This window comes from Nomascus leucogenys, chromosome 7b (genome assembly GCF_006542625.1).
Source record: "Nomascus leucogenys isolate Asia chromosome 7b, Asia_NLE_v1, whole genome shotgun sequence".
Lineage (NCBI taxonomy): Eukaryota > Metazoa > Chordata > Mammalia > Primates > Hylobatidae > Nomascus > Nomascus leucogenys.
This window is the reverse complement of record NC_044387.1, coordinates 31,420,224-31,492,312: the sequence shown is the minus strand read 5'-3', so window position 1 is coordinate 31,492,312 and position 72,089 is coordinate 31,420,224. Positions and strand designations below refer to the sequence as shown.

General features: G+C 35.8%; 1 protein-coding gene across 1 annotated transcript; it reads right to left on the bottom strand.

Moving 5' to 3' along the window:
• Nucleotides 1–15,728: 15,728 nt before the first annotated feature.
• On the bottom strand, nucleotides 15,729–64,873 carry ANKRD50 (ankyrin repeat domain 50). The gene is made up of 5 exons (XM_012507631.2): nucleotides 64,587–64,873; nucleotides 62,144–63,408; nucleotides 30,288–30,517; nucleotides 20,637–24,187; nucleotides 15,729–19,168 (listed from the first exon to the last, which is right to left on the bottom strand). Exons 2-4 carry the CDS (start codon nucleotides 62,653–62,655, stop codon nucleotides 20,640–20,642), a joined length of 4,290 nt encoding a protein of 1,429 aa, XP_012363085.1. The 5' UTR covers nucleotides 62,656–63,408; nucleotides 64,587–64,873; the 3' UTR covers nucleotides 15,729–19,168; nucleotides 20,637–20,639.
• Nucleotides 64,874–72,089: the final 7,216 nt, after the last annotated feature.

Here is a 72,089-nt window from a genome sequence, read left to right as displayed (position 1 = left end):
TCAGTGAGTGGTGAGTGAATGGGAAGGTCTAGGACATTACTGTATACAACTGTAGACTTTATAAACACCGTACACGGAAGCTACACTAAATTTATTTTAAAAATTGGTATTTCTTCAATCACAAATAAACATTACCATACTGTAACTTTTTTAAAGTTTATTTTTAAATTTTTAAGGATTTTGACTCTTTTGTAATAACACAGCTTAAAACACAAATGTAGAGCTGTAAAAATATTTTCTTTATATCCTTATGCTACAAGCTTTTGTCTATTTTTAAATTTTTTTTTAACTTTTTAGACTTTTTCTGTTACAAACTAAGTCACAAACACACATAACTAACCAAGCCCTACACTGGGTCAGGATCACCAATATCACTACCTTCCACCCCAACAGCTTGCCCCACTGTAAGGTCTGTCATCACTTATGATAATGATGGCTTCTAGAATACCTCCTTTAGGACCTGCTTGAGGCTGTTTTACAGCTAATTTAAAAAAATTAAGTGTAAGGTATATACTAGAATATAATGATAAAAAGTACAGTGTAGTAAATAACCAGTAATATAGTCATTTACTATCAAATATTATTCACTGTACATAATTGTATGTATTTACTTTTATATGACTGGCAGTGCAGTAGGTTTATTTACCACAAAGCATCACACAAACATGTGAGCAAACACTTTGCTCTTAACGTTACAATGTCACTAGGTGACAGAAAATTTTCAGCTCCATTAAATGATTTAGGACCACAGTTGTATATGCAATCCATAGTTGACTGAAGCGTCATGATGAGGAGCGTGACTGTACCTAGATGTGAGAGGTGAGAGAAGCAAAGCAATTCTGGAATGCATTCCTTACCTAGTTTTGAACAGCATAAATTTGCAAAAGAATGTGGAGGCAGGCATTTTATTGTCAAAAGTTTTTTGAAAGAAACACTAGTTTTTGTAAGGTTAAATAGTTAATATTTTTCCTGAAGGACCTCTCAGAGTCTTTAATATGACAACATGCATTATAATTTTCTAAGAGAGAGGAATAACTTGCGGCAATTACTAAGCCTAGTGTAACATAAACATTTATTTTAGATTTATTGACACAATGTGGAAACAAAGTTCAGTAAATGCTACTTTGGAGTTTTAAGCCTAAGTGCCTGGGAGAGTAAAGTGTACAGTGGAAGCTCTTTTATTGATTCAACTAGGATGTATATTTGGTTTTCTAATCAAAATATTTGGTTGGTTAATTATTTAAAATTTTAGTCACAAAACAAAAATGTGCATCTCTTCACCAATTTCATGAGGAAGAACAAAGCTTTTCTACTAAGAAGAGTTCCCAGATGGAGTTCTTTGTCCTCTTTCATGTTTATGCCTCCCTCATATGGCATCATCTACAATATTAAATTTCAGTTTCTTTAAAGTAGAATGAAACACTGTTAATTCTCAGAGGAGTCCAGGAGATAACTCACGGTTGGATGGGGAAATTGATGGTTTTCAGTTTGGATATACTGAATTTTAGAATTTTTAGAATTGCACGTAGAGATTTTTAGTTGGTATTTGGAAATGCGTAAATTGCCTTTCCCTATGAGAATTAATGGCAATTACAATACTTAGTTTAACTGTATGTATGTGTGTGTATAAGAGTGTCTGTTTTTTCTTTATCTCCCTACAGAAGTATGTTAATAAAGTTAGTCACCAAATCTAATAAAATTACATGGTTTAATTTATTGTAACCGCTATCGTCACAATAAGCATTACTTTCTTCAGATATAAAGTTTACATTTAGATAAAAAATTACACAGATGCGTTGGTTCTTGTCTCCAAGAATCACAGGGAAACCTGAACAAGTACTGCACTAATGACAACACATACTTCTTGTTGAAAACCACACTTATGAGGAGTTAGATATGTAGATGTGTCCATAATATTCACAGATTTTAAAATTTTGGCAGTGAGCAGTGGCTCAAACCTAAAATCCCAGCACTTTGGGAGGCTGAAGCAGGAGAATCACTTGAGGTTAGGAGTTCAAGGCCAGCCTGGGCAACATAGCAGACCCCATCTCTACTAAAAATAAAATTAGCCAGGCATTGAGAGGTGATAAGGTGCTGGCGGCCCTCGCTCGCTCTGGGCGCCTCCTTGGCCCCCATGTCCGCTCTGGCTGCGCTCGAGGAGCCCTTCAAGCCCGTCGCTGCGCTGTGGGGGCCCCTCTCTGGGGCTGGCGGAGGCTGGAGCCAGCTCCCTCTGCTGGCGGAGAGGTGCGGAGAAAGAGACTCGGGCGGGAGCCGGGGCTGGGCGCGGTGCTTGCGGGCCAGCGCGGGTTCTGAGTGGGCGCGGGCTCAGTGGCCCCGCACAGCCGGCCGGGGCCTGCTGGGCTTGATGGCGGGGAGGAGCTGCCTCTGGGCTGCCGGAGTGCCTGGGCTAGGTACTGCAAAGTCCCGCGGCAAGTGCTGGTGACAGGTGAAGCGGGCTGGGCTTCTCGTGAGAGGTGAAGCCGGCTGGGCTTCTGGGAGGGGTGGGGACTTGGAGAACTTTTCTGTCTAGCTAAAAGATTGTAAATGCACCAATCAGCACTCTGTGTCTAGCTAAAGGTTTGTAAATGCAACAATCAGTGCTCTGTGTCTAGCTAATCTAGTGGTGACTTGGAGAACTTTTCTGTCTAGCTAAAGGATTGTAAACACATTAATCAGCACTTTGTCTAGCTAAAGGTATGTAAACGCACCAATCAGCACTCTGTCAAAACGGACCAATCAGCTCTCCATAAAATGGACCAATCAGCAGGATGTGGGTGGGACCAGATAAGAGAATAAACGCAGGCCACCTAGCCAGTAGCGGCAATCGGGTGGGGTCCCGTTTCACCCTGTATTCTGTTGTTCTTCCCAATGAATCTTGCTGCTGCTCACTCTTTGGGTCTGTGCTGCTGTAACACTCACCGCGAAGGTTTGCAGCTTCACTCCTGAAGCCACAGAGACCACAAACCCACCGGGAGGGACGGGAGGAAGGAACAACTCTGGCCGCGCCACCTTTATGAGCTATAACACTCACTGCAAAGATCTGCAGCTTCACTGCTGAGGCCAGTGAGACCACGAGCCTACCGGAAGGAGCAAACAACTCCAGACACGCCGCCTTTAAGAGCTGTAACACTCACCGTGAAGGTCTGCAGCTTCACTCCTGAAGTCAGCGAGACCACGAACCCACCAGAAGGAAGAAACTCCGGACACATCTGAACATTTGAAGGAACAAACTCTGGACACACCATCTTTAAGAACCGTAACACTCACTGCGAGGGTCTGTGGCTTCAGTCTTGAAGTCAGCGAGACCAAGAACCCACCAATTCCGGACGCACTTACACCACTGCACTCCAGCCTGGGCAACAGAGACAGAACTTGTCTCTAAAAAAATAAATAATAGGAAAAAAAACATTGTATTAACACACTTCCGTTGGATTATTTTTTAAAATATTAAGGTAGGCCACAGCCAGACATAATAAGAATTACAACATGGAAGTAAGTGGCATAGCATGAAATTCCTAATAACAGGGGAGACCCCTAAGTGTGGAGGTGGTTTTGCCACAGAGTAATGTAAGAGTTCTGAGCTCTTCTAATAATGCAACGCCCTGCTCCCTGTGTACCCCACAAACCACCGTGTACATGCCTCTTATTGAAGAGAAGGATATGCTGGGGTGCTGTGTCCCATTCACGTCCTTGATCTTGGGTACATTCATGTGCTACTTATTGGCTGATTTAATAACAAAGCTAAGTGAAAGTAATTCTTGTCAGTCTTTTAGCCACAATTAGCCTTTGTGACCTAGTCTAGCTCAATAGCTTAGGACTTGGAGCATTTTATCTATTTGCACATTAAGTATTTTGGGTAATTTCACAAATTCTCCTTCAAGTTTTTTTTTTTCCTAAAAAGATAGATGTTGCTGTTTTACACATGGTATATTGTTAAAGAGCATATTTAAATATGAGCATTTTTGTAGTGGTTACAACAATTACATTCGTAGTGGTGAGTAAAGATAACTGGGATCTTTAGGAAATTTTTAATTAGGTTGCAGCATACAAGTTATTAAGGAATTAAGAATTTTAACCTAATACAACAAGAAAGCCTAACATGATATTCCATTTGCCGAAATGGCGTATTCACCAAGCATAAAGCATTTTTGTAGTTAGTAGAATCTTTGGTCTAGAGAAATCTTTGACCTAGCATTTGGGAATTTTATGATACATAAGGACTGAGCTACTTTTCTTTTATAGCAAGATAGTATAACATAGGGATTTGTGACATAGGTTCAAAAGGTAGACTGCTGGTTCAATCTTGGCTTTTGGGCTCACTCACTATGTGCACTTGGGCAAATCACTGAAACCTCAGTACAGACCTGGGGTGTCTCATCTGTAAAATGATGAGGATAATAATATTTACCCTATGGGGCTACTATGAAGTTTAAACGAGTAGATAAACTTTCAGGCCAAGTTACAAGTAAAAAAAAATTATAACTTTAATATATAAAACATACGAAATTCTCCCAGAAGCAGAAACACAGGCAATTAAATCCTTTTATACTCATTAGAAGTAGTTTATAAGCAGGAGAAAAGAGAACCAGGAAAGCAGGAATTCAAGACAGTGTAATCCCACCTACGGGTGAGGAGTATGGCCAGGCAGTGACACCCTACCTGTCAGTTAACAAGACCTCATACCGATGGACAACGCTGTGAATCAGTGAGACAGAAGCAATCAGGCAAGTTACCAAGGAAGATGAGACATTTAGATAAGTAATAGATTCAAAATAAGATGAAAATTATGATGCTTTTGGTGAAAAAATAATTGTAAGATTCATGGGACCCCAAGAGTCAGATCAGAGTAACCAGGAGAAAAAGTGAAAGAAAAAAGTTCATAAGGTAAATTATTGTCATTCAAGATGCAGTGTGAATCTTATTTCTCACGGAGATTTTTTTCCTAACCACCAATCTAAAGCAGTAAGATATCATGACAGGTCAGATTATCAAATTAGACACATAAATCAGAGATCTTACCCAGTATCAAGTTAAAAAAATTCCAAAGATGAAAATAATGAAGAAGGATCAGGAAGCAGCAAGCTAGGAGAGGATCTTAAAACAACTCCCCAGGCCCTTTCTTTCTGCATTGTACACACTCTGGTCCAGGATAACAGGTGAGTTTTTTAAGTGAGGGATGTGGTCATCTAAGTTGCAACTGTATTTTATTGTATACTAATGCAAAGTTAGTACTTATATGACATTTTTAAGGGAGCTATGCACCTTAAATCCAGTAATATCAAGTTTGCTTACCTCAAGCACTCCTCGCTCAGGGACGTCCTGCTGAAAGTATTCTATAGAAGACTCTCTAGCTAGAAAATACTGCTAGTTTATTTACCTGGTGGTTTATCATTAGCATATGTCCAAGATTAGACTGATCCCCTGTGCCTTCTTTCTTTCCTGCAATGATTCTGCTGCCTAACTCCTTCCTTTCCAAGAAGTTACCATGTGATATCGTTTGGCTCTGTGTCCCCACCCAAATCTCATCTCAAATTGTAATCCCCGTGTGTCAAGGTAGGGACCTGCTGGGAAATGTTTGAATCATGCGCAAGGTTTCTCCCATGCTGTTCTCATAATAGTAAGTTCTCACGAGATCTGATGGTTTTATAAAGGGCTCTTTCCCCTTCACTGTCTTCTGTTCTCTCCTGCTGCCATGTAAAGAAGGTTCTTGCTTCCCCTTTGCCTTCCACCATGATTGTAAGTTTCCTGAGGTTTCCCCAGCCATATGGAACTGTGAGTCAATTAAACCTCTTTCCTTTATAAATTACCCAGTCTCAGGTAGTTCTTTATAGCAATGTGAAAATGGACGAATACCCCATATTTTAGTTTTCTACTTGGCCACTGCATTTGTGTATTTGTTCATTTTCTATCCCTACTCCCTGCCTACCATCATCACTAAAAGGTAATTTCTATATAAGTATTGCTGTTTTCTCAGCCCATAACAAAAAATAGGGGCTCAATAATTACTTATCATCTTCACAGAACAGTGGTTAGTTTTTTTGGGGGGAGGGGGTGGGGGACAGAGTCTCACTCTGTAGCCCAGGCTGGGGTGCAGTGGCGCAATCTCAGCTCACTGCAAGCTCCACCTCCTGGGTTCACGTATTCTCCTGCCTCAGCCTCCCGAGTAGCTGGGACTACAGGTGCCCGCCACCATGCCTGGCTAATTTTTTGTATTTTTAGTAGAGATGGGGTTTCACCATGTTAGCCAGGATGGTCTCGATCTCCTGACCTCGTGATCCACCTGCCTCGGCCTCCCAAAGTGCTGGGATTACAGGTGTGAGCCACCATGCCCAGCAAACGGTGGTTAGTTTTTAAGGATGAATTGAATTTTGGCATGTTAAGAAGGTGAAGATGGCATTCTAAGTCACAATAAACTGTGTACAAAAAATGGAAAGAATAAAAGCATTTGAGTGGACTCCATCTGCTGGAATAGCTAAAATTTTACTTTCTCTTAATCATGGTCTTTTGAGATTTGAAAACCCATCCCAAACAGCTATGAGAACCAAGTTTGTTCTTCTGTACCACAATAACTATCCTTTAAAATGTTGATGTTAAACTGAACTTTTGACTATACAATCTTAAGTCCATTTAAGATATTTAACACATTCTTAATTACAACAGTTTTAAAAGTTTAATGGAACTATATATTATGTATATAGAGACTTTCTACATAGATGATTATGTCATATGTTTATTTAGCACACTGTTATTTAACAGATGAAAGACAAAATGCCAATTACTGTACGGAAGGTGAAGTTGAATGGATATTGCCTCCCAAATACAATATTAAAGCTAGGGTAATTTTGAAATAAAAAATATGTTTAATCCATCCAAATTGTCTCTAAATTAAAATATACAACACCATCTTGAAAGGCAATAGAGTATAGAATTTAAGAGCATAGGTTCTGGTGCTCCTTTTGGCAGTAGATACACTACAAGAGAGTGCAGGTTCTAGAATCAGACTGACTTAATTCAATCTCCACTTCACCATTTGCCTTTTAAAGTTGAATTAGTTCGCTCAACTCTCTATGCCCATTCAACATTCATTCAGGATTAAAAATTCTTCACAAACTAGAAATAGAAATACACTCTACATAATTAAGCATATCTATAAAAGATCTACAACTAACATTACAGTTAATGGTGAAAGACTACTTTCCCCCTAAGTTTGGAAATAAGACAAAAATATTCACTCCCAAAACATATTCACCGTTATACTCAGGGCTCTAGACAATGTAGTAAGGCTATGAAAAGGAATAAAAGGCATGTAGATTGGAAAAGAAAACATACAAGTGCTTTTATTCACAGATGACATAATCACAGGTGCAGAAAATCTCTAAGAAATTACTGCATATCTATACACATATATACAAATTGTATTTCTGCATAATAGCAACAAAAATTAGAAAACAAAATTAAAAATACCATTTGCAAAAGCATCAGATAAAAACTTGAAATACTTAAGGATAAATTTTAAAAATATGTTCAAGAACTATACACTGAAAACTATAAAACATTGCTGAGAGAAATAGAGATATATTGTTTCCATGGATCAGAAGACACAACATTCTTAAGAAGTCAAGTCTCCACAGTTTATCTGTGGATTCAGTGAAATCTCAATCAAGATCCAAGGAGGCTATTTTTGTGTGTGGATATTAACAAAGTGCCTTGACAATTTACATAGAAATGTAATGAATAGGAAAACCAAAACTGCTTTGAAAAAAAATGTTGAAGGCTCATCTACTTGATATAAAAACTTACTGTAAAAGTAGTCAAGATAGTGTGGTATGGACTAAGGATAGACATATAGACCAATGAAACAGAATATTGTCCATAAACAGATTTACATGTATGTGTTCAACTGATTTCCAACAAAAATGCCAAAGTAATTCAATGGGAAAAGGATAGTCTTTTTATCAAATGATCATTATATCTAAAATATATAATGATATTGTCATATTTACTAATAAGAAAATAGAATTTTGACCTAATTGAAAAATGGACAAAATGTTCAAACAGACTATCAAGTGTATAGATGGCAAATAAGCGTGTGAAAAGAGGCTCGGCATCATTACAAAGTAGGAAGAAAAACAATTAAAAATCACAATAAGATTCAATTACATATTCACCAGAATGGTTAAAATTAAAAAAAGACTGAGAAGGAACTTTTGAACCAAACAAAGTGGTGTAGACCCATTTCTCCAGCCTCCTCTCCACTAAGAATGACTGTAAACTATTTACATTGGGTAAGATGCAGCCAAAGTAGAACTCTGAGATATGGTAAAAGGAAGGCAAACTAGTTTAGCAGCCTATGACTACAGAAACAACACAGAAGCAGGATGTCTTATGACCCCCACCCAACTGATAGAGGTGACCCATGTCTCCCTTTTACCAACCCCAACCTAGTAAGAGACAGCAGGTGGGCACCACCAGCGCGGGAGATTCATCCCCAGCTCCACTAACAAGAAGCAATCTGAAGAGCTCTCCAAAAACAAAGCAAAGCAAGCGGAAGGAAGAAAATAATGAAAATAATAAATAGTAAAGATAAAAACAGAAATCAATAAAGTTGAAAGTAACAAATGAGGAAGTCAATAAAATAATGCTGTATCAGATATTCTGAAGAGTCCTATTATAATCATTAAAAATTTGAATTCATGATTAAAAATCTCCTAAACAAAAAATTGTCAAGCCCAGATGGTTTAGCTGAAGAATGCTACCATTCAAATAAGAATTAACATCAATTTTATATAATCTCCTGCAGAAAATATGAGAGGAGGGAACACAGCTCAACTCATTTCATAAGGACATTAGTACCTTGATACCAAAACCAAAGATAGCACAAACGAAGAAAACTACATAACAATATATCTCATGAACTTAGATGAAATTCCTCAACAAAAGATTAGCAAACCAAGTCTAACAGTGTATTAAAAAATGTACATCATGACAAAGTGGGATTCATTCTAGATATACAAAGCACTGGACAAAACCCAACACCCATTCATAAAAAAACTCTTCAGTAAATTAGAAGGAGAGGGATATTACCTTAACCTGATGAAGAACATCTACAGAAAACCTACAGTCAACATCATACTTAATGGTGAAAGACTAAATATTTTTCCCTTAAAATTGGGAATTTTTAGACAAGAATATCCATCCTCATTGCTCTTATTTAATGTGGCACTGGAACAATTAGCCACTGCAATGAGGTAAGAAAAAAAGATGAAAGGCATACATAGAGAAAAGGAATAAATAATATGACTCCTATTTTCAGATGGAATGATTGTCTACACAGAAAATCCCCAAAAATCTAGCAAAAAATAAAATGGAAACATTTAATTTTTAAAATTAAAACAAAAAATACTAAAAATGACTGTGAAAATTTAATTAAAAAAATTTAAAGTTGCTACAACAAAAGTTAAATATTTAGATATACATATAACATTACAGGATCCATATATAAAAAATTATAAAATGGTGATAAAAGGAATCAAAGACCTAAATAAATGGAGATATATATTATATTCCTGGGTTGAGAACATCAACAAAATCTTTACTATGTTAGTTCTCTTTAAGTTGATCCACGTTTATGCAATTTCTATCGAAATCTCAGAAAAGTTTTGAATAAACTTAGAAAAGCCTATTTTAAAGGCACATGACCTAGAATAGCTGAAACAATCTTGGAAACAAAATGGAAAGGTTCACCCCTGCTCCATATTAAAGCTTACTGCATAGCAACTCTATCAAGACAGGGTGGTACTGATAGAGGGATAGACAAACAGATCAATGGAACAAAATAGAGAACTCAGAAATAGACCCACAAAAATACACTCAACTGATTTTTGACAAAGGTGCAAAAACAAATTAGTGAAGGATTGACTTTTCACCAAATGCTGCTAGAGCAATTGAACACCCGTCATATTTCATATTTTAGCAAAAATATGAACTCAACCTAAACCTCATACCTTATTCAAAAAGTAATTCAAAATGTATCATGGACTTAAATGTAAGGTGTAAAAACTGTAAAACATTTGGAAAAAAAAGGGTAAAAATCTTTGGGGTCCTGGACTAGGCAAAGAGTTCTTACATATGACACAAAAAACATAAGCCATTATAGAAAAATTGATAAATTGAACCACATCTTTTTGCTCTGCAAAAGAGTAGGTGTAGAAAATAAAAAGACAAGAGACAAAATAAAAAGACAAGAGACAAAATAAAAAGACAAAACAAAATATTTGCAAACTATGCATTTGATGAACAACTAGTATCTATAGTATATAGAGAACTTCAAAACTTAACAGTATAAACAAACCAACAAAACAACCCAATTGTAAAGTGAAAAAGATACAAACATTTCACTGAGGAGCATACATAGATGGCAAATAGACTCATGAAGAAGTGTTCAACACCATTAATCATTAGGAAAATACAAATTAAAACTATAACAAGATATCACTATACACTTATAAGAATGGCAGAAATAGAAAATTATGACAGCACTAAATGCTGGCAAGGATATGAAGAAATTGGAGCACTTACAAATTGCCAGTGAAAATATAAAGTGGTACAGCCACTCGTGAAAAGTTCATTTCTTATTTTCTTTTCTTTCTCCCTTCCCTTCCCTTCCTTCCCTTCCCTTCCCTTCCTTCCCTTCCCTTCCCTTCCCTTCCCTTCCCTTCCCTCCCCTTCCCTTCCCTCCCCTTCCCTCCCCTCCCCTTCCCTCCCCTCCCCTTCCCCCTCTCCTCCCCTCCCCTTCCCTCCCCTTCTCTTGCCTTCCTTTCCTTCTCTTTCTTTCTCTCTTTTTTTTTTTTTTTTGAGACAGAGTCTTCTTCTGTCGCCCAAGCTGGAGTGCAATGGTGCAATCTTGGCTCGCTGCAACCTCTGCCTCCCGGGTTCAAGTAATTGTCCTGCCTCAGCCTCCTGAGTAGCTGGGATTACAGGCATGTGCCACCAAGCCCAACTAATTTTTGTATTTATATTTTCGCCATGTTGGCCAGGGCAGGAGGTGTCAAACTCTTGACCTCAAGTGATCCACCCGCCTTGGCCTCCCAAAGTGCTGGGATTACAGGCGTGAGTCACCGTGCCCAGCCACATTTCCTGTTTTCTTAAATAGTCGGTATCCTGTTCCATTAAAGTAGCTCAATAGGCCAGGTGTAGTGGCTCATGTCTGTAATCCTAGCACTTTGGGAGGCCGAGGAAGGAGGATCACTTGAGTGCAAGAGTTCAAGAGCAGCCCAGGCAACATAGCGAGCCCTATCTCTCTCAAAAAAAAGTTCAGAAAAATAGTAAAAGCAAAATTGAAAAGTTCATTTCTTATAAAACTAAACATGCAATTATCATGTGACCCAATATTTACACTCTTGAACGTTTGTCCCAGAAAAGTAACTTATGTTCACATAAAAACCTACATGCAAATGTTGATAGCAGCTTTATTCATAATAGCTCAAAACTGTAAACAGATCACATGTCCATCAATGGTGACAACCATTGGTTTCATTGAATAGATTTATCTTTTAAGAGATGTCATATAAGAGAAATGATATAATAAATAGGCAATTGTGCCTGGCTTATTTTACTTAGCATAATGCTTTTGGGATGCATCCATGTTGTAGCATGTATGAGTAGGATGGCTTTTTAATCCTGAGTAGTATTCTGTATTCCACTGTAAGCTTATGCCACAATTTGTTCATCCATTCACAAGTTCATAGCTGTGATACATACATACTGTGGAATACTACTCAGCAACATAAAAATACACCACCATTGATACACAAAATGGGTAAATCTCAAGGGAGTTCAGGGTAAAAAAGTCAATCTCAAAAGGTTACATACTCTGTTATTCCACTTATATAACTTTTTTAAATGATAAAATTATAAAAATAGAGACTAGATTAGTGGTTGCCAGGAGAAAGGAATGAAGGGGTTGGGTAGGAAGGTGGGTGAGGTTATAAAAAGGGCAACAAGAAGGCTCCTTGTAGTTAAGGAACTGTTTTTATTTTGACTATTGTGTAGAGACAGGAACCTATAAATGTGATAACATTTAATAGAACTACATATTAGTTATATAAACACACACACACCTCACAAATGAGTACAAGTAAAACTGGGGAAATCTGAATAAGATGAGTGGATATTGTCAATGTTAACATACTGGCTATGATGTTCTGTAGTTTTGCAAGTTGTCACCATGGGAGAAAACTAGATAAAGGTTATATAGGATCTATGGGATCTCTTTGTATTATTTCTTACAATTGCATGTGAATCTACGATCATCTAAATTAAAATTTCAACTAAAAAGACTGACGATATCAAGTGTGTGTGAAAATGTGGAGAAACAAAAAATCTCATCCATTCCTGGTGAGAATGCAAAATGGTACACCCATTTTTGAAAAGGTTTTGTTAGTTTCTTATAAATTTTAACTATACACCTAGCAACCCAGGAATCCCACTCCTAGATACTACTCAAGACAAATGAAATCACATATTGATATAAATATCTAAACGCAAATGCTTACAGAAACATCTTTCATACTAGCCAACAACTGGAAACAACTCAAATGCTATGAACTTGTGAACGGATAAACAAATTGTGGTGTAAGCTTACAGTGGAATACAGAATACTACTCAGGATTAAAAAGCTATGCTATTCATACTTACTAAAAGATGGATGCATTCCAAAAGCATTATGCTAAGTAAAATAAGCCAGGCATAATCAACTATTTATTATATCATTTCACTCATATGACATCTCTAAAAAGATAAAACTATTAAGAAATGAAACCAATGGTTGTCAGAGGCTGGGGATAAGAGGAGAAAATTGATTAGGTTGGCGCAAAAAGTAACTGTGGTTTTTTTTACTTTTAATGGAAAGAACTGCAATTACTTTTGCACCAACCTAATAAGAACCGTTACTTAAGGTAAAGAGGATCTAAATCAATGAAGGATATAACAACTTCATTGATTGGAAGAGTAAAGATATTAGTAGAAACAAATCAATTCACCCAACACCACATTTATCTGTAGATTCAGTGCAATCCTAATCAAAATTTCAGATTAAAAAAAAATTAAGAAGACTATTATAAAGTTTTATGGAAAGCAGAGGGCCAAAAGAAAAAAAAAAAGCCAAGGCAATCTTGAGGGAAAAAGTGGGAGAATTTATACTATCAGATATTAAACTTATTATAAAGCTACAGTGATTAAGTGGATATAATATTGGCTCAAGGAAGGACAAAAAGTCCAACCTATATAAGAGTACCTGATTTATAACAAAGTTACCACTAAAATGCAGTGACAGATAACTGCTCAATAAATAATGCTGGATTAACTTGATAATTAAGAAAAGTAAAACTATTTGAATATAAAAGAATATCATCATGACCTTGGGATAGGCAATTTTTATACACTAGGACACAAAAAGCATAACTACTAAAAAATACCAGATTAAATAAGAATCTTTGTTTATAAAAATATGTCATTATGAGAGTGAAATGGCAAAGCACAGAATCTAAGAAGACATTTGCATTGCATATGCTATAAAATGACTTAAATCCAAAATATAAAAGAATTTCTACAAGCCAAGAAACTCAAGGGGAAAAAATGTGCAAATTTCTCGACAAGATAGGATATCCAAATGGACAAAAATCATATGTAACAGTGGCTGATTCATTAGTCATCTGGGAAATGCAAATTCAAACCTCAGTGTAATGCTAATATAGAACCAAACAGAAGAAAAGAAAAAGAGGAAAATGAAATACCAAATGTCGGTAAAGATGTAGCGCAATAGAGAATAAAAATTAATAAAACCACTTGAGAAAACTGCTGGGCACTAGTTATTAAAGCTCATCATACACATACCCTAAAATCCAGTAATTTCGTTCATATTATTAAAAGAAATGTATGCACACAGATACCAAATATATGTACAAAACTATTGATTGCCGTATTCTTAAGACCCCCAAACTGGAAGAATCCAAATGTCCATTAGTAGTAAAATGTATTTTAAAAAGTATGGTATATCCACGCAGTGGAATACTGTGCAACAATTCAAAAAGGACAAACAGAAGAGTGTAAATGAATTTCACAAACATAATGTTAAGGGAAAGAAAGCAGCACAGAAGGGACATATTGTTTGATTCAATTTATGTAAAGTTAAAAAAGAAACAGTTAATACTAATGGTAATGAAAGTCAGAAGAGTGGTTTTCTTTCTTGGGGGTAATGTCTGGAAATGGCAAGGTAGGTTTCTGAGATTATAGTTATAGCCAACATCTTGATCCAGGTGATAAATAGGTTTGTTCAATTTGTAAAAATTTATAGCATAGCAACTTAGGATTTGTGTATTTTCCTAAATATCCATGTTAGAGTTCAGTGTAAGTTTACAAATGAAATGGGAGTAACAGACATACCCATTAAAATGTAACATCAATTCTATCAGGATATACCATTATCAGTGTTCACACATATAGAACAGTAATGAGTAAAAAATATAGGCACACAGGGCTCTTCTAAGCATTACAAATATATTCTTCTAAGAATACAGCCCTCAGAACTTAGCTAAATTTTGCCAGTGTGGTAATAATGGTGTGAATTTAAGAGTAGAAGTGTAAACATGCAGTAAATTTCAAATAATTTTATTTTAAAATTGGCTAATTATAATTTTACTATAACAGCAAGACTGGTAAGCAGAGGCTATATCTTGAAAATAAGATTAGCACAAATATTTGCACAATAAATGAATTTTTCCCAGAAATTCTACAACATAATCCTCAGGGTGTATCTCATCACTACTACATTCAGCCCTTCCTATCTGCAGATTCTGCATCTACAGATTCTCCCAATCACGGATGGAAAATACAATATTGGAGAGATGCAGAATCTGTAAATACAGGAGGCCAACTGTGGGACTTGAGCATACAAAGATTTTAGTACCCACCTGGGATCCTAGAACCAATCCACCCAGGATACAGTGGGACGACTGTAGTTGTAATCCTTCCAACTGCTAGGGCAAAGGAGCGAAAACATTAATTATCACCAAGTTCTCACAGTGTATTTCCTTGGACCATTAGCTAGAAAACTCCATGTAAGTTCATTTAGCTACTGGTCTGTTTTTAAATTCTTCTATGTATACCATACATTTGTATTTAAACACATTGTTATATTATTAATTTTTTAGAATAAGATTTATATTAATTCAACAAATTTATAAAAAATATAACTGCAGAACACTACAATTTTCATGAAATTACAGAAGATACCTTGTTGGCCTTTTTAGAAACCTCTCTTTGGAGTAATAGGATAGTCGTTCATTAGTAAACATAGGGAGATTGTTTCCAGGACTCCTCTTGGATACCAAAATCCTCAGACACTCCTGTCCCTTATATGAAATGGCACAGCATTTATATATGACCTACACATATGCTCTGTATACTTTAAATCATCTCTAGATTACTTACAATACCTAATACAATGCCTACACATCACTTCATTCAGGTGGACTCAGGTAGTACTTGGCACATAGCAAATTTGTTTTTCAGAACTTTAGAATTTTTTTTTCCTAATATTTTATCTGAGATTGGTTGCATCCAGGGACGTGGAACCCACAGATTCAAAAAGCCATTTGTGTTTGTGTATACACACAGCATGTGTATGCTGTGTTCTGGTGGGGAAAGAGGTCATGAAGAAGTGACGCAAGTTTACTGAGTGAAGAAACACACAAATTTTATTTAGAAAATGAATGACCATGTTTGCAATAAACTCCCAAAATATCCACCATAAGATGGCCATAATATTCTGATGATCAAGGAGCACACATATACAAAATTTATTGGATTACTGCAATTCTCAGAGGCACAAAACCTGACATGGTGTGATACAGTATATAATCAGTCACGGGGGGGAGAAAGAACATTAAGTCCTTAAAAAGGCTTAGGAAGACATAAACATTAAATCTTTCTGTTTTTCTACCTTCCTTTGGACAGTGTTGTATTTCACTTTCTGCTTTGCAAAATGTTTCCAAATTCATTTGCTCAGGATTTATTTAAGATAATAACTTAAAACAACTAACAGTTGTTTATACTATATGCATATCATGCATGTTCTACTGGTTCAAGGACAAAATTAAAACAAGATCTTCTCTGTAAAGCAAATATATTTATTATGCACTTTCATATACATAGGGATTTTTTGAGTAATATCATACAAGGGATAAAATAAAACTTTTACAATGTGAAATTCAATGTACATTTTAGGCTATTTACATACCTCAAACCAAGGGAAAAATAAAAAGCATTTGTTTGCAACTACATTTGCTGAGAAGTGTAAATGGAGGACATTAAGCAAAACAAATATTTGCATAGCCAAAACAATATTGAGAAAAGTATTTACTTCTGTTTTTTAAGTATCAAATTTTTGGTGAGAATTCCAGTGAGGGTGGGGGTGAAGACAAAGAACAAAAATTATTGGCTGTACTTTGCAGTACGCACCGATTTCAGGTCATTTTTCCTTCCAAAACCTTTCTTAGAAACATTCAGATTTTTATTTCATTACTGTATTTTTATCACTTTCCTTACTATAAACTCATGATATTTAGGGAATAGACACAGACGGAATGTTATAAAAATGTTGTAAGCACATGCCATCATAGTTGTGTAGTGGCAACAACTGATTTATAAAATTTAAAGATTTTAATTTCAAAAATATCTATTAAGGAGTTTTATATTTGGAGGACAATGTTTACTTTTTAATGGAGCAGAAGCCATTTTCATTTATAGTATTAAATCCCCCACAGAAACAAATAAGCAAGGCAGAGCATCTCCAGCACCCATCTTACCATCCTTATCCTAACTCAAAGTCATTTATGTTCTATTCCAAAACATAATTTATATAAAAACATCCCGAGGAATACTTACTTTTGAAAATCATATTTTTCCAATAGGTTCTCTTCCTACTAACTGCTTCAAGTGTATATAGTACGGATATGAAAACAGTTAGCTCTTTGAAAAACATAAATCCCTTATGCAATGCCATATCTTCGCCCTTTGGACACAAGGTGCAATTTTGTAAAAACAATAAAATTAAATAAATACAATTTCAATAATTCAAAGTTAATAGAAAACTGGCAGCTTTCAGGGTTCTCGTTCTAAAGAAAAATACATGTAATAGAAATTAGAGCTTCATCCTCTACAGTAATGTAAATGTACTGTATTTGAGATATGAGTAAAGTTGGTTCTAATAATAGTATGTGTTCATATTTATTAATAGACTCATTAACACTTTTAAGGCTACTTTGCAAGAGTCCTATTAAGTGTATTTAATAAATGTCCCATAGGGACAAGAATTCAATACTTGAAACATTCACATCTGAGTTACTAATATTGCCATGTCACCTTAATATCAATTGAACTTATCAACTTATCTCGTAGTCCTTACTATGACTTATAGATGACAGACAAAATGAGTTTTGCTGACTTTAAAAAATAAAAGCAAGAAAAGCCTTACAATAAGATTCAAGTGAAACATTTATCATAATTACACATTTCTATTTCCACGAACAATGTATCACATGTGTCCTTCATATATGAAGATGACATTACTGACCTTTGTTATTAGGACATATTCTAAAGATTTTGTTCTAGAAGTAGCAATGGTTTTGTGCTGAATCTCCAGATTCTCTTTCCTCATTCCTCCTTATCAACAGTATATGAAAAGAACAGAATTTCTGGGTTCTATAAGACTAACAGGCCCATTCTAAGATCAAATCCACAACTTTGGCTTCTAAACTGTTATGACAACTTTTCCAGACATATAAACGACCCATCTAAGCTACAGCTCCACTGATTTAAGAGTAAGGAGACTAAGGCTGTGGGTCACATGCTCATTTGAACCAATTTTACCTTCCTTGTCATGAATTTCTCTCTTAACCCTGGCATCCAGCCCTCCTGCATGCAATTGTACAAAGAAGAAAACAGGAAAGAGTATGAGGATAGAATAGTGCAAATCTATCACTATTAAGTAACAATAAAAAGTACACATGTGCTATGATTGACAGGTGAGTGGTGTCATCTGTGAAGGACAGCACATTTTATATTCATCCAACCAAACCATTAAAATTAATTCAATTTATTTTGAGTGGGGCTATTTTGGTCATGCAGCAATTTACAAAATAGAAACCGCTGAGAGAGAAGCCAGCAAAATTAATTTATTTAGCCAGGAGGAAGAGGTCAGTTTAGTCAATGAATTATTCAGGGATCAAAAATCTACCCTTAGATAGGTGCATTTCTCTCTGCACACACATGTGACTGAGGCATGGCTTTGTCCCTGAGAATTTTCATGCCTCAGGAATGATAGTCTGTCTTCTTAGAGGTGGAATGACAAAGTGAATGGAAGGTGAAATTGTATCCCAGCGGATGAAATAGGACTTTATTCTGCCTACAGACTGGTTGGTTGTTTGTTCTGACATGTTTAGCCAGAGATGAGAAGAATTCTACTGGGAAAATCCAGATTTAAACTACTTAAAGCAGCTCCCTAAACTACTATAAAATATTTTTTTAAACTGCCAAGAAATCATTTTTTCATTTCAATGTATAGAAACTGATTTTTATCCAATGCTGAAGGTGTAGTGAACATAGAACAGTTGCAAGATTTGTTTTATTGAGCAACATCTTTAAAGATACAAGAAACAGGCCATACACTACAATGCAATGTGACTGACACAGTATGTTTAAGTTTCTTTTGCCACAAAAAGAAAAAAAAATAAATACAAGGAACACTGCCTTTTCATATATATTTGATTATGGCACATGCACATTTTTTTATCAAATCTTAACTTAAAATACTCAAATTTTCTTTTCAGCTTTTATCAGGGAACTGCAGCATGTATCTGCATTTTTAAAAAGTGCTTATTCCTGTGTAGTGAATACAAAGCACATAAAATTAAATTTTTTTAAGCACAGAGGGTTACATTGAGAAGGCAGCCTTACTATTTAGGCACATTACAGTAATTAAGGTAACTGTACTGCAGAGATCACATTCTTCATTTTGTTTGTTTTTTCAGCAAATTAACAGGCATATGTTTCCATCCAGTAGCTGAAGAACCACTCCATCACAATGTCTTCTGTTTCACAGAATAGGAAACTAATGCAAAAGTTAAAAAAAAATTAATTTCTACATTGTATTATGTAGCTACGTATCATTTTAAAACTTTATATAATACATTTACCTCTATATGTCTTTATCTATATATTTACCATGCAAAGCACAAAGCAGACTTAACTATTATTTAACTTATAAGCCACTTTTTAAATTCCACAAAATGTTTACCTTAATTCTGGTGTTTCATTTTTAATATGTATTTATACTTTGCCTTTAAAACAGATATCATGAGAGTTGAAAGGGTGCACCATCAGAACTAATTATTTTAAAAATGAATTGCATTTGGGGACTGAATTAACTACTTTATTCAAATTATTTTTGAATGACATTTGACTGGTCACCCCTAGATTCACATTGAAGGCTGTTTATTATTAGACGATATGAGGAATTTATCTGTAATAGTGTTTCACCTATTATATCCCTAAAATATATTTACAAAGACAGAAGCAGCAAAAAGGAAAGAGTATATATAATTTTGTTAGAGGAAGAAAAATCATTAAGCAAAGTGGGATAAATATAGCTGCAGTGTAAGCTAGCAAAGACCCCTAATAACATCTTCAGATTTATCTCCAATATAGGAAATGTGCTTCTGAAAAAGTATCTAAAATATAAAACTTACATACCTATTTTCCCACTAACATCCCCTATATTATTAATGAAGTATCCTTTGTCACGGGGAGGAGAAAAAAATATTTTTATTTAACAAATATGACTAATTTATCTAGGTATAAAGTGCCCTAAATACCAATATTGCAAAAACATCCATTTATCATTTTTCACGTCTATGCCTTATGTGTGAAAACATTACTTGGAAGAGTCTCAAGAGATCGGTCATCATAAAAACTACCTTCTACTAAGTTTTTGACTTCTTTCTGAGTGAAAAGGATTGAAATTAATATTTACTATCTACTATGTGCTACAGACATTATTGCATTCAAACCAAAAAGATGAGTTTGAAATAGCCCCTCCCTCTGACACCATCAAAATTCTTTTAAAAGGAGGACATAACTGAATAGGAAAGAATTCTTAATCTGGGATCCATAAGTAGTATATTAATTCATTCATTAGTTCATTCACTTATTCAACAAATTTTTACTGGGAAACTACCATAGGTCCAAGCACTATGCCAAGTACATGAAATACAGTAGTGAACAGACAGAAAACCCTACCCTCACAAAGGCTGTATTTTTAGTTCAGAGGAGAAAAATAATAAAGAAAACATCTGAAGTATTTTAAATAGTAAGTGCTTTGGATAACATAATGCAGGCAAGGGGGAAAGGAGTGCTAGAGGCAGAATTCTGATGTAAAGGGGTGATGAGGCAGGTCTGGCCCAGATGACATCTGAGTAGAGATTAACTGAGGGAATTGGCCTTGTGATCAGGGAAAAGAGCATTCCAAGTAGAGGGAACTATACTTTTGTTTTTTACTCTTTATGTTGACAAAATATTACCTTTTATAATGGTGTTTCCTTTTTATAGTTGAAGCTAGGGTCAGAACCTTCAATCTGAAGCTTCAGAGCTTGTTTAAGGCTTAATTCTGTCTCTGAGGAAGGGTATCCCTCCAACACTTCCTGATGCCCTCTATCTTGCATTGTTCGTGGGACTGAAACCCTACCAAGAAAAACCTGGTTGCTCTGAAGATGATAATTTGGATTTGTCATTATTCCATTTCTCTTCTTCTGTTCCCCACTTTGTTGGTGAATAAGAAACTGCTGTTGAGATCGACCAATTTCCTGCTGAGCTGAAGGTATCATAATTTTGCATTGAGATTCTGCTGGCATTTGTTTAGGTGGTGCAGCAGTCCCGGATTTGGCTATAGGTCCTCTTCTATCGAACTGAGTCATTTCATATTCTAAAACCTTTGGCTGTGAAGAATTACTTTGTTTCGCTTTTTTCCCAGCTGATCCCGACTTGGCAGAATTTTCTGATTTCCCCCCTTTATTTGCTTTAGTTGACTTCAAACTGGGCTTTACTTGACTCCACTCAAATTCACTGCTTGGTGAATTATGACTCTGTCCTAAGGACTGTGTTGTGGAAGATGGGGAAACAATTGACTGTCGACTTCTACTGCGTGGCAATGAATGCTGCTGAATTTGTTCTGTAAATGACAAGTTATGAAAGCTATCAATTGGCACTGTTTGAGCCGTTGCTGTAGATGAAGTAGTTCTCAAAGATGAATTTTTTGAGCTTTTCAGGGAATTATTTGACAGTGATGACTTCTGCCGGTCAACTGTAGAATCTGGAGATTCTGAAGGAGAACTAAAAGCATGAGCTGGCCCATTAGGTAAACCACGTAACGAAGGCTGCATATCCCCTCCACCAGTACTACCAGAGCTATTTGATTTAATTGTTAATGACTGCATTTTTGAAGACACTGACTGTAGAGGTTTTTGCTCCATTGTGTGAACAGGAGATGGTGAACAGCCATTCAAACTAGATGCACCGTATTTTTCTAATAATTTAATTATCTGAGAATGTCCATTTTTGGCTGCAACACGCATAGCAGTGCGTCCAAATTGATCAGCATGGTTTGGATCAGCACCATGCTCTAATAAGACCTGCACAGCATCAATGTGCCCTTCCTGGGCTGCAATACAGAGTGCAGTTGCACCTTGGTTACATGTATGGTCAACTACAGCACCATGCTCAATCAGAAGCTGAACCACTTTTACATGGCCCTGCCAGGCTGCAGACTGCAAAGCAGAGCGCTTTTCATTGTCTGCAGCATTGACGTCAGCATGGTATGCTATCAGGACCTGCACCATTTCCATATGGCCTTGCCAACAAGACACATGAAGTGCTGTCCTTCCTTCAGCATCACTTGCTTCTACGTTTGCACCATTTTCTAAAAAATATTCGGCCATTGTAAGCTGATTTTCTAAGGCCAAGATATAAAGTGTGGGCCGACCATCAGCATCTTTGCAGTTAACATCAGCTCCATGGCTAAAAAGCAATTCAACAATGTCCCTGTGCCCTTCTAATGCAGCAACCCGCAGTGCATTTCTTCCATCATAACCTCTTTGATCGATGTTGGATTTGTTTTCCAGTAATATTTGAACACAATCATAATGACCCTCTTGTGAAGCTAATATGAAAGGGATTCGTCCATCATTGTCAATCTCATTTGTTCTAGCACCTTGTTCAATAAGTGCTTCACATATTAATCTGTGCCCTTCAAAAGCTGCCATGTGCAAAGGTGTCCATCCAGCATCATCTCTGTGATTTTCATCTAACCCTCTATCCAGTAGAGTACGTACCACCTCAACATTTCCTTGTGCTGAAGCTATACTGAGGACTGTCCTACCTTCACTATCAATACTATCCACAGCTGCACCCCAAAACAAAAGTGTATTTACAACTGATGCATGACCCATAGAAGCTGCTGCTAAGAGGGGTGTACGACCATTGTTATCTGTGTGATCTACATCTGCTCCCCCTTCTAGAAGCAGGTCAACCACATCAACATGTCCTTCATAGGCAGCTACCAGCAGTGGAGTCATGCCATCTTTATCACAATGATCCACTTCAGCACCTCGATCAATTAAAAGGCTAACAACTGATGCGTGCCCTTTACTTGCAGGCACACAAAGTGCAGCTACAGAGAGTGCAGTCCTGCCATCAACATCCTCATGATTTACTTCTGCTCCATGGTCCAGTAGGTGTTCCACAATCTCTCTATGTCCCATGTATGCTGCTGCTATCAAAGCAGTTCTACCTTCATTATCAGCTTTGTTCACTTCAGCGCCATGTTGTAGCAAATTCAGTACAATATCCTCGTGTCCTCCCCATGCTGCTGCTCTCAAAGCTGTTCGGCTATCAGCATCTGCACAATCCACTTTTACGCCAGCATAAAGTAGTGCAGAAACTACCTCAGTATGGCCACCCCAAGCAGCAGATCTTAATGCTGTCCAACCATCTTGATCAGTGTGATTAATATTTGCTCCACACCCAATCAAACAATTAACCACCTTGGTATGTCCTTGTCTAGCTGCTAGGGTGAGTGGTGTATGTCCATGAGCATCTTCTATCTCTAAATCTGCTCCCCTAGAGACAAGTAAATTGACTACATCAAGACTGCCACTATATGCAGCATTAGCCAATAATGTTCTCCCATTTGAATCACACTGATTTACTGAAGCTCCATTATCTAATAATGTCCGAATGGAATCCTCTCTTTCTAAGGCTTGTCTAACTATGCATGATGTGCGATCATCTTCACTGTTGACATGAGCCCCAGCTTTAACCAACAGCTGTAGCACTTCTTGTTCCTTGGGTATTAAAGTAGAAAGGGAATCTCTGACAGGTGTACCATTCCATATCATCCACAGAGCTAACTCCGCTGTCTCTAATTGTAAGTTTGAGTTAATTAAGTGCAATGCAAATTCTTGTGCTTCCAATGGTGTTAAATTCTTGGCTTGACAGGTATAACTCATAGCCAACATTCTGTGTCCTTCTGCTGCATTACATAAATACTTCTGAGTACAGTGTTTTACATCCAGAAGCCACTCTGCAAAACTATAATGAAACAGTATTTTTGTATTTCCTAGTCCATCAACAAGAAGTTTGGAGAGGACATCTAACTTGCGTTGAAAATCTTCCAAAGTTAACGACATGTTTTTGGTCCATACTGCATGATATAATTCCGTTATGGTCAAAGGTCGGCAGGCTGCAAGAATCACATTCAAAATAGGCTGAACCTTTGCAAATTGTTTCCTTACAAAAAGTCTTTGGCACAGCCAGAGATATAAACCATTTAGAGTTCCTGGGATGTCACGAATTTCTCTTAACATAATAAAATTTTCTACAACTCCATCTAAAACTCGTTCTAGGTAAAGAAAGCATCCGCTGCTTTTAATGTGCAGTTGATTTAACATCTCTGCAGTTTCTTTTGTGAGGTGTTGTCGCAAAGCTTCTTCTTGATCTAAACGATGAAGAATGTACTGCTGAACATCCTTGACAATATATGCCTTCCGAAGGTCATCTAAACTTATTTTTCGAAAACCTAATGAAGAAATAAAAAAGTAGATGTCATCAGTTGAAAAGGATTATAGAAGTTACCATATCTTCAAAGAGAATGTCGATATAATAAAAAATAAATCAATTAATAAATTAATACTAATAAGCAGATCAATTAGTACCTATTAGTATGTAAATCAGTTTTCTTTTCTTTCTGCAAAAACACACTGATGGCAGAAAAATTTCATTTTCCTACCTACAAATCGAACTACTTATTCCTTTAGTAGCTTGGTGCCTCTCTCAACTCCATTGTAATAGATACTAATTAAGAAGCAGACAGTCTTACGTAACCATAAAAGTCATCTGAACTCCCAAGCGATTAGGAAAAAAAAGTTGCAGGAGAAATAACAAGTAAGGTTTCTTTTTATAAAATCTTTTCCATATAAATAATTTATATATTTTCACCTATACACATGAATATACACTAGCCTTAATTATGTGACTGAATATTTACATCCAATTAGAATATCCAGTCATTGTCTTTAAACTACATTACTGTACATTTTATCAAATTAAAATAACTAAATCTCAGACCATCAATAAATAGCTTGAACCAATTAAGATCTAACTTTTTGGCTAAATTATGGTCAAGAAACTTCAGAACTGTAAAATAAATAATAAGATTTAAACCAACCTAAAAATATACTAGCTATAGCTATTTTAAACTCATTTTAAGTTCTTTAAAGGAAGCCATAATTTCACTGTCTAAAGGCAGATGACATCATGATGTACAGATATGAACTTATTAGACAATTGTGTATTCATCTTAACAGAACAAAAAACTGCTAAGTGAATGAACTTACCAAGTCTCTAACATGACCAGATTTGCATTTTGAAGGAATATTCTAACATCTAAAGAAGAACTGGAGCAAATCAAGACTAAAGGAAAAACCTTTTTTAAAGAGGCTGTGATAAACTCTAGATGAAAATCACTATGAGCCTGAACAGCCATGGTGGTGGCAGCAGTTGCAGCAGCAGCAGCAAAAATAACATGATGGACTTGGGAATTTTTAATAAGAGCTAGATTATACAGTGTTTGGTGAATGTGGAGAAGTAAAGAGAGAAGGACGAGTCAAAGCTGACATTAACTTGTGGCTCTGCCAACAGGACTGAAAAAGAGACCACCGAAGGACAAATAATAGGTTTGTAGAAAAAGCTGATGAACTCAATTTTGTAATACTAAGCTTTAAGTATGTAGACAAAATAGACAGTTATTGAAAACTGAAAAACAACCTACCAAGAATAAAATATGAATAACAGTTGTCCTAATATAGCCCTTTGTATATAGATTTATATAGCCCTAAATCTATATAAAAATAGAATCTAATTTTACATATATACGTATACACACACAATTGGTTATTAAATCCTCAACAGAAATAATTTCAAAAGATAAATTTCAATTATGAAAAAGTCACTGCTCACCTGAGGAGGGTTTAAAACATACCTAGAAATTTACAGCAATCTATATTTACCAGTGATGTGAGATGATTTGCCTCCACATCTTTTTCTGTGTGTCCATTTGCTTTTGGCTTTATCAATTCACTTAAAAATTTAAGTTAGATAAGGGAAATACCCAGTACATTGCTAATAAAATAAGTTACTTGAGAAATAACACTATTTTACATTATATAGTGTTTAAGAGTTTCTGAAGCAATGTAATACTTTACATTACTTTAATGTAATACTTTATATTACATTACTTGATTTACATGAAATATCATATAATACATTATGAATAAATATCTAAAATTTAAATCTAATTAACTAAGATGTCATGATTGGAACTTGAGATTATTAAGACAGAAACTCCAGAGTAACAGGTAGGGTTCTACAGAAAGGAATAAAAGAGAGTAACATTTATTGAGAGTCAACTAAGGCAGCAGTTTAAGTACTCATTATATATAAAACTTCCTTGTCTGTTAAGCCTGGGAGATAAATATTTCTATTTTAAAAAATGAGGACCCTAAAGCTCAGAAAGGCTAAATAAATTGCTCACAGTAACACAGCTAGAAAGTGATAAATTTTGATTGTTTTGTTTGACTTTGAAGTTTGCTCTTTTCGTTAAGATAGGAACAAGAATAGAAAGCTGTGAAAGAAAACTCAAGTGTTTGACAGGGGAGTGAAGAGGAGGGAGTAGAGACATAGGATTAATTCTATAAGAAAGTACAGAATTTCATAAAGAAAACTTAAGAGAATTTGTAATTTAGAGAATAAATCTCCCCCCAATCTAAATAATAATATGGATTTTAGATAGAAGAAATTATTACGTTCATGACCAATAATAGTTATAATAGTTATCTCTTCATTAAAACAGAACTAAGAATATCTATTAATCAACAACTTATATATCTTGAGTTACGGTACTGAAAATAATTACTTTTAAAAATTGTAACTGCTGACTAATACACATGTAATCCTCTTATTATGAACACACACAATATATAGCTATCAAAGCACTTTTAAACATAAGATAGGGCTGAAAAATAATCAAAACTTCTAGGGGAATAAAAACATGACTTACTGAAATGATGGACCACCTACCTCCCTATTTCTTTTCTATTCTTACTTGAATAGAAGTATTTTTCTATTCCTTTCTATTCTTACTTGAAATTTTCTATTCTTACTTGAAACATTTCTATTATTTTCTATTCTTGCTTGAATTATTTCTCAGGGTACCGCATTACGCAGTACTGGTGAAAACAGAGTGAAAGAGAAGACCTGTGCCAATATTTATAAATTGATGCTTACTGAAATTACTTATTATCATGAGGAACATATGAGGATGAGCAATACGAAAATAAAACCTAAAAATATAACAAGAAGTTTAAGCAAATGCCAGCATATTAATATACAAATAAAATATGTAAGCATTAAAATAGTCATTAAAAAGACAATATGGTGACACTGAAAGGTTTGTCAATATTAAATTTAAAAAGCAGAAAACCAAATTGATATATAGCATGATCTCAACTAGGAAGGGAAACGTATACAGAATTTAACACAATGTGTTAATAATAATTAAGCACTCATTATTATCTGGTGTAATATTTGTGTATGTTGTCATTTAAAATATGTTCTAAATGGAGCCTGTATTACTTTTATAATCAGATAAAATAAACACAGAATCTTTTAAAAATCTTGGAGTGTTAATTTTTTGTGCACAAAATGTTTTGAAATAGGCTGCTATTTCTTTCAGTCCCATAACAAGGCCTAACAACTATCAGGCTATGATAATACCCTAGTTGTAGTCAAAATTCTGCTTAGTGCCAAAGAAATTTTCATTAGATTAATCTGAAGCCATTAATGAAAATGCTACTGGTCAGTATAATGAATACATCAGAAAAGTTATAAAAACTCTCTTTCCAAAGGCTTAATCCTCAGATATGAGTAGGTGAAGCCAATTTAGACATAGTAAAGATCTTAATGTTACTGGCTATGATGATACACTTGCCAATTTTAATTTCAAATGCATGCAACTCAAAACACATACATTTCAACTTAAAACATAAGCAAAGACCAGAAAGATATGTATAGGACATATAGAAGGAAAACTGGAAAATCTAAGGAGAAACTTGAATAAATGCACAGATATGCTACGTTTATGAGTAGAAAGAAAGCATATTTCAAACAGCAAATTCTTTCTTATTTAAATTGCAATTTTATCAAAATCTTAATAATTTTTTGGTTTATATCACTGATAGTTATAATTTAAAATATGCTATTACAACCTAGAGGAATATAGGTAAAAATATATAATTTAAAATTATAATAATGATGGCAAAGAGGGCTAAGAAGTAATTGTGCAAGAAAATTACAAAAATTAAGCCAACATTTTATTTGCATAATAATGCTGACAGATAGTTTAGAAAAGCAGATGTATAGTTTAGAAATAGAGTAATAGTACACAGACATATCTATATGTACACACACCCAAACTTAATGTATGATGAAAAAAAATCACCAAGTAATTGTAAAGGAAGTCAATAAATTGCTGAGAAAATTTATGGTTTTACAGATTATTCAAGTTAGAGCTTTATTTCATACCTTTTATAGTAAAAAATAGTGTATATGGACAAGATAATTAAAGGTAAAACTAAGAATACAGAAAAGTAAAGGAAATACATTAGAGGTTACATATAATATACTTCAAAATAATTATTACAATTTCAAAAAGCTGAAGAAAATAGTTGCAAAGAATTGAAAAAATATCAAATAAAAGCCCTGAAAATCAGTAGGAAAATTACTTTGACTTCCCAATAAAAACATAAAGGTCAGATAGCAGAATTTCACGGAAAAAAGGCAAATTGATGAAATAGGCATAAAGGAGAAAGGGTTCAACAGTAAACAAGAAGTACAAATAAACATAATAGAGTATTTTTCACATATCACATTGACAAATTAAAGAACGACATAATTCAATACTGGTGCAAGTAAAAAGAAACCACCCAACACTTTCAGGTAGGAATATAATGATATATATCCTTTTGGAAAGCAATTTGACAATATGTATTAATAACTTTAGCAAAGCAAATTCCACATCTACCATGAACAGAGAAGCGGTCACATGTTTATATACAGCCCAACAATTTAAATAATTAATATCCCAAAAAAAGAAGTACAATTAACTGGAGTTCAAAATGTACATACTCTATAATCCAGCAATTACAAGTCTAGATTTATAATGTAAACTTTCAGCACATGTGCACAAGAATACGTGAACAAATATGTTCATGAAGCATTTTTTGTAACAGCAAAAAACTGAAAATGATCTAAATGTCCATGAACAGGATAATGGAAAAATAAAAAGAGATTTATTGATGGGAAGGAGTACTATCTACCAATTAAAACCAGTGAAATGGATTTATAATGAATATGGCTCAAAAATATTGTTGGCTAAAAAAAGAGAATCAAATAATAAGAATAATAGCAACAATATATTTCTGAAGCACTTACTATGTATTAGGCTTTGTCCTAAGTGCTTCATATGTAATTTGTCATTTAACCTTACAAAAACCCTGTAAGAAAAGTAATATTATAATCCCCATTTAATAGATAAGGAAACAGAGGCACAGAGAATATAAATTTTGTAAAGTCACATGGCTAGTGAGTGGTAAAAGCTCAGATGGTGTATGGAGTGTTTCATTTATGTAAACTATAAACATACATAATATAAAATATGAGCTGAAAGCATATAAAATAAGTGAATAATACTGGTTTTCTCTAATGAGGAATAGAAAGGAACAGTGACACAGACCAAAAGAGGCTTCTACTGTACCTATGCCTGACATACTAAATGCTACGTAAGTGTTAGCTATTGTCATTTAAATTATTAAACTTTTACCAACTATATTTTTATCAATAACAACAAGAAAGAATGCCATATGTGGAAACCAAAAGTGCTGCCTTTAGTAGCAAGGGAATTGAAGAGAGACAACCTGATAGAAGGAATAAAGCCGCTTACAGAAAATTATTTTAACAAACTAACAAGATTTCAACATACTGTAAAATGTATAGAACTACTCAAAAGTTATATGGCTAATTAACCATTAACTTAGTATCTCTCCAATTACACTATATATCCTGTGATAGGTCCTTGTTTTACACTCCTTTTATTTCCCACAGGACAAAGAGGAGTGTATTAATCTAATAGGAGTAACAACAACTTTATTATGGTAGTAAATAAAGAAAAGTAAAAAAAGTAAGAGAAAGAAAAAAAAAGTAACTCTGACAGTGTACTTTTATATATTATATAGACTGTAATCTCAAACATCAGAAAAAGGTTTAAATTGATCATGATACAACAACATAATAAATGCAGCCCCAAGATGTATAGCAGCAAATATGGCATGAGATACTCCTGTTACTAAAGCACTTAGGAAAAGAATCTTGAAAAAAAGGTAAAGTTTAAATGATCTTAAAAACATGCTAAGGCTTTTTTATATAAATTTCAAAAGGCACAGTTGAGAATAGCTGATAGAAGGAGCAAATGCAACACGCAGATCTTCAACTGCGTACTTTTTCCTCTGAGAAACTAGTTCATTAATGAAAAGCATTTGAGGATGGCAGTAAGTAATTATGCTTACCAGTAAACATTTTAGTAACAGCCTTACTCTGCTTTCGGGCAGAACAGAGAAGCAATAGCCATGGTGGAAAGAACTCATGGTGACCAGCTAAAAGTGCTGCAACAGTCCCAGATAAGCTGGTAGACGTTTGTTCACCTTCAGTAATGTTACACCCTTCATCAACAGAATCAACAAGCAGGTATAGGCTTTGCTGGGGAGGCTTCATTCCCAGAAGAGGGAGTAGAACACACCTGTAAAACACATACACATGAGCATTTTGAATGTTAAGTGGCTATGATGTTAAGATTTATTATTCAAACATTACAGTATTAATTATAAATTCTTTAAGAATAAAATAAGGTATTAGAACAAAAAATATACAAGTTTCAATTCCTTACTTTAAGTACAACACTGGTCCCAAATAGTTTGTATTTCCAATTACAGCATTTTGAACAATCAAGAGTATGTGGGTGTGTGTGTGTGTGTAATTCAGCATAATTAACAAAGGCATTCAGAACTGAAGAAAACTACATTTCAATATTCCCTTTCTGATTGTTTTGAGTCAATGATAAAAAGTGTGATTTCCTTATGACAAAGCTAAAATGTGTTGCAGAGTGGAAAACAAAACAAACTCTGGGGATCACCTTAATAAAAAGCAAAATATCAAGAATTCTGTAGTAGAAGTATTTTATCACCATTTTTCTCACAAAATTACTGCAGTTTATACAAGCTCATCTTCCACAAGTTTTATTTTAAAAGACTGTACAAAGATGAACTATATTCTAGATCCCATTTGATGTATTTTCAAACTTCAAAGTAAAGAACAAAGTATTAGGCTTTACTCCATTAATTAATGCATTTCCTATGCGTGTAACTTATATTGCAGTTGAACATAACATTTTCATAAATACAACAATGCTCATTCATTTTCAACAAATATTTACTTGATGTGTGCTGTGGGGTCAATAATGTGCTGAGCAGATACAACAGTGAAGAGGACATAATCCATCCAGTTATGCACACCAGAAACTTACAAATAATGTGTTCTAAAAGTGTGTTTTCTTAGTCTTTCAATATAATAGCCACCAAGATCTAATTTATCACCATGCAAGAATCAATCATTTGTTTTTAAAAAATCTCAAATATCCTGTAACATCATCACTGTAGGCCAACCTACCTCAATTCTTTGTCTCTTTTACCTGGGCTACCCTAACAATCTACATGCCTCCAACAGCTGGCCTCCTGTGAGTTTCTACTGCAGCCAGGGTCACTTCAAATGTTATTCCAGCCAGACTAGCCTTCTTTCAATGACTTCATAAGACACAACGACACATGGGCCTTTTCATTTGCAGTTTCCTCTGCCTGGCATGCACTTCCCGTCTCTCTTCATGTAGTTATCTTCAATTTTATGTTGAGAGTAACCTTCTCAAGGTCAAATCCCTATTACATGCTTCCATAACGTCAAATACAGTAGTTCTTTTCCACTCTACTAACAAATTTGCAATTTTATATTTAATTATGTAGTGTCTTTTTAAAATTTCTCTTTAGCTGTAAGCATCAAGAGAAGAGAGACTAAATTGGTTTTACTCATCAGTATAACCCTAGAACCTAGCATAGTGCCCACAGTAGAACCTAAAGACTTGACATTGTTGCAAGCTAGAATGGAAAATGAATTAACTTCAATGCACTGTTCTCAGTGCTATAATAAAAAGCAGTAAAATTACTAACAAGATAAGAAGAAATGACCAACTCAAGTGCAGTAGGTAGGGAAAGAAGAGAATGTCAGAATAATATTCATATATTAGGTGCTCAAGATGAACTAAGTTTTAAGGAACCAATCATACTGCTACAGGAGGGTAGAGCGAAGGTGGGGTAATCCTGGCAAGGAACATGCTGAGTTTGGGAAAACCTACTCTATTGTATCTTACACATATATTTTGACCATTATGAGCACAAAGATGGCTGATGAAAAATCAGTAACGTAATCATATAGTACAATATATAGAGAACACAATATACTAGAATAATGTACATAATAAGTACCACTTCAGATATAGCACACAGGAAGCCATCTTAAGTTACTTTTGACAGGGAAAGTGTGGGGGAGAGGTCAGGGAAATTGGGAATTGAGGTTGGTAAGGTAATGAGCCAGAAGAAGGAGTTTAGTCAGGAGAAATAGCTGGGGGTAGGGGAGGACACACAGGAAAGAAAATCTAGTTGAGGCAACAGCACATGCAAAGACTTAAAGAAGAGAAAAATCAGTGAAGTATGGAAGAAAGAATTATGAGAAGCATGAAAATGAGTAAATGCTGGGTATTATTATAAATTGTGGGCTTTGCTCTAAAGGTATTAAGGAGCCACTGTAATATTTTAAGCAGAAAATTGATAATGTTTATATTGGAGTTTAGAAAGATAACTCTGGTATATGTGAAGGAAAATCTGATGTATGGTAAGTCTAGAAGGAAAGAGTGAGATATGAGGCCAATGCTTAGAACTTAGAAAAAAAAATCTCCATCCAGAACTACCACTATCACCAAGGCCATCACTGCCAACTTTAATTCAGTGCTCTTTATGCTTTAAGTACTTCACACATCCATTAACTCATCTGATTCTCACATTAATTCTTTAAGGTGGGTACTATTATAATACTCATTTCCAGGAAAGGTAATCAAGGCACAAGAGGATCAGTCACTTGTTACTTTATAAGTGGTAAGAAAGGGATTCAAGTCCAAGGTCTGGTTCCAGAACCTACACAAGGGGGACTATCTATCGTGGTTTGCCTGGGACATTCCCAGTTTCAAGTACTGTGTCTCAGGACCCAGCCCCGCCTCTTCCCAATCTCCTTCTCCCCTAGTCCTGGGCACATCATAGTGGGGGGCACCCTAGTCTCCACTCTTACCCACTATGGTCCACTGACTAGCCATAACCAATCTGAGAAAGCAAATTATAAATTAGTAGCAGTGGGGATAGCAAAAAGTAGACAGATTTGAAAGAAATTTGGTAAGCAATATTAATAGGATTTAGTGATTATCTCCTTTCTTTTGCCTATTCCAGGATATTGGCTCTTCTTTACCTAGTTTCTTATAGTGGAAATTGAAGTCATTTTTCATACTTTCCTCCTCCTCTAATATAATCCTTTAATGCTGTTAATTTCCCTCTAAGCATTTTCAGTATCATCCACTTAAAAATAATTTCCCTTTGATTTCTTCTTTAAAATATCCATTATTTAGAAGTGAGTTATATAGCTTTCAAATAATTGAGAATGTCCCAGTTATCTTTATCTGTATTAGCACAGTTTAATACAATTGTATCAGATAACATGTTTTGTGTAACTTCCATAGCTTCAAATTTATTGTGACTTATTTTATGGCCCAGAGTATATCTATCCTAGCAAATGCTGTGTATGCACTTAAAAAGAATGCATACACTATCGTTGCTGGGCAGACTGTTCTGTAATTGACAATTAGGTTCATTTGGTAACAGTATTGTCCAAGGGTCCTATGTACTTACTGATTTTTGGTTTATTTACTTTATCAGTTGTTAAAAAGGGAGTGTTAAGATATTTGAATATAAGTGTCTACTTCTTAAAATAGTGTTAGTTTTGCTTCCTATATTTTGAAGTTCTGTTTTAAGGGCTACAAATGTTATGATTGTTACATCCTCTTAAGTAACTGGCCCCTGTATCATTAGCAAATGACTCTATATCTAGTAATAGTCTTTTCTCCAAAATCTACTTTGTCTGATATTAATGTAAGCACACCACATTTATTTTAATTAGGGTTAGCATGGCATATACTTTTTTATTTTTTTATATTTAAGCTATTTGCCTCTTTATATGTGAAGTGAAATTTTTATAGGCAACATATAATTAAATCTTGTATTTTTACCCAGTCAAATTCCATCCTTTAATTAAGATATTTATCATTTACACTTAATGTAGTTGTTAATAGTGTACAGTTTAAATCTATCATGTTTTTGTCCACATAATTTTGTAATATACATGTATGTCAAGTAGGATATATTACTAGGAATATAATTTTTAGATTAAGGGACGCCTTTATGTATATTTTGATAGATATTGCCAAAGCGATGCTGTCCTTATAAATTTTATATATATACACACACATACACACATACATATATACTCACACACATAATGTATATATATACTCATATATGTAATGTGTGTGTACATATTTATCACACACATATATATGTATATATTTATACACACACAGGCAACAGTTGTGTAACAGTAGGTGTTTTCCTAGCCCCTCCATAATAGTGATTAATATTATTTACTTTTTCTACACCTAGGTGAAAAATGGCATTCTCATAATAGTTAAAAAAAACTATATAATACATACATTAATATTATATATTATATAACATATAATAGTTGTACATATTTTGGGAGTACAAAATATGTGATATTTTGATACCTACATGCAATGTGTAATGATCAAATCAGGGTAATCCTGGTACCTATCACCTCAAACATTTATATCTTCTGTGTACTAAGAATATTACAATTCTTTTCTAGCTATTTTGAAATGTAATAAATTGTTAACTAGTCTTATTGAATACTAGAACATATTCCTTCTATTTATGTACCCCTTCATGCTTTTAATTTATAATTCCCAACCATAAGGGCAATCATATTCACATGTGCCTAAGAATCATATTTCTTTTTCTTTAAATTGTGTTTTCATACACTTTACCCATTTCCCCAAAGACTGCTAATTTTTCTCTTATTGGCACTCTCTGAGTGTTAAGAAATTGAGATAGTGCCACTCCACTCCAGCCTGGATGACAGAGTGAGACTGTCTCAAAAAAAGAAAAAAAAAAAAGAAATTGTTTGTTGTATGTAATACAATTTTTTCCCACCATTTGTCATTTTTCTTTTGACTTTTTGAAAGGATTTTTTTGGACATGTACAATTTCTTTTCTTTTTGTTATTTTTACTTTTATATAGATAACACATCAGTCTTTTTTTTTTTTTTTTTCCGTTTATAGCTTCTAAGTTTTATGTCACATTTCTGAGGGGATTCCCCAGTTCAGTGATAATAAGAAAAGATTTTTGCTATGTTCCATCTCATTCTGTTGTTTCACCAACTCTTTTCCAAGCACTTACATCTCTGCTTCATACAACTGTTTAACTCGGGTAATCATTCATTAATTGTTTTCATTTAAGGCAATATATTTGGTCAAAGATTCCTTTTGTTCAATGAAAACATTTTTTATGGTGTTTCTTATGCCCTGTTTTTCACATTCCTTCCCCATTTGTTCCTGAGATATATTTTATGTATCCTGTGATAGCTCTTTTTGAGTAAATTCTTTCTGGATCAGCAATGAAAAGTTTAGTGTATGCAGTGTCTAGGCTAGCAAGAAGTCTCCTTATGCATCAGAGTTATAGGTATAAACAATTTCTTTGAGCTTTGACTTCTCCCCAGCCAATTAAGATAAAAAGCTACGGGGATGTACACAACCCGTAGAGTTTACTACATCCAATACCTTTTACTACCCCCAGTACTACACTCAATACCTTCCTCCTGCACATACATGGCTCATCTGTGTGACGCATTCTGCCCTGCCCTCTTCGTTCTTTTTTTTTTTTTTTGGTTGATGTTTTTATTAAAATGGACCATTAACTTATATCTCACACAAAACTGCAAGCTACATTCAATTAGAGGTACATTAAAGATGTAAATGTAACGATCAAGGCAATAAAACTTATAGAAACAATATAGGAAAATAACTTTATGGCATCACAGTAAAGGATAATTTCTTTTTTTTAATTTTCTTTTATTATTATTATACTTTAAGTTTTAGGGTACATGTGCACAATGTGCAGGTTTGTTACATATGTATACATGTGCCATGTTGGTGCGCTGCACCCATTAACTCGTCATTTAGCATTAGGTATATCTCCTAATGCTATCCCTCCCCCCTCCCCCTACCCCACAACAGTCACCGGAGTGTGATGTTCCCCTTCCTGTGTCCATGTGTTCTCATTGTTCAATTCCCACCTATGAGTGAGAACATGCGGTGTTTGGTTTTTTGTCCTTGCGATAGTTTACTGAGAACGATGATTTCCAGTTTCATCCATGTCCCTACAAAGGACATGAACTCATCATTTTTTATGGCTGCATAGTATTCCATGGTGTATATGTGTCACATTTTCTTAATCCAGTCTATCGTTGTTGGACATTTGGGTTGGTTCCAAGTCTTTGCTATTGTGAATAGTGCCGCAATAAACATACGTGTGCATGTGTCTTTATAGCAGCATGATTTACAGTCCTTTGGGTATATACCCAGTAATGGGATGGCTGGGTCAAATGGTATTTCTAGTTCTAGATCCCTGAGGAATTGCCACACTGACTTCCACAATGGTTGAATTAGTTTACAGTCCCACCAAAAGTGTAAAAGTGTTTCTATTTCTCCACATCCTCTCCAGCACCTGTTGTTTCCTGACCTTTTAATGATGGCCATTCTAACTGGTGTGAGATGGTATCTCATTGTGGTTTTGATTTGCATTTCTCTGATGGCCAGTGATGATGAGCATTTTTTCATGTGTTTTTTGGCTGCATAAATGTCTTCTTTTGAGAAGTGTCTGTTCATATCCTTTGCCCACTTTTTGATGGGGTTGTTTTTTTCTTGTAAATATGTTTGAGTTCATTGTAGATTCTGGATATTAGACCTTTGTCAGATGAGTAGGTTGCGAAAATTTTCTCCCATTTTATAGGTTGCCTGTTCACTCTGAGGGCCCTCTTCATTCTTTCTATATGCTTATCTGGGTCCAGGAAACTTCTAGCACAAGTCTATAACTTATCTCCCTGGGATCAAATGAGAGCTTTTGTCCTCTTGATATTCATCAGAATATGCACTTATTTCAACGAATAATGATCTGCCAGCTTTGCATCTCAGTTTGATATTAACTTTCACATTGGATTGAGGTTTGGGATTATAGGTTTCTCATAGTTTCAAAATACATAGAGCTTTTCATTCACTTTCTTGCCTTGAAGCTATTTCCCAGTACTATTTAAAATGGTCTTAGTCATGTTAAAAGCAGATAGGATTCATTCCTAAGTCCTCCTTTTCGTTTTAGCACATTGTCTTCCTTTCTGTTTTAACACCAAGCTTTTTTTTTTTTTTTTCTTCCATTCAGGACCTATTTCTAACACTGAGCTTTCTCTGTCAAGAAAGCTCCCTCCCCCAGGCAGTACTTCTTATCCTTCCGGTTTCAGCACAAGTTTTACTCCTGAAAGAAGCCTTCTCTGACCACCATATCTAAAGCAGCCCTCATCACCATTACTGTTCCTGCAATTGTTTTTTTGTAGCATTTATCACATTCTTAGATTAACTTGTTGTGTTACTTCTGTACTGCTTTTGTTACAAGGCTGAGAGTGAAGCTCCTGCACACCTCCACATCTCCTTGCCCATAATGTAGGCTCCAGGAGGGCAGGAACTATGCCTATCTTGTGCACTGTTAAGTTTCCCAGCACTCAAAACCACTCTTAGCACATCATAAACACTCAATAAATTTGCTTCATGAATGAACGATACTTGATGGAAAAAGTTTTGTTACTTTAAAACAAAGGATTAAAAATTTACTAAACTCAGAATTCCCATATTAAGTTCCCTTTCAGTTATTTCAAAAGCACCTATTTGGGGATATCTACATCAAGTGACACACAGATTCACATTTTTCTGTTAGGTTACATTTTATCATTTGTAAAACGAAAATCCCACCAAAGTATGTGTACACAAAACATAAATAATTTAGACAGTCTAAAACAGACTTTTCTGTATTTGTGAATATTTATATACATGTATATTATTATTATTCCAAATGAGATAATGTAATGACAGTCAGTTATCACAATCACACAAAGATAACACTGTATTTAAAAGCAATGGTATGATACAGGGTTTGACTTTGTATGTGTATCTTAACTAAATGTCTTGCATTTCTTACCTTCATTAATATTGAATCAATATTTATTACATTCTTAATTTTTTATTAATTCAATTTAAAATCCTCGAATTAGTTTTTCCCCCATTTTCAATTGTCTTGAAAATGAGGAATGCCAAGATCATCCTTCTGTAGCTAGCCTTTTATTGATTAATTTACTTAATTTTTTTTAAAAAGTGACAGATAAAATTCTATGTATTTACCATGTATAACATGATGTTTTGAAGTAGAGATACATTGAGGAAGGCCTAATTCTAACTAATTAACATATGTATTACTTCACATAGTTATCATTTTTGTGGTGACACTCTTGATTTCCTGGCAGAAAAGCAGCTGAAATTCTGAAATGAAAGACATCCATTGTTCTTTTTCTTTGATACAATGAATTTACTTACTGCCTTTTTCTTAGGAGATTAATAAGCTTTTAAAGTACTATAAATAAATTATAAGGAATATACTATTAGATAATAGATGGATAAACAGATTGAACATGTAAAAAGTGTCTTTAGAGTTAAAACTGTTTCTATGAAACATCAGGTTTCAGCTCACCACCTTCCTCAATTGTTCAGACATGGAGTATTAGGAAAAGTGTCCCTCCTAGCCTTTTAACAAAACACCTCAGACAAGCTGGAGGGAGAAAAATTGTGAATTACAGACAGAATGTGGAGCCCCTGGGGCCACTGATAAAGAGCTTTCACATTCTCTTGCTGCCTTTTCTCTACTGACCCCTTAGGGCTTTAAAAAATACAGCAACCACCCTGGCTGGGAAAGGTATGGAATGAAGCTCCGCCCCCAGACTAGGCTCTTCTCCCATATGACTCCTATGGAAAAGCCTTAACAAGGAGTGGGTGGGGAGGAATAGAATCAGCATTACTTGTCCTTGAGGCACAAGTGAAACCCACTGCAGCAGCCTACAGCAACGGGATGGGCAGGATCAGAAGACCTCACCCCAAATCGAGGGGTATAATATAATCTTAATCAGAAAAACAGAAAATGTCCCCATTCTCTGCCCTCACTGCTGAGAGAGTTGCAGAAGAGAAGAATTTGAGAGCTGAAGGTAGAGAAGATATTGAGAAAATCCACCTGGAAAATCAGCCCCTGCCCTAAATACAACATATTATTAGAAAATTTGAGGTCAGAGGTGCACTGAGGGTACCCACAGCAACAACAAATATCAAATTTTGTGACTCCTGACTAGCTTAACTCACCTCTCCTCCACATTAAAGCCTCCTGCAGAAAACAAAAACTAGGCGCATTTCCAGGTAAAGACTATTTACAATTATTTTCCAGTTGTTTGACATACGGTATGTGGCTTCAAAAAATAATTATAAAATACTAAAATAACGGAAATAATTCTGAAAGAAAAAAAAAGGTTGAAGAACTCACACTACCCAATTTTAAGATTTACTGTTAAAGCTAGTGCAATCAAGACAGTATGCTATGTATTTGTTAACGACAGATACATAAAAATTCTGGAAACAGAACAGCATAAATATAGGAACATGATTTTTCACAAAGTTGTAGAGGTAATTCAATTGAGAAAGGCAGGTTTTTTGTTTTTTGTTTTTGTTTTTTTCCAACAAATGATGCTGAACAAACAATGACAGCTGGATGCCCAAATACAAAAAAGACGAACTTCAATACATATCTCTCACCCCGTCACACAAAAATTTACTCAACACAGATCATAAACTTAAGTGTAAAACATAAAACTATAAAACTTTTAGGAGAAAATCTTTGTAATACTGAGTTAGGTAACGAGTTTTTAGACACTTAACCAAAAGCAGGATCCATAAAGGAAAAAAAAATTGAAAACTTGACTTTTATTAAAATTAGCTATAGCTATTAGATACTGTTAAGATAATGAAAAGAAAAGCTGAAGACTGGCAGAAAATATTCGTAAAGCAAATTTCTGACTAAGGCTCACATTAAGAATACATAAATCACTCTCAAAACACTAAGAAAACAAAAATTGTTTTTAAATGGGCAGAAGATAAAAATAGACACTTTAGAGAGGAAGACAGAAGGGCATCAAATAAACATAAAAACATGCTCAACATCATCAGTCATTAGAGAAGTTCAAATTAAAACCACAGTGTGATACCACTAGACACCTATTAGAATTGTGCAAATAAGTAAAAACCCTGACAACACCAAGTGCTGGTGCAGAGCAATGGCATAGCCATTTCCAACGGTACAACCACTTCGGAAAAGTCTGACAGGTTTCTAAAAAAGTTAAAGATACACCTCCTGCATGTCCTAGCAATCCCACTTCTAAGTATTTACCAAAATAAACTGAAAATGTACAGCTACATGAAAATCTGTACATAAATGGCATAAATGTTTACAGCAGTTTTATTTATAATCCCCCAAATTAGAAACAGTGTACAGGATCTTCTACTGGCAAAGGGATAAACTAACTGTGGCATATCCATACAACAGAGTTATCACTCAGTCGTAAGAGAAAAAACAACAACAAAAAAATCTACTACTGATCCACACAACAGCATGGGTGAATCCTAAATGAATTTTCTAAGTTAAAGAGCCCAGTTCCAAAAGGCTGCACATACTATTGCATTTATATGACACATGGAAAAAGTAAAACTATTGTAGGAATAAAATTTACATCAGTGGTTGCCATAGGTTGGAGTTGGGGGAAGGAGTTTACTAAAAAGGACAGCAAGTAGGAATTGTTGGGGTGATGGAACTGCTCTATATCACAACTAGGTGGATCCATGACTCCATGCATCTATCAAAATTATAAAATTGTACTCTACAAACGTAAATTTTACTGTATGAAAACTGAAAATAACACAAAATTATTACTTGTTAACGTTTCTCTGAAACGCAAAAGACATAGCTTGGTATTACCAGGGAGTCAGAATATTCAGAACTCAGGAGACTATGTCCTCCATATGTGTAATATTGAGCAAGTCATTGTTAATGAGTTGTCCTCCTTCCAGTTGGTGCTCTGAGGTTCTTCTGAACAGACCAATGCTCTTAGATCAGATCATTAACACTGAAGTCAGCGAAGCCCATCTAAACCTACCAGAATGCTGAATCAAACTACAGGATTCTGTTTTCCAGGATCTGACCAACAATTGGCACCTTATCAATTTCTCTAATCTCATCAGCCCTGCGCTTGGTTCTTTAAACAGATCCTCCCTTTGGCCTTAGAACCTTCATACATGCTGGTCTCTTACCTATTATAATTTCCACCCCTCCTCACTTCAAGGTTTTTATTATCCTTTAGAGATCAGCTCAAATATCACTAATTCAGAGAGGTCTTCCCTGACTACATTTCTCACCCGACAACCCAAAGTAGGTAAAGTTCTCCATGTATACACTCCTACAACATCCATGAAAGTCCTTATAACAAGCGTAATTAATCAAGTAACTAAGGAATTGGCAGTTTAGCATCCACTTTCAAAAACTTTGGGAGAGAAGGAACCACCTTCATATTATTCACCACTGCATTTCCAGCAGCTAGCACAGAACTTCACACAAAGTGGATGATTTATAAATATTTATGGAATGAATGAATGAATGGGTTTATTTCATTATTGATATACAGAACAGTGCTTATTTATTCCAGTGCCACGTCTTTAAGATTAAACAAAAACAACAGTTCACTGTTGGCTTGCACTCAGCTCCTAGGTGCTTGTGATGGTTCATTTTATGTGCCAACTTGACTGGGCCACAGGGTGCCCAGACATTTGGTCAAATATTAATGCAGGTATGTCTGTGAGGGTGTTTCTGGATGAAATTGACATTTGAATGGGTAGACTGAGTAAAGCAGATTGTCCTTCCTAATGTGGGTGGTGGCCTTCATTCAAGCAAGGATTGAATACAACAAAAGGCTAACCCTTCCACCTGACTGCACGAGGTGGGACAGCAGTCCTTTTCTGCCTTTGGACCTGAAAAATCAGCTCTTCTTGGGTCTTCAGACTGCTGGCTTTCATACTGGAATTTACACTATTAGCTCTCCTGATTCTCAGGCCTCCGGGCTCCACTGAAATGAAACTAGTGGCTCTCCTGGGTTTGCAGCTTGTTGACCACAGGTCTTAGGATTTCTTAGCCCCAAAATTGTGTGAGCCGATTCCTTACAATAAATCTCTTTTAATACATAAATGGCTCTGTTTGTCTGGAGAATCATAATACAGGGCTTACTGCAAAAATTTCCCTTCATATAGGTTACTTTATTAAATTTACTCTTACATAATTTGTGTTTTTTAAAATGTGTATTCTATATCTTATACTTGTACCTACAAAACATTTATATCTTCCCATCCACTTTTGCAGTATTAGCCTATTCTTACCATACTCCAAAGTACTAGATAAAAGGCTGTATGATTTTTTTGGTTTGGGCTCTAGAAAGAAGTAAATTAAGCTGCTACCAAAGGAAATGCTAGAGTTACACAAAAACAAACAAAAAATTCATGTGTCATTAAGAGAGGAGTACCTCTCAAATGCAGGGACATTTGTAATATGCCAAAATGTGGCAAAACCTGTTACTGTCACTCAGGAGTAACAATGAGTACTCAACATCTTTCTTTGACTTCTGCAAGACTAGAGAAATATCCATATGTCATCTCTGAAATCCCAGCTTCCAGAAAAACGGCAATACACAATTACCTCATTTCCTATACTCTTGATAACTGATCTTAAGATTAAGCTGCATTATATAAATTACCAGCTAACCTTTGAGGAGAGGGAGCAAATCTTCTGAGAAAAGTCTTTTTTAATATTTATAACAGATTTATTTTCATGTAAGAGCATTTCCCAAAAATGTACATTTCCAACTAATAAGCTAGAAAAAATAGATATTGGTAATTAAAAACAGGACAATACAATAAACAGTACAATAAAATAATCAGTTATTTAAAATAAATAGCATTACCTTTACAAATTAAAGTGTTACCTTAAAAACTTTTAAAAAGACCATGCATGGTTTACTACAATTAACTGCTGTAGGCTTTAACATCTCCCCACCCTTGGGATGCTGTTAAATAATTCTTACAATTTTTGATAAAAATTATACTACTAGAACACTCTACTGTAAGTTTGAGGTGAACAGTACAGTTATATTTCTTTAAGGCCACTGACCTGTGTGAGAGATGGCAAGACCAAGTATAGAAAGAAGTAAGGAAGAAAGAATCAATTGCGGCTTATGTACCCCAAACAAATTTGTGAGTGTTTTTCAGAGATACATTGTCTGACTCACTTATACTTTCTATTAAATAGTATAGGCATACATTAACTCAATAAATATAACGTATTCTCTTTGTTATGGCCTTAAGAGTAGATGGTAGAGGAATATCAGGAGGAACAATCAAATAGGACTGAGAGAGAAAGGAAGAAAAGACTAGGACAGAAGAAATAGAGGAAGAGCCTCTATGGTTTGAATTGTAAATGGAGTGGCAATTCCCCACTTTCACTTATGATTCAAAATATTATGTTATTCTGCACTTGTTTTGTTATCCATTGGTTTTAAAAAGGAGAATAGTACTTATATTTTTAACTCTCTGAAGATACTAAAGTTCAATAAATTATTTTTTTGGGTTATGATCAGTGTAACATTAGTAAAACAATGTTGGTAGCAAGGATTTCCCATTTCTGCTCTAAACAGTACACTTAAAACATTCTGATGTCTCATGTAATTCTCTCCCCCTGGCCCTTTTTGAGTCTCCTACAAACAGTGCAATATGAATGAAAAATACACTTTTCTCTAGGAAAAACTGTGTGCCTCTAGTGAAAGGTCCTAAAATTAGGGCAGAAGAGAAAACTAATGTAACAGCAATCCAAAATTATTGATCAATGATTTCTACTTGAAAGCAGTACACAAGTTGAGCATTCCTATTCCAAAAATCTGAAATACAAATCCAAAATGCTCCAAAGTCTGAAACTTTTTGAGCACTGACATGATAACACAAGTGGACAATTCCACACCTGACATCATGGGACAAGCCGAAGTCAAAATGCAGGCACACCACATACAGTTTATTTGTGTTCCCAAGGGAAAAATAAAAAATTACCTTCAGGCTATATGTATAAAGTATAGATGACACATAAATGAATTTCATGTTTAGACTTAGGTCCCATCCCCAAGATTTCTCATCATGTATATGAGAATATTCCAAAATCAAACAAAATATATATCCAAAATCTGAAACATTCTGATTCCATATATTTTGGATAAGGTATACTCAACTTGTATTAATTCAGGCTGCTCTGCATTCGGAAGTGGATAATGAACTAAAACTCTCAAGTACTAAACACTCAATATATAGACACTGAAATATATGGTTGGAAAGTGACTTAACTGGTAAATATTTTAAAGCAATTTGGCTTTCTGGAGGGAGGTAATGGTTGGGGGGATATAATGCATTTGTCTTTTAAATTAAATACATATGTAATGTATGTTGATTAATTTTCTTCTTCAGGAAGTCAAGCTAAATATAAAAAAATCATCCTGCTATGTTTAAATGTTTGAGTCCCTCCCAAAATTCACATTAAAATCCTAACCCCCAATGTGATGGTATTAAGAGGCAGGGCCTGTAGGAGGCAATTAAGTCATGAGGGCAGAAACTTCATAAATGGTATTAATGTTCTATAAGAGACCCCAGAGAGTTAGCTCATCCCTTTTATACCATGTGATGACACAATACAGCAAGAAGGTACCATCTATGAACAAAGAAACAGGACCTGACCAGACTTCAAATCTGCCCATATCTTGAGCTTGGACTTTCCTGCATCCAGAACCAAAAGAAATAAATGCTGTCGCTTATAAGCTACCTAGTCTATTGCATTTTGTTTTAGCAGCCTGTACGGACTAAGACACAAACTGACATTTATGCCTAGAGTACGTAGAAGCACGATCTCTATGGATTTACCCATTTATCCCTCACCCAAATCCGGTAAATTAGATACTATTATCACTTCCATTTCACAGATGAAGAAACAAAGGTTTTGAGGGTAAGTAGCTTGCTAAGTGAGACAAGTAGTAAATGGAAGAAGAAGAAGAAATAGAATTCTCTTCATTTCAAAGTTTCTCTTCTTAATTGTGTTAAATTGCTTCTGAAAATATCAAAGAGTGTAAGATAAGAGTGTGAGGTCCAATATTAAACAAGGAAGTTCTTAAAACCTGGCTAAACCAGGCAAGTGATGTTAACTTTTTAGCAATTAAATTAGCTGAAAATATTTTTGTGGAAGAAATAATATTGTAACTTTTAAGGTCTTCTAACTGAATATGCTACTTTTCAAATTTCACTTTCTTGAGGGTATTAAACATTCCTGTTTGCTACAAATTCTTTACTAAAAATCACTTATCTCAATACTGAAATTCCAGAAAAATCAATAGATGGCAGGTGTTTGAAATAATTTTTCTGAAATTATTATATAATTAATATCAAGGGTCTAATTACCTACAGCTCCTGAATTCACTAAATCTGGATCTGTAGTTAATTACCTGTGATGTATCAGAATACTTTTTATGTATATCTGAAGCCTGCTCTCACAAGTTTCATTTTATTCTGTTACCCTTTATACTACGCTAAATGCAGAATTATGATTTTTAAGCAAAAATATCCTCCAATTTAATGGTTTTCAATTGTAAGTATCCATATATTTTTTCTACATTACCAGTTACCTTGATATTTATGGGATTTAAAAAATTAAATTATATATAACATTAGCAGTTTATCCATTCTGAATTCTGAAGCCTGAAATCTCGTTACTACCTAGAAGGTAAACTCTAAATGTAAGTTTTGATGATAAATTTCAATAAATAGAAATGAGATTTGTTTTGATGCTAAATTTCACCTAGAAACTAAACTTTCTAAAATAGTTGGGGAGTATATGCTGACACATCTGCCTATCACTTTATTAACCAAATGATTAAAGTCTTGCAAAAAGCCAGGTATTAAAATTATGTTTTTATATAAGATGAGAAGTAGAAAAAATAATGCACTAACAATTCTTACCCAATATATCTTGTCTTATTTTGGGAAAACAAACCTAGACCTTCTTTTCTTAGGAGCAAAATTACCCATCCAATAAGGTAAAGCAAGTGGAACAAGAAAAAACAACAACAAAAAAAAAATAGGCAATACAATTAATACTTCCAATCGGGGAACAAATATTATCTATGCATATACTAGGATAAAAAACTAGTAAGTAAAATTGATAATTAAAATTGGTCCAGGAGTTTGGCCCAAATGTAGAATACAATTTGTCTCTGAATTTTGGACTAAGGTGTAGTGATTTCACGCTTTTATGAACTGTCTCCCCTTTGTTAAAACATAGCAGGGAAATATGGAATTGAAAATAAAAAGAAAAATATAGCCAGTCAAGAATAAGGTAAACATTTCAAAGTATCATAAATGAAAAAGAAGCATAACAAGATAAAATCTCTAGCTTGCCAAGAAAGTATGCAAGGCAACCTAGAGATTTGCTGATGGAAGTAAAGGGAATACAGGTTCTCCCACTTCTAGCAACAGGACTCAGGCTCACTGTTTGGAACTAGGAGCTGGAGCTAGGGCATGCCCTATTAATAATGAAAGAAAGATAAAACAAAAAGCACTGCTGACTACCACCCAAGGCTGTTGCTTTTAAGAAGCTGCAGGGAGCACATAAAGTTAGTCTCAATGGAGACAGGAACTGAACCTAAAAAGATCATGGGTCAGTGACTGAATTTACAAAATTGTTAGTAAGAGCTTGGAGTAGGAACTTCATATCTCAATTTGTAGCCCTCATTCAAGATCATACTGGGGATGGGGAATGGTGGAGGCAATCAATAACAATTAGAGCAGGAAGAACAAAGAGGTAGAAATGGTAATAGAGAAGAAATCCAAAAAAGAAAGTGAAAAAAATTACAAAACTTATAATGCCCAGAAAGAGAGCAACAAAATCAATGATCAGAATATGAATTCATATCCAAATTAATTTATAAAACTGCCAAAAAATTAAAAGAAAATGTATAGGTATAAAGTTAATTTTTTAAAAAGAAATTATTTAACAAAGATACATCTCCAATAAAATTGGAAAGAGCCAGAGAAATCTTGTTTATAGAAACTTCTACTGCCAGATAAAATGTAGTAGGTGGCAGCAGCCCAAAACGTCCATTGCAAGAACTAGAAAAAAAATGAATAAATTACAAAATTTATATTTTTCAAGATATGAGAGGGCTTGCTGAAGCAAGAAGATAATATGAATTAGAATTTCAGAGGATAGGAGCTCTTCCAAAGTGAGCAAAAGAATGACCTGCTAATTTCTTCTCAGGGGTTATTTGCTAATTTGGGAGGCCTATACTGATTTTAGTTACAGACTAAGAATCAGGTTTGGCTCACCCTCAGGGACTCTACCAGGAGAACCAAACCAGCAAAGCTTTCAAGGGGTCAGTTATATTCCTCTAAGCAAAGTGCAAACATGTGGTGTCCCGAACACGAGGCTGAATTTCCTCAACGCATGTTAACTTAAATTCTGGGCCATGCTTAAAAAGCTGGGCAACTTGGCCAACTGCATCTAAAAGCCAACATGAAATCTCTCGTAGTATCTTGGAAACAAAATTCTGCTAAAGGGAAGGTGCTTACTTTAAACACGTAACTCAGGAGATTTGCAAGAATTTGAAGGTATAAGGGGCAGGAAGCTAAAGAGCTAAACACAATTTCTTATGTTGGGGGAAAGAACTGAATTACCAAGGGTCTTTCAGAGCTGAAAAGACTCCTCTGACTTTCCAACCAAAAGCTTAAGAGAACCACATAAAAATAACAGAATAAACCAAGGGTCTTAGTAATATTATAAAAAAGTACCAGTCCCACTTAATGCCTGACTGCATCAGCCCCTCACCCTATCTGTCCAAGGTTTTCTTGTTGTTGTTACTTTGTTTTAATTAGCCTTTTCTGATAAAAGACATCACCTGGAAATCTACAATCATTTAACACACTATCGGATATAAAATAAAAAATTATTAAACAGAAAAAACTCAGGATTATAGATTATCTAGAGAAAAAAGAGATAATAGATACAGACAAATAATGCAAATATTTTTGTTGGTATAAACTAAAATAACCATGACTAATATATGTTAAAGAAAGTAGAGTAGATGGATAAAAATAAAGAATTATAATTTAAAAATGTAACCTATAAAAATAATGAAATAAAATTCCATTCTAGAACTAAAAAAATATAATATTTGACATTAGGAATCCTGAATGTATTCAACACCACCCTCATTAGAACAGAAGACGGGATTACAAATTCAAAACACGTTGATAGAAAATACCCAAAATGAAGGACAGAGAAAAGAAAGAGAAAACAGAAAAAATGAAAAAGATGTGTGGAACACAGTTAAAAGGTACAACATACATACAATTGTGGTCCCCAAAGAAAAAGAATGAAGAGGCACTATACTATCTGAAGAAGTAATAGATTAAGGCTTTTCCAAACTTATGAAAAGCATCAATCCACAGATTTAAGAAACTCAATAAATATAAAATAGAAAAAATACCAAGAAACCACATTTTGGCATGTCATGCCAGAAATCCAAAGACAGAAACCCTTAAAACGAGCCTGAGACAAAAGGCATTATCTCCAAAGGAGCAAAAATAACACTTCAAGAAGCTTTTCAACAAACACTAAAATTAAAAAGGTTTGAAAAAAATGAAAAACAATGCCATTGTTTTAAGTTTTTTTGTCTTGGAGAATATAGTTATTGTTTTATCAAAATGTTATATTAACATGTAATGAATTATTATTAAACATATGAATATATATATTTAAAATTTATCAGTTTAAATTTCAAATACAGCAAACACATTGATAGATATAACTGACATAAAAATTATTTGAGGATCTCAATAATTTTTCACACCCCACATCCAATATGTCATATAAATCTTGAAACATAAATTAGGGTACACTTTTCACTTGTACTGATACTTCACTAAATCAAATCCAAGCACCACTGTCTCTCACTTCAATTACTGCACTGGTACTTACAGGTTTCCTTAGAAGGATAAAATTGCTATTTATTAAAAAGGAGAAGACTAAGGGAGCAGCAAGATGTGGGATGGAAGTGAGAAGTCTAATTTTGAACATGTTCAACATTAGAAATCTAAGCAAAGAAGTTGAGTAAGCAGTTAGATTTATAGGTCTAGATTCAGAGAAGAGGTCATGGCTGCATAAATAATATTGGGTCCACTGAGATACAGTTGATAATTAAGGCCATTAATGAGCTTTATGTAAGAAGCAAATGTAAACAAAAGCCAAGATTTTAACCCTGATGTATTTCAAAATCAAAGGTTGGTGCTATGGTTGAGTGTTCCTGCCAAAACTCATGTTGGAAGCTTAATTCTTAGTATAGCAATGTTGGGAGGTGGTCAATTTAAGAGGTGAATAGGTTATTCAGGTAGATTAATATGTTTCTCTTTAGATTAGATCTCCAGGGAATTGATTAGTTTCCAAGAAAGCAGGTAAGTTATAAAGTGAGGTTGCCTGTAGTGTGAGGTCTCTTTGCATGCACCTGCTTCCCCTTCCACTTCTCTGCCATGCTGTCACATAGCACAAGGCCCTCATCAGAAGCCAGGCAGATACCAGCACTATGCTCTTGGATTTTCCAGCAACCAGAATTATGAGCCAAACAAACCTCTTTTCTTTAAAAATCATCCAGCCTCAGGTATTCTTTTATAGGAACACTAAATAGACTAATACAGGTGGTGAGATATAAAGAAAAAGTTGCTGGTATAAGAGGAGAGAACCAAGTGAGGAAAGTGAAGAAAGTGTTGCTAGAAGTGGGGTAGGGTGGAGGATGGGCAGCAGGAGATAAGTTATGTCAGGTTTTTCTGCTGTGTTGAAGATTTTGAGAATTGGATTTAGCAACATGGAGGTCTTGGAATACTTGTAGAGTGGAAAATAGAGCTTGATTATACTCTAATAGGATCATGAATGCATGAAAGAAACAAAAGTAAATATAGACAGAATTTTTTGAAGCATTTGCTGTAAAAGGGAACAGTGAAGTTGAGTAGGAGTTGAAGAATGATACAGGCTGGGGGAGTGTTTTAAAAAGGGTATTAGTACAGGATATTTGAATAATGATGGGAAAGGGTAAAGTGCTTAACTATGTCATTGAGTAGGTGAGATGGGGTGGGATCTGGTAAATAAGTGAATGGAAAAGGAGCACAGATGGTTTAACCGTAGTTAGAGTATAGATCCATACTCTACAACCATAGTTAATGTAAGGCAGACTATGTAGATGTAAATGCAGGAGAGTTAGTACAGATTTTCTAGTAAATGTGTAGATGTTCTCTTCTAAATATATATACGTGTGTGTGTATATATATGCTATTTATTTTTATTTACTTTATTACTATATATATGCTATTTTATTTACTTTTTATTATATAGGAAGCCAAGTTAACAGCTAAGAGTAAGGGTTGGGAGGTGGGCAGGGAGACATTAGAGGTTGAGAAGAGAGAAGTGTGAAATGGTCAAGTAGGTGAGCAAGGGAATGGATAGTTAGTGTTTCTCAGAGTGTGGTATGGGGACCCTGGAAGACTCTGAGAACTTTCCAAGGGGTCTGTGAGGTCAAAATTATTTTGAAAGAAATATTAATACAATATTTGCTTATTTCACTCTCATTTTCTTCTGAAGATATGGTGGAGCTTCCAGGGGCTACACGATGTGAGGTATTGTAAGAAACTGAATGCACAAACAGTCCAATTGGGATTTTTGTTAGGACTGTATTGAATCTACAGGTTATTTTGTAGGAATTGGCCTGTTTACAATACTGAATCCTCTAATCCATAAAAATGATATACTCCTCCATTTACTTTTTTTCAGTTTTTCTTAATGTTTTGGTTTCCAGTGTACAGACTGAACACATCTGTGATTAGATTTATCACCAAGTATTTGGCTTGTTGTGTGTTATTGTAAAATGAATTAAAGAAGTTTGAAAACTGTTGCTATAGAATAAAAAATGTACAAAACTAGAGTTTGTCACAATTACGTGTGTATACCTATATATCTCCCCTTATGGTCAAACTACATAGATTTCATAAAAAGTAAATTCACAAGAAGGGTCATCTATGGGGTGTGTGTGAGTAGAGTAGATCTGAATTAGAAAGGATACCCAGGGACTTTAAGTGTGGATTATTTGTTCTTTAAAACAAGACAGAAAATTCAGATTTAGAAGCAGATATGACAAAAAAAAAAAATGGGTAGGTACATGTATGTTTGCTTTCCTGTTTACTTTCCCGTATCACTGAAATGCTTCAGGGGATGAAAACAATCTATTATTTCCCCAACAAATTGCTTTCTTATAAGGATTTCTTATCCTCTGGGGCCATTAATTTTTCCCTTTGAATTCCTGTGACTTTTATTGTTTGTGACCTGTGTCACTCTAAGCGGCAATTTAACCAACGTATCAATTGAGATTGAATTCAAGTTTTTTCTCCTTTCCAAATAAATATTAAGTGACAGTCTCAGAAAGAATGACAGCTATTCCACAGATCAAACTATGGATTTATGGAAGAGAGGCAAAAGGTGACCTCATATGACTCTCATCAAATAACATAAATCTAATGCTATTCAAAAGATTTTCTATTTGATAAAAATTAATTTCAACATAAATTTCAAAAGATACAAATACAATAACCAAAATAGGGTTTAAAAGAAATCCTTTTCATCTATAACTATATAATCTACATATATAAATTGTTCCACAAAAAAAAAAAAACCATGGACTACTTAAAAACTGAACATGGCTAAAGCAATAAAAATTATCAGTGTGAACAAAATTATAATGTTTTAAATTAAAATGTAAATAGTTATTCATTAATTCAAGAAATAATTACTAAGTTCCTACTGTATTATAAGCCCCGGATACAAAGAGGACAACAAAAGCAAATACTCTGTTATGCCAATAGATGGGCAGAAAGTCAAAAGAAACAAATGCACAAAATAGTTCCAGATCGTTACAGATACTGAAAATTAAGAATAAAGACAGCTAAATGGAGTGATGTGATTTAAGACAACGACTGGCTAGGGGACTTCTAAAGATTTAGTGAATAAGGAAAGCTCTCTGAGGAGGCAATGTTAAAGATGGTACCTAAATGAAAATAGGGCAAATAGCCATACAAAAATGTGCTGGCTGGAACATGGCCTATTTCAGAACATAATAAGGGCAATGTCGATGAAGAGCAATGTGCAAGAATAAAGTAGTACAGGATAACGTCAAAGGCTAGGCAAGGGTAGACCATGTAGAGCTTAGGTTTTATTCTAAACATAGTAAGAAGCCACTGGAAGGTTTTAAGCAGGAAAGTAACATGATCTGATAATTTTGCTTTGTGAAAATAAGAGAAACAACAATAGCAATAAGAAGAGCAGTTAGGAGTCTAGTGCAGTAATAGTCCAGGCAATAGAAAATGGGAGTAGTAGTGATCGACAGAGAGAGAAGTGGAGGTGTTTGTTTTATCTTGGAGACAGAACGAAAGTATCTGGTGGATTGAATGTAGATGACAAATGAAAGTGAGGAATCAATGGTGACTCCTATATTTCTGATAAAAATTAGTGACTTCCCATTTTAAATATTTAACTTTTGTATCATTAGCTATTTTCACAATAGTGGTATATCATAAACATTCCAAAACTCTGTGGCTTAAAGTAACAATAATTTTAGCTTTCTTCTGCATCTCTGCTCTTGGTGATTTACTCTAGGGTTGGAGACAAGTTACAGGTTGGGTCCCATCTGCTCCACAGCTCTCCCATGTTCCTTGGATCAGCAGGCTAGCAAGATCTTGTCCCTCTCATGGTGGTGGCAGAAGCACAAGAAGACAAGCTCAACTTTACGCTTCTGTTTGGGTCATGTCTGTTAATCCACTGGCCAAAGCAAATCTTAATGGCTGAGCCAGAATTAAAAGATAGAGAAATACACTTTTTTTTTGTTTTTTGAGATGGAGTTTTGCTCTTGTTGCCCAGGCTGGAGTGCAATGGCATGATCTCAGCTCACTGCAACCTCCGCTTCCTGGTTCAAGCAATTCTCCTGCCTCAGCCTCCCGAGTAGGTGGGATTACAGGCATGCACCACCACGCTCGGCTAATTTTGTATTGTTAGTAGAGATGGGGTTTCTCCATGTTGGTCAGGCTGGTCTCGAACTCCCGACCTCAGGTGATCTGTCCACCTCGGCCTCCCAAAGTGCTGGGATTACAGGCATGAGCCACCACGCTCCACCAAGAAGTACACTTTTCCTCTAGTGAAAGGACCTGCAATCTCTTATGACAAAGACCACTAGTAGATGGAGGTACAAAGAATAGAGACAAAAATAGAGACAAATGAGAGAACCATAAAAGGCTACCAGTTTCTGGAAAGCTCCAAATCATTCTTCAAGATAACCATGAGGAATATGTAATTCTTCTTAATACTTAGCTTTAGTAAGCAATTACAGAAACATTTTCAAATTCTATTTTACCATTAAAGACTTAGCTAAACATGTGTATAGTAGAAAGAAAATGGCATTAGAAATATTTCTGAGATTAGGTTAGCATAATAGATACAGGTTTGAAATTTAAAATAATGAAAATTATACGGTCAAAGACACTACTAAAACAACTAGAGGGTAAAGACAGGCAACCAACAGGAACACACTTCAACGTGATTTGTTCATTTGTTTGTTTGTTTACAGAGATGGGGTCTCACTGTGTTGCCAGGCTGGTCTCGAACTCCTAGGTTCAAGTGATCCTTCCACCTCAGCCTCCCACATGTGTGAGCAACCACACCCAGCCAAAGAGATTTTTAAAAACAAAAAAATAAATATTTAGTTACCTTTTTTCATAAAAATCAAACTATTTTACTTCACAAAATTAAAATTAAAAAAGGCAAAATTGCTAAAAACAAGAGACCTAAAAGCAAACTGCAAAAAAATCAAATCCTCAACATATATCAAACAAAAGCTTCATATGTCTACTGTTTATATAAAGGTTTCACTAAATGCTAAGAAAAAGAATGTTCTCACTTGTCCATATTCCCTAGAAGCTTTAATATGTCTCATAGACTTAAAAATAATTCTTGAAAGAATAAGCATAATGCGCTCTGTGAGGTTATAGAAATACACGTTAGATGAGGCATAACCAAATTATTAAAAGTTTCCAAAGCTAAGCAGAGAAATTTGAATTTGTTCTGTGGGTTATCACAGGCTCAGAGGAATGTCCTAAAAAAAAAAAACACTGTTTTACTATAGTTAATTAGGCAACTGTGAGAAAAATGAATGAAGTAAGTAGGTCAACTGGAATGGGTGAATAAAAATTATAGATTAGGGTAAACGAATTCAAGGACTATCCCAAGAACAAGATTAAATATTTTAGACTAGAATATTATGACAGAAGACAGTCAAAGAAAACTCTAGAATCCAGCCTAGGACAGTGCTTCTCAAAGCACTCTAATGCACACAGGATTCACTTAGGGATCTCATTAAAAGGCAGATTCTGATTCCCTAAACCTGAGAGTCTACAGTTCTATCAAGCTCCCAGGTGATGCTAATATTGATGATCCTAAGATCGCATTGTTTAGTAGAAAACGGCCTATGAACTAAGAATAATTATAGAAGCTAGATAAGGAGTCAGTTTTCCCAGATTTGTAGATAATAATCAAGCTTCCTATTATATGCTTTATCATCCTGTTTCTTCCTTCTTAGCACTTATCAAAGGTGTGTTCTTAACATGTATTCTTGTGACTATTTGTTCAATGTATTTTACCTCACTTAGTGTTCTGCTTGGCTCAACACTTTAGCCCTAATACTTAGTACATATCTAACACATAGTTGACACTGAATACTTGATTAAGAAATAAATGAATCATCAATGACTAGAAATGCTTCAAGAGAAGTTAGTTTAAACATAGGTTAGTGAGGGACTACCAAGTGAAAGGATACATATTGATCAGAATGATAAGGCTATTGATGCAGATTTGATTGCTAATAAGATGGTAATCAAATCTGCGTCAACAGCTTTATCTATGCATTGGTAGCCGTGTAAGCAAATAATATAATTGAAGGCATATGTGTAAAGAGAGAAGATCTAAGCTTGTGGGGCAAACACCCAGAGAGGACCCACAGGAAGGTCCACCAAAGAATGGAGTCAGTGCGAGATTCTGAAAGAAAAAAGTGCAAATACTGAAAAAATAAAAAAGAAAAAGGCTAAAGGCAAATTGAGCAGTAAGTTCACAGGCAATCATGAATAAACATCTTTCTGTAAATGTGTAGAGATGAACGTTAGATTTTAGTAAGCTAGGAAGAAACTGATAGGGAAGAGGAAGGGAAACTGATAGGGAAGAGGAAGCAGCGCTTGCACATGCAAACTCCAGACATTATGAGAGCAAATTCTGGGAGTGATAAAAAATATAGCATTTTTTTCAGAGGAATAGAAAACATATTTGTCCTTGAAAATGACTATAGGAGCCAGGCTGGCACGTGTAAATACATGAACTGGTCCTGGTACAGAATAATAGAGCATGGTGAAGACTGAACCAAATTAGAGCATGCAGGGCTCATATAAAGACAGCAGCTGACTCAAGTCTGTAAGATTACTGCCTCAAAGGAATGAGAAAGAAGTACTGCCAAAATTTCCAGGTTTTTTTTTTTTTTTCCAAGAAAAAGCAAAAATCTGGATATGTATATGAAATTTGCTGCATTGGGGAAAAAAAAAACATACTCAACTTGTAGAGCACCACTTCACTCTCTCTGGTCTAAAAGGAATCTGAGTTATCAAACAATAAATTAGATTGCAGAACAGAACTAAGAATGTGGCCTACTTCAAAGTTCTAAGTACGCAAACAGGAGCAATATGTTATGTCATTAGAGCAGAAGTGATTAGAGGTTGAGGACTGGTTCAGCAAATGATAAAGAGTACCAGGAACCAAAGGAAGCTGCACTTAGATTGAAATATAAAAGGAACAGACAAGCTAGGGTAAAAAGAAAAGACTTTAAGAAGGGAAAATGGGAAGATTTGAATAAACGGAAGTTTGTATCTTAAAGTAGAAAGGACATAGTTAAAAGTTGGAAATGATAGACCATTCAGTGAAAGGTGATGATCTTTAGACTAAAAGACAAACATGTAAAGTTTTGATTATGAAATTATATTGATTCACTTATTTAAAATTTGAATAGTAATGGCACTTTAGAATAATCTTTTAATTTGACAATACTTAAGAACAGATGACAGTTATTTTAAAGAGAACTAGTTATACAAGATTGATTATGAATGTAACATATTTTGCCTTGAAAACATACAAGTGAGGGTAAGAAGGAGGCACACATTCCAGCCCCCTTCTGTTCTTGGCTTCTTTGTTGAGTGCCAAAAATACCTGGAGCCAGTTGAGACAGGAGATAGATATCTGGCCACTTAAAACTATCTGGACTAATGCCATACTAATACATGCTAAAGAACAGACAGCAGGTTAATAAATTAATAATCACTATACCAGTCTGGTCTGCATTTAAAACTGACCTAAATCACGTAACATTTCAATTTCTTTTCTTATTCAAGAGCTTCACCCTTCTTTCAATTAGGTTCACAAATATTCTAGATAGGCAAGTAGCATTATGCACTCATTCAAAAGACAGTCATTTAACAATTATTATATGCAAAGTGCTATATACAAAGCACCACGGCAAATATAAAAAATTCATCAGTCATGAATAACATTATGAAGCATATGCCTAATAGGGAAGATAACAAAAGATATATGCATAAATAACTACAACAAGGCTGGGCGCGGTGGCTCAGGCCTGTTAATCCCAGCACTCTGGGAGGCAGAGGTGGGCGGATCACGAGGTCAGGAGATCAAGACCATCTTGACTAACATGGTGAAACCCCGCCTCTACTAAAAATACAAAACATTGGCCAGGCATGGTGGTGGGCGCCTATAGTTCCAGCTACTTGGGAGGCTGAGGCAGGAGAATGGCGTGAACCCGAGAGGCGGAGCTTGTAGTGAGCCAAGATCACGCCACTGCACTCCAGCCTGGGTGACAGAGCGAGACTCCGTCTCAAAAAACAAAAACAAAAACAAAAAAACTGCAACGCAAGCTACAAACCTAAACAGATATAAGTGAAGATCCATAAATGCTCCTGGAAGAGATAAGATTAGAAGGATTATTCAAACATTCAAAGATTCCCATTTGACACACAAAACAAATGTCAGTATTTGGTCTCCCAGTCTGCACTCTTTTTCTAACAAGGCATACTGCCTTCCACCATTAGCACAAATTTTCCATTAAACTCTCAAAACTTAAGAGTTATTCATCTTTAATTCTTTATTGCAATTTTACTCCATTTACACTTAACCCGTGGTACCCCTGAAGATGTTTAATTTTTCCTGTTAACATTACACAGAACAAAATATTTTTACCCAACACAGGAAAACTGACATCACATATCTGGTCCTGCAGACTGTTAACAAAAAATAAAAGTGAGGTAATGACATACACTAAGAACAAAAATTTGTATTTCCCAACACCATATCCTTTTAAATCTCCAAAACGATTTCTGTTCAAAGTCCAGAAAGGTGTTTCTGGTTGAATGAAATAGCTATCTTCTAAACCAGCCACAAAACCTAATGCTACTACCCTCCACCCCTCACTAACTTAGATGCTTGAGTTTTTTGTCAAAAATAATTGGAATTTGTTTTACAATTATAGGACTACTAGGAGTCCACCTCTAACACTAACTCTAGAAATGACACAGTCAATGTAAAATATACAAAGTTTTGCACTAAAGGCCTAAAGTGGGAGGCAGAATTAAAGAAATCAGCCTTTGGCTCTCAAAGTAAGTAAAAATATAAACATCAACTTAGTTTCAGAATTGAAGAAATAAAATATTGTAAAGAAATTAACAATAGCATTGTACTTTAACTGGATATGAAAAATAAAAATGAAAAAAAGATAGCAATGTGTCTTCATATCATTCCCTTTAGCAGATCACAAAATTCTACTAATGTTTAAATGTTCATGTGTTTCATAAACACTATAACAACTATTTACTCCGATGGTGATTTCTCTCTATATGAGTAACATAAATACTAATGTTAGAATTTAAGTTCCATGAAGGCAGAATTCTGTCCGTTCTATTCCCTGATTTATCTCCAGCTGAACTCTACCTAACACACAGAAGGTTCTTAATAAATAATGCAAATGAACTATGCTTAAAACACAGAACACTCTCATTACTTGTCATACACATGAATGAATGTCAGAAGAAATTTCGTGACAACTAAATGTAAGAAACTACAGAATATACTATACCATGTCAGAAGGGAAGAAAGTGGCAATGTTTCACTAGATTAAGATGAAGTTCCTTTCATTCTTCCTTAATTATTATGAACTAGTAATTAACAAATTACGATTTAGCCATACAAGTTCATGTATTATGTATTCCATCTACTATCATTAGGCACAAAAAAAATTAAAGAAAGCTAGGAAGTAAACTGAAGAAACGATAAGTGGATTTAAAAAGCATCAAGTAAATCACTTCTCTGCAATTTCCCCAGCTTTGTGAATCTGTGAATAACTGAGATTTTTTCATTATCAACTTTCTATAACTATTAAAATTGTTTCACACATGAATACGGATGCTCCTTAACCTATGATAGGATTACACCCTGATAAATCCATTATATATTGAAAATATCTTAAGTCAAAAATGCACCTAATAACTCTCAACCTACCAAACATCATCGCTTAGCCTACCCTACCTTAAGCATGCTCAGAATACTTACATCAGTCTACACTTCAGCAGAACCATCTAACACAAAGTTTATTTTATAATGAAGTGTTGAATATATCATGTAATTTATTGAATACTATATTGAAAGTAAAAAACAGAACAGTTGTATGGGTACTCAAAGTAAGGTTTCTACTAAATACATATTGCTTTCTCACCATCCTAAAGTCAAAGAATCTTAAGTTGAACTATCATAAATTGGGAAAAGTCTGTATATGAAACCGTCAATATTGGCAGAAATTTAAAGGTTAAAAAGTAATAATGCAAAAACTGGTTTTGGATTTAATTTTTGTCAAAAGCAAAAAATAAATATTTTCCTGCTGTTTGCTTACATTTATATTTAATCTCCTGTCATCTTATAATTAGCTACTTCCATTTCCATTTCCCTCAAAATATTGTAACTCTTTGGAAACAACGGTCTTCAGCCCCATTTTCCACCTGTTGAATTAGATCTATCCATGCCTAAATAAAATACGTTCCTATTAAAATTCTCTAAAGGACTTATTTAAGAAATCTGTCAATCACTAATAGAACCTACAATAAAATCTTGAATTATTTGTCCAAAAGTAGAAGCCTAGATCATGTAATATCACATACCAAACAAAAATACATCTTTTAAACTTTGAATTGTGCTCTCAGGTTTGCAAGTGAATATAGCTGTATTATAGCTTCACAGTTTTAATGGAAATGTGTCTCTATGAATGATCAAAATGAGTGTTTCAATACCATAGTTCGCTAATTAATATCATGATCAATTACTTTAATGATGAAGAAAGAAAGTGACTCAGGTTTTTGAAAAGTCCAGTAAGAAATCAGTGAAGAGTACCAAAATGGTCCAAGTAGAAAGACCAATGCCTTCTCTTTTATTAAAGTGTAAACTGGGAATGCAAAGTGATTGGCTCCTTCTGTCAATCAGAAAAGCAGGGCTGGTATGGTTTTTACACACAGCTCTAATTGCTTCTTCTTCCTCTTCAATTAGTTAATAACTGAGAATCACACAGGAAAAAGAAAAAATAAAAGAAACAATTGAATAAAAGAATTATTTTTCAGGAAAATCTATGATACCATAGAGAAAGCTATGCTTAGGATCAGAATATATCAAAAATATAGTAATCAGACATGATTTTTAAACATCAAACATTCAGGTATTAGAAATTTACATATGAATTTCAATAAATTATAAATTACATACCTTGGTTACATCAGATTAAGTTCACCTCAGACTAAGCTCTTTGAAAGTTATTGGTAGGTGTCAATAAATCTAAATAGCTTATGAAATTACTTATCACAAAGAAATGAAAATTCTGCTCTGCCACTAGTATCTTCAGAAAAAGCAGTAAGAGGAAAACAGTTGCTTATGTACAGTTTTAATTCTATTAAAAGGTATAGTTTTATATTAAAGACTACATTATTTATTCCGTACAGTGATTCCATATTGAACACTCTCCATCAAACCTTGCATCTCACATGCCACAGGCATCAACTAACAGATTTCCTCATTAATTTAAGAATGATACAACAGTTTTAACGCTGACTTTGATGGCTAACAACAAAAGATAATAGATTTGCCTTGAGTTTTATTGGACAAATTTACACATTAAAGAGGCTACAAGAATATCACACCTCTCAAAGATACATCCCTTTGGCTGACTTTAATAAATCCCTCCCATATTTGAATTCTGTACCATCCCTAACTCTCATTCTAGAATACCACTCTATCACTATATGGGTAATCTGAAAACCCACACTCAAACCACACTGTGACACAACTCCTGTTCTCCAGCTTTGCCACACATAACCTTCTAAACTCCTCCTCTTCCCATCAAGTCCTCCAAAGAATTTCTAAGATTACGAACACACACACACACACACACACACACACACACTTAAAATCTCAGCTCTGGCATTTACTAGTCTGTAACCTTGAACAATTTATTTAGCCTCTCTGTACCTCAGTTTCCTCATCTATAAAATGGGAGTAGTAACTACCTCACAGGATTATTATGAGGATTAAATGATTTAATATTTGTAAAGCACTTAGAATAATGACTGACACATACTGTTTACTGTAATTACTATTAAATATTTTCAGTATTACTTTCAAAATGTATAGATTTCACCCAATTAGATTTGAGGATATCATAAAAACAAACATCACTCTGTTTAGAGTGATTCAAATCTCTCCTAGAAACACACTCAAGCAGAAGAGAGCTACACACACACACACACACACACACACACACACACACCTCCAGTGCACAGTATACCAGAATCTTTGGAGAACAAACTTTTGCCCTCTAAGAATGTTATTGTAGAGAAAAAGCTTATGGCAAAATGGGTAATTCAAGCAGAAGTGAGGCACAAACGAACAATTTGCCTGCTACTTTTACAATGAGCAGAGGCACGATATGCAAAAAAAAAAAAAAAATGTTTTCAAGGAATTATGTTTTCTTGAACAGATCTGAATCTGAAACCACTTTGGAAAGCAACTTGCTCACTTCCTGGACCAATCCATTTACCGTGGAAAAAAAGCTTTGTTGAAGTTAGGAAAAACCACTTTCTTTGTACCACTCACTAAAAGCAGTAAGATGATCCCAAATTTTCACTATTTATAAATTCACATACTTCAAAATATCAGTTTTTCAATTAGTTAATAGGAGAATAAATCCCAAAACTCATCAGCAAATTTTCTTCAGATTCTCAGTGGCCAATAATCTCCTTTAAAGAAAACCTTTCTTATTTAAAGAAATACCACAAGGAAAAAAAAAAAAAAGATACTAGATTCTATACTGATAAGTTCAGTTCACCCTCTGAAAATGTAACCTATTTCCAGACAGCTAAATGTGCTTCTCTACCGTAAAACAAATTTCCCTTACCATTTATAGGCAACGTAAGTAACGTTCTGTTATTAAGTAAAATTATTTTAATCCATTTTAATCCATATGCTGTGCAATACCAAAACCTAAATTTTACTTCCTTTGATATTCAAAGTAAACAGGTATATTCATAACTTCAGATTAAGGCCAAATGTACAGCATTAGTAAAAGTAACCCACAAAGTTAAAACAAAAAACTACAACTAAAAATTAATTTAATTTCAGCATAGAAATCTGAACACCATGACATTTTTATTGTTACCTTTTAAATGCTTCGGCTGGGTTTCTCTCGCACTCCCCAGGCTGTAAGAGGCTTTGGACTGCTGGATCCCTTAGCTTGTCCTCATATCCTTGGAGTAGTCCACTGCGGCAGATCTGGGCTACTAGACCTCTAATAAACCCTCCAACACACAAAGTATCAGAGTCCTGGGCTTTGCAGAAATGAAAGGCCAAAGCTTGGCGATGTAAACCTCTCTGCAAACTTGTAGGTGAACTTGGCCATAAGAGTTCAGTACATAGGGCCGTCTTGCCACTGCCAGGCCCTCCTACCAACAACACACCCCAGGCAGCTCCCTTTCCAGAGACACCACTAGCATTATTCCCAGAATTCACTACAAGTGATGGTGCATTGACAGCACTATTGCAGCAGTTACTTTTCTCCTGGAGGCAATGCTGAAGCTTGTGGAAAACCCACTCCCTACAGTAAAACTGCTTCCCTTGCAGTAAACTGGTTTGAGCCATTTTGCAGACTTTCTCTTCCCAAGGATTAGTCATAATAGGTTTTTTATCTTCATTTGCTAGAGTCTGGATACATCAACACAGGTCTTTCCATCCATTATGACATAACTTGTATATTAAGTTGACTCTGAAGACAGTAACTAGTTACAGTAAAATTCAACAGCCACAGAGTTCATCTGTCAACAGAACGTGCATGACTTTATTTGGTTCCTTATTCTTGATCAGCAGTCTATGCATTAGTTGTTGAACTGAGGGAAAAACGCCTGATTCCACAGCTCAGCAACACTTTTCCTATATTTCAATGAGTCACATAACTCCATGGTTATAAATGGAGTTTATGTGATTGTGGATGTTTCAAGAACAGAGATGAGACAATACATGGAAAACTAAAGAAAAAACCCAATCTTTCAATTTGTACAAAATGCTTCTCCAGATTCCAAGTGTTAATTCTGCATCTGACAATTAGATTCAGAAAAGAGGTCCACTGCATTAAATCAGAGAGATTACATTTATACGGTATGAGGTACAGTATGTAAATAGCTCTGTATTTCTCGTTGAAGGATGATCACTCAGAGTACTAGATCTTGCCAGTTTCAGGCATCTGGGCAACTGCCAGGGAACTGTTTCAGATTATAGTCTCTTATGTGGCAGAAATGACAACCACTGTTAACACCTTCTTAATTCAAAGCATTCATAAAATGCATTTTTCAAGACAGCAGATTCTTAATGAACCTGTTCATAGGTTTCTTGGTTTTAAGACGTCCAGGTAATCAACAATTCCACAAGTAACTAAAATAAAACAAACAAAAATACCTCAGTGCAAAATATCATATGTTAAAAACTTATTAAGGACAATAAAGGTTGCAGTGTACCAGTTAACGTAATCTCAAAAATCTACGTACTTCACCTTTGGCACTTTCAAAAAGTTGGACAAAAACCACTGAAATAATCACATTCTCCCCTCTGCATTTTTCTTCCTCGTTGTTATGCTTCCCAAACAGCCACATTTTAATCAAGTTACCCAAGATTTTTGCAACTTCACCATAGCAAGGGAGGGGGGAGATACTTTATGCACATACAGTAACACCCTTAACTCCAGGCAAAACGCTCATTCACAGTAGACTGGTAGAACAGCGCCAGCTAAGGAAGCTCTATTAACTTACACAGTCCAGTCAGTCAAGGACTGTCTACTCCTCCAGCCACACTTCTTTGTTGATAGTTTGCAAAAATCTAGGGGAAGATTACTAGGGTTGCAGCTAGATGGGAAACGGTTTTAAAATAAAAACCGATGGGGGATGATTGTTCTTATACGAATGATAAAGCAAACACAAGTAAAATGTGAATCCTTCCTTCCTCTGGGCCAAGGATGGAGGTCAGGGATAAAATCTACCGCTCTGGCCGGAGAAAAGGCTGCTAGGGAGAAATTCCTTCCAAGACAGGAAAGGGATGAAGAGTAGAGTGCTTCGGTGCTGGTGGGTGTCTGCCCACAGGTCCGGCCTCCAGTTTCAGCTAACAGACAAAAGGAACTCCGCGATTCCCAGCGCCAGGCACCACCTTGGGTTTGAACTGCCCAGAGGAGCCACGGGGAGCCACCTCGGAGAGGCCACAAGCGAAGGTGCAGCCTCCACACCGAGGTCTGCCCTTCCAGAGGCTGGGAGCGCCTCTGCACCCCGCCCCGCACCGAGATTGGGGTGTGTCTTTTGAAGGGGGAGGGGGTGACTGAGGTCCTTGCCAATCCCAGACGAGGGGTCGCCTCCCGGTCGGCTTCCGCCTCTGCGTTCCCGCCCCATGCCCCGCTCCCGCTCCCACCCGGCCGACGGCGGTGCGAGGGAAGAGGGCAAATCTGGGGCTCGAGGCCGGAGAGGGTGGGTGGTTGGGTCAGGTCCAAGCCCCGGCCTCGGCCTCCCAGCTTCCAACCCGAGGGAGGGGCCTCGCTTCCACCGCCGCCGCCGCCGCCCCCCGGTTACCTCGGCCCCAGCCGCCGCCGTGGCCGCCGCTGCCGCTGCCGCTGCCGCTCCTGCGGACTCTCAGTCTCAGACACTTGCTTCGCTGAGAAGTCGCCGCCAGCAGCGCTCCCGGGACTCCACTCCAACTGCAGCCGCCTCCTCCGCCAGGCCCGGGGCACGCTCCCAGCTCCGGATCCTCCTCTTGGCCCCCGGCGGCTGCCAGTTCCAGCTTTCCCAGCAGAATCGGTCGTGCTCGCCCCAGCCCCCACCGGCCAACCGCCGCCGCCGCCGCCGTCAGGGCAGTGACTGTCTCAGGCAGCCCTCGGCCGGCCGGCTCCGCCCCACCCCGCTCCGCGGCCCCGCCCTCCCAGCCCAGACCCCGCCCCCGCCCCGCCGTTAGGCCTTTCTTTGCCCGCCGGCTCCGCCCCCGCGTCCTTCCCCTCCCCCACCGCGCCCTCCCACAGCAGCCCGTGCCTGGGCGTGTGCGGCCTCCTGGGACCCGCTGCCGGCGCGGCGGGGAGACCTGTCTCGGGGCGGCGTGGGGGCCCCGCCTTTCTCAGGGGAGGCGGAGAACGGGGCGGGGGCTGCGTTCTCACGTCCCCGAGCTCACGCGAGTCGTTGCCCCCACCCTCCCCGTCACCACTGGGCCCTGATCCTTCCTTTGTCTTCCAGGCCGGAGGGACTCGCCGGCTGTTGGGGCCGTATCTGCCCCTGAGAGGGGCAGTTGGGTAGGGGGAGATTGCCTCTTGCCTCTCTCTGCTCAACCCTTTTGCCTTTCCCTTAACCCCCTTGCTTCCAAAGCCACTTCAGGCCCCGTTCTACCCGTCAGTCGTCCGGTCTCCTTTCAGTCCATTAAATTCCAGGGATGCTTTTACTTTGGCTGGGACGAAGAGAAGGAAGGAAAGGACTGGGAAGAATGTTGCAAAAATAGAAATAGTGGGGGTATAGGGCGACATTCTTACCAGCCTCATGAGAAGGACGTGGCCTCCATCAGATGGAGGTTGACAGCAGGCTTGACTGGGTCTCAGGCCCCTGCTCCTCAGGGCCACCTGATCACCCGCAGCGTCCAGTAAGGGGGGAAAGGTCCTTGGTCATGTGGCGTCAGGAAATGCCTTAGAGGGCCTGCTCACAGGGGCCTGTTGGACTAAGCATGTCAGTTGTTTGCACTCACTGGACCTGAGTTGCTTAGATTCCAAATTTCTCCCAGAAAAATAAGTATACCGTCAACTGATGGAATAGGGAATGTAGCATCTTTTTATTTTAATTGTTTATGCTAAAATCCAGAGTGCTCTATTTCCCATTCCTCATTAACTTGCATGTGTTTATTTGCCAAAATGTTAAGCCAGTCTCCCATCTAGTTTTAGAAATTTCATAGTATAGCTATCACAATAAGAAAAATGGGTAAACAAATAGATCGTGTTTGGGCTTACTCTTTCATATTGTTTATTCGTGCCAGTTGAGGTTTACCGATTTTAATGTTTAATTTTAATTCATGTACCCTGAATATTGGGCTTCTTTCCTAAAACACAAGGAAAAGAGGCAGAGTATAAATTCTCCAGAATTAGGGGGATGAAAATTGATTTTTAAAAAGCTACAATTTTGATTTATTTTTGCCTAAGCTGTTTTAATTACCACTTAGCTTGTTTGCCACGCAGCTTTATAGTCATTGAATAGGTTGACTCCTTCAGTTTCATGGTTGTAAAATTTTATGTTTAGAGGAAAATTTAAATGAGAAATATGTATATCACATTATCATTTCTATTAAGCCGTTTGCTAACACGATAATTAAAATAATTTCTGCCCAGTAGAGAAGTTACGGAAACTTTTTGTTTAGTGGGCCTCATTTATGATAACTAAGCACTATCATGGAATGCTGTTTTAAATAACTTCAGCTGTAACTAAGCTGTAATTAATCTTCAGACCTATTTAGAATTTTATGTTTTTTGCTTTAAAATTTATTTCACATTTTATTTTTATTGCTTTTTGCTTTCTTTAATAGAAAACCCTTAACAGTGACGTATATATATATATATACACACATATATAATTTTATGAAACTTCTTTTTATCAGTTACCTAAATGTTAAACGTGGCATAAGCAGAATACTTACTCTTGGTGCATATTCACATACTTTAATCAGTTTCTTAGTTGTTTTTTCTCCAATACCAGATACTCACATTTTCCCAAAGAATGCAATTTTTTTCAATGTGGCCTTTCTTATTTTTAATTTGTTCATAAAATTTCCTGAAATCATCACAGTTTCACATAAATTGAAAATTACTGACAGCTTTAACGAATGCTTCTCTGAAGACTATAATGTTTTAAATGGAAAATTAAGTGGTGAGAGACGTATTAAGCTCAAAACACTCTGCTAAATAAAACATATTCTCCATTCTAATTTCTCTATACTGAAATGTACAAATTTTTCAGTTCAAATCTTTTCCTAGCTGTTGTCTTTTTTTAAACCTCACTCAGTTATATTGTGCAACAAGTATTTTTACAAAACAAAGCTCATTATATAAGTCTTGAAAATGTACGTTTATTTTGATGGTTTCGTCTCAAAAAAATACTACAAAATTATGTCATCTCAATTTTAATCCATTTAGATACAAAATATAGTTTCATCCAATTAAAAGCAACAGCTGCATCAAAAGATTCCACAAGTTGAGATATTCCAAAGCACAGTTATAAATTTCAAAAATTAAGTCTTTTATAATGTCTATGTTCTCATCATAGAGTACATTCAGTTCCTTGTTTGGTAGAGGTAAATTTCAATTTCTTTATATTTGCAAGTTCTATAATAATTATAGCAATACCTAAAAGCTACAAAAGTTGAAATCTATGATTTTAGAGTTCCAATGATTTTACATGAAAGGCTGTGAAAATTTAGAGGACCCATTTTTGTCCTCTAAATTAACTTGTGTAAGTCACTCAGGTTTATTTACAAAGTGATGTTTTATGCTTGGCAGTCTTTCAGGTTATGCCACAAATTTAAAGAACTCTGCATTGTACAAAAAGAGTTCAGCCTACTTGCTATATACTCTACTACAGGATAAGTCAGTCTCTATTTCACATATTTCAGATATACCTCACCTGTAATTTTCTCCATTTACTGCTGATTCTCAGAAGTGGCTTCTTGCACGTGGAAGGCAGCTGCAGCAAGCCAGGGAACACTGAACTGCTACACCACGTGTCTAGCAGGATCGGCAGCCTTGAGAGTTTCTCTGATTACTACCAAGCCCAGGATTCTGTATATATTATATGTACATGTACGTGTGTGTACATGTACGTCTGTGTACATGTACATGTATATGTATATGTGTGTGTATGTATATGTTTATGTATCAACCACCCATATCAAGCTATATTTTATTTTTTCAACTAGCAGTCTGCACACTGTCCTTCAAAGGATAGTTACTCTGAATCTGGAAAAGAGTTATTACTGGCAGCCTTTCAGATTTCCCCACAAATCTAAAGAACTCTGTTTATTTCATCTCATATACTACTTAAGGAGACCATGGCAAAAGCTGGAAATAACGAAGGTCTACCAAACCATCCCAGATTATTGTAATGCTACTATTAATAACATTGTTATGTTTACATAAATACACATTTTGTTAGTTATGTTCATTGGACTTGATGTAGACCTAGACTATAGAAAAACTTTGATTGAAATGGGAGGCATAATGATAGGAACATCCAGCTGTGGCTACCCTCTTAAATACCCTTTTAAAAGAATGCTTATTTAAGCCTTACATCTTAAAAGTAATTGTTGCCAGCTGTATTCATTCCTGTCGTTGAAAACAAGCCTAAAAATAGCTGTTGCTTATAAAATGTGTAAGATGTAGGCCTTTCCTTCAAAGAATTAAAGAAATCCCCAAATAAGATTTATTTTGCACAATTACCAGTGAAGGGAAATAAAGACTCATTGACTATGGTTATTAGATGGCTAGTTACAATGCTTCACCTTTACCCTTCACTTTTTCCCATGCTCCTAGATAGAGCAAAAACTCTTCGTAGACCCCAAAATTACACCAACAGTACACATGACAGCATGGATCTGAAATTCATATTCTCTTTCACCCCAAATATGCAGCAAGAAATTTAAAGAAGCAAATTAGGATTCTCTAACATGCCCCTCTATTGGATTCCCAGAACTGCTTTTTCCTACCTTTTCTTCTATGAGTCTATATGTAGTTTAAATGACCTCCCTATGCCAACCACAAAGTCACCTTTTCATCAAATCTCACCCTTTCATCAAATCTCAGATGCCAATAAATGCCCTCCATGAAGTATTCTTTGAGCTATATTTTAAGTATCCAAGAACTGCTGAAACTGGCTTAGTAATAACTTATATCCCTGAGTCCTGTGTCAGTCATATGGTCACACGCAATAATAGCAATAATTACATGTAATTATATTAATTTGAAAATAACTCAATGTCATATGTGAAGGTAAACTTTCTCAATTATGTCCCCTATACATCCTTTGACTAGATTTTGGTGAATCATTAGATAAATTAATCTCTTGCTTTGCTGTAAATAATTTATTCATTTGACAGATTCCCAAGTAAATGAGGGATACTATTTCACTTATTGTCCTCAGACTCTCTGTTTTGTAGAACCACATAGTATTTTTTCTTTGTCCAAGTCTCTGTTACTTGCTAAACTAGTATGCCTTGGCATTGGTAACGTCGGGAAGGTAGATTGTATTAGTTTGGAAGTTAATATTACGTACTAGAAAGCATAAAAATAAATTAAACAAAGAGTCTGTGGGAGTAACACACCTTATAACATCCTAAGGCCACAGAGGCTCTTGTAAATACCACACTTCCTGTCCTACATACATTTCCAGGGAACTGTACTGATGATGTGGGCAGGGACAGCTGTGTACCATAGCTGAGCCAAGAAGCCTATGGCTTGGTGGTTACTTCTCAGAAAGTTTTTTGTTTTTTCTAAGTTAGGTGGTAAAAGGCCACCAAGAGGTGATTCAAAATATCCTGACTAGTCAGTCTATCTTACCCAGGTGCCTGTATTTCTTATTAGTGCTCTCCAGTCAGCTTAATATACGATCATTCCTTTGGAATGTCAATATATATTTCTATTTTCATTTAATGCTAATTAAATCCCTTCTGTTTTTGAAAAGTATTCTGTCAGAAAGATGTAACTGGAATCACAAGTCTAGACTAAATTGGTTGAGGAACACTGTATGCCAAGTGGTTTTTGTTTTGTTTTGAGACAGGGTCTTGCTCTGTCACCCAGGCTGAAGTCTAGTGGCACAGTCTCGGTTTACTGCTACCTCCCACCTCAGCCTCCAGAGTAGCTGGGACCACAGGCATGTGCCACCAAGCCTGGCTAATCTTCATATTTTTAGTAGAGACTGGGTTTTGCCGTGTTGCCCAGGCTGGTTTTGAACTCCTGGACTCAAGGGATCCACTGCCTCAGTCTCCCAAAGTGCTGAGATTACAGGCATAAGCCAGTGCACCAAGCCCCAAGTGTTTTAACTATGAAGCACAGGGCCCTGTCAGAGATTATTGCTGTTCTACAAACATACTGAAAATACCAACCTACAGTTATTTTCTATGTACATGTGTAGATTTCCACACTCTTGAAAAAGGAAGCCATGATTTTATGCCTTTTTTCCAACTCGCTGTGTGTGGTAGCTAGACTCCGAAGATACCCCCAGTGAGCCATGCCTCCTGGAATTCATGTCCTTAAGCCATCACTTCATATTGTATCTGGTCTTGCATTAACCATTGGAATGTGGCAGAAGTAACAGTGTGCCAGTTCCAGGTCTAATTTTGAAGAGGACTAGTAGCTTCTGCATCCTACTTTGGAATGCTCACTTGTAGGAATCACCATTAAAGAAATTTGGCTACCCTGCTGAAGAGGCCATGCAGAGGGACCACACAAGGAAGCCACGGGGAGAGGCCCTGAGATCACGTGGAGAGATAGAGAGGCCCAGCCCAGCATCCCAGTGGGCAGGGTGATGGCGGGGACTCTTCTGATGACTCTAAGCCCCAGGCAACATCTAGCCAACTTCGGCAAATGATATAGCTCTGGAGAAATGAACCAATATGCCCTTGTTTATACCATCCTGGTTTTATTTGATACATATATTATCCATTTGCAAAATAATTAGAGAAACAAGATAAAGGTTAAATGAATTTTTAAAGTCTTATAGACTGAATGAGAATGCATGCTTATTTCCAAGTGTCTTTTCTCTCTATTACATACTCCTTATCTCATTAGAAACCTTTCATCAACAAGGAAGCCTCTGATTCTAGCCTATTAGACAGCCATTTGTTATTTCCAGACATACAAAAAGCATCTGGCTCCGGCATAATGCTTCATAATACATGAGAGTCAGAAGCTCCCCTCTCAATTCACCTGCAAAATTTTATATAAAAATGGAATGGTGGCCGGGCGCGGTGGCTCACATCTGTAATCCCAGCACTTTGGGAGGCCGAGGCAGGCGGATCACGAGGTCAGGAGATCGAGACCTTCCTGGCTAACACGGTGAAACCCCGTCTCTACTAAAAATACAGAAAAAAATTAGCCGGGCATGGTGGTGGGCGCCTGTAGTCCCAGCTACAGGCGCTGGGCGGCTGATGCAGGAGAATGGCGTGAACCTGGGAGGTGGAGCTTGCAATGAGCGGAGACTGCGCCACTGCACTCCAGCCTGGGCAACAGAACGAGACTCCGTCTCAAAAAAAAAAAAAAAAAAAAAAAAAGGAATGGTATTCTGGGAAGGGGAGGGGAGGATAACGCAATCTAAATCAGAAGCACATTATCTCAGTAATGCTATGTAAGTTCTGAATGCCTAGAGTTTGTAACTGATTCAAAATTTAAAAAGGAGGAAAAACATTGTTTCTGCAGCATTTACCTTAAGGAAAAGCTTTTGTTTAATTTCTTTTTTTTTTGCTCATTATTGTCTATATATTTAAATTCTATATTTGGATATTATTAAGAAAATTTTACCCGGCTAAAATGTAAATAATTCAGGTGAACAAAAGCATTAATATTTTACTCAAGAGTCCATGTTTAGTGCTACAGTATTTAAACATGGAGATAAACTGGTTTAATAGAACTCAGGTATCATAATTTTATGTGAGAGTCCTACCAAATTTATTGTTACAATCTCAAAAAGCTAATAAGAAAAGTAAATTATTTGCAGCCAAATCAGGTGGATTAAGACCCCAAAGAGGTGGGAAGCAAAGAAATCAACCTCACACTTAGAGACATACACTTTAAAAGAGAGAGGGAATCTTTTTTTCTAAGAGACCTCATGGAAGAAAGAAAAGGGTATATGGTCCGGAGATGTTTGAGAGAGAGAATACATCTGAGAAATAGCTTGTCTGTAAGGTGGAACCATCATTTGAGCATTAAAGGTTTTATGGTTTAAGACGGTGTAGTCTTGGTCAGGGACACCACATACAGCTAGCTGCACAGGCTGTGTGCTGCACAACTTCAGGTGACACCATTCAAACGAACTATGATGTGGTTCACATGGACTAGAGTACAT

Excerpts from the sequence above, each read along its gene's own strand:
- ANKRD50 (XM_012507631.2), bottom strand. The coding sequence starts at position 62,655 with ATGACTAATCCTTGGGAAGAGAAAGTCTGCAAAATGGCTCAAACCAGT. Across the intron at positions 30,518-62,143 it reads CCAGCCGAAGCATTTAAAAG|GTGTGTTCTACTCCCTCTTC; the intron begins GTAACAATAAAA and ends TGTGTTTTACAG. Across the intron at positions 24,188-30,287 it reads TGTTACTAAAATGTTTACTG|GTTTTCGAAAAATAAGTTTA; the intron begins GTAAGCATAATT and ends TTTCTTCATTAG.